Consider the following 71412-nt stretch of genomic DNA (forward strand, 5'->3'; position numbering starts at 1 on the left):
TAGCGATAGCGTTTGATTATTGCTCTAGGCATAAACCAATCCGCATGAATTTTAATCGTGTTTTGAGCAATTGATGGGTGCGACATCGGGAGTCGACCAATTCGAAAATGTAAAATCCACTCATCGTATTTATTTGAGAAAATTAAAATTAATTTGATTACGAAAAAAATTTGATATTGTATCTGTCTCGGTGAATTATTTGCAAATGAATAAAGTTATATCTCAGTCGTGGAATTAAAAATATGTAAATTAATTAAATAAATAAATCCAAACATTTATTTCTTTTGTATATATAACTAATCAATAAAATAATTATACCAGGTGTAGAGAAAAATCATTGTTAAAAATTAATAAAAAAATAGAGACAATTGGGTTTAAAGTCTAAAAAAACTAATATAATTTACTAACATAAACATTCATTATTATTATAATTATAATAAATAACAAGGAGAAAATTGCTGAGAAAAAAAAGAAAAAGGGGGCGGGTATCTTACCGGAAAAAATTATTGGAACAATTCAAACTTAACCCAAGACCAATCCCTCAGCGACATGTGGCAGGAAATATAGTAAAGAAATAAAAAAAATTAAAATCAGCATACCTTATTTCTATGCATCTTTTGCTGTCACAAAGAATTCGCGAATAGAAAATGCGAAAAAAAAATCCAAATAACCATGTTTAATAATTTATTTACACCAAAAATCATGTTTTCGGAAAAATTACCGGTATGACCAGGTTTCAGAGGTGGTCTCCACATAGGAGCCACCTCAGGTGGCGCCAACCACCAATTTCACACAACATATGCGCCACCCAGGGTGGCATCAATGTTGATTTTTGGGTTATTAGCCACCTAGGGTGGCGCCTACTCCCATCTTCTTTTTTTTTTTTGTTTTTTTTTCTTGTTTATATACTATTTTTTTTTAATTTTTTTTATTTATTAATAAAATGGATTTTAACATAAATAAATAAGTTCAGTGAATCAGTTAAGTCGAGCGTCCACGGAAAAGAGTAGTTCATTGATTAATTAAAAGGTACATAGAAAATAACCAACAGAAAAGATAAAGTAAAACATCTAAGAAATCACCACGGTTAAAACAATGTCATTAGGTCCATGCATCATTTGAATGGCATCAATGTCGTATTCCACCTTATGCCAGAAACTTATCGTTGCTCCAGTCACAGGATCGGCCCTTGTTTTAAGCCTCTTGATGCTTCTTATCTGTTCGCCGGCCTCGTACTCCCCCTCTAAAAATCTCAGGAGAGTCCTCTTGAGTTGCTCGACGGAAGAGATATTCCAAAATATAACCGGCATGGGAGGTTTGACGGCGGAGAATATGACATGTCCGTTCCTTCTGCGATACTCCGGCTCAGGTTCGGCACCCTAGGTGGCTAATAAGCAAAAAATCAACATTGATGCCACCCTGGGTGGCGCATATGTTGTGTGGAATTGGTGGTTGGCGCCACCTGAGGTGGCTCCTATGTGGAGACCACCTCTGAAACCTGATCATACCGGTAATTTTTCCGAAAACATGGTTTTTGGTGTAAATAAATTATTAAACATGGTTATTTGGATTTTTTTTTAGAAAATGCTTTGCGGATTGCCTTTTAGATCTATCACCACTTCGCTTCATTGCAATAGTCTGTGCCAATAAAAAATATCAATGCAGAGTAATAATAATAAAATAAAAAGAAAATGGATCATACCGTATATAAATACGATGTAGATATTATAATTGGTGTACATATAGCATTTCTGAACAAACTAAGTACTAATATTTTCTATAAAAAAATCACTAATAGCCAGGACGGAGCTAGGTTCACTTGCTTTTATATTTATTTATAGGAATATTATTTATAAATAGATATGAATACTGCAAAAACAATTTTGAAGATCATATATATACTTAAAAAAACGTAACGTAAGGTGTGCCATTCTAGTTATCTTCCTTAATATTGATTTTATATTTTTTTAACTATATAATTATAATATAATATTATAATAATATTTAAAAATTTATATGATCATCAATCTTTCTATAAAATTTGTAGCAATTAATAAATATTTTGCATATTTGTTATATGCTTAGTTGGTATTTAAATTTCTTTGATATTACCAAAAAAGTGTAATTGTTGAGAGTTTTTTTAACATATATAATAAAAAATTTAAGATGAATTTGTTACTCCTAAAAAATTTCATAATATTTTTTCTAACTCTCAAAAATAATTTTTTATTTTAAAATATTTATGTAATATTTATTTATCTTTTATTAACATATTTTTTTATTTATTAAATTTCATTCTATCACTATTAAAATCAACTCAATCAACTTTTATTATTCAAACATAATATTTTATTTTAAAAAACATATTATTCATATATATTGCTCCACTAACAAAAATTTCTGAATCCGTCCCTCGTAATAGCCTAATACTAAAATGGTTATTCTAAGAGTAAGTCAGACTAAAAACAAACTTTGAGATAGACTTTTGTGCTCGATAGATAAACTAAATTTTACCATTAAAGTTAACCTTATGCTAGCATGTGAGTTTTATTCCTTATAAAAATGTAGCTACTATATCACAATAATCACAATAATGTTGCAAGAATCACAAAATATTCTGATCCCAACAGATAATGTATACCACACTTTGAAACCCTGCTAGGAGAAGAAAAGAAAGTTGGAAAAGACAGCAGATAGATTTGGCTCTGCCTTTAACCAATAAGATAATTAAAAATAAATTTGGAACTATATGGTAAAAAAATTAAAAAAACTTATAAATAAAATATAATTGTAGCCCCCAACTGTCTTTTGGCTTGGTCACATGTAATCACTTTTGATATGTGGCAACAAAAGTATAGCAGCCCCACTTTTGTTCACTAAATAAAATTCTAACCAAAATTCACAAAAAGTAAAAACAATTAATAAAAGATGAGAGGATGAAAAAGAATGAATACATTAATGCTTGCCATTATCAAGAATATTTTATTGTTTTAGCATAAACACTTATTAATACTCTTCAAAAATAAATAAATTCTCTCCCTATATAAACACATAACCTTCACTTATTCTTTTAGCAACACAACACAAATAATTCTCTCAATTTTCCTCTTCTCTTCCTCTCTCTCTCACATTTCTATATAAACAAATATTAAAAATGTGTGGCTTGAGCTTTAAGAGTTTCACATACATTCTTCTTATTGCTTTTATTATTTTGTGTTCAAATTTTGAAGAGTGCAATGCAAGAAGAGGAAAACATTGGAGACAAAATAGAGAAGAGATGGTTTCTATGATGAAGAAGAACGGAAAGAGTCATGGCAATGGACATAGCCATAATGGTGGAGGAGGAGGAACAAAATCTAAGGCTTCTCCACCACAAAAAAGCATTCCCTCAATCTCACTGCCGCCACCGCCGCCACAAAAAAGCATTCCCTCGCGCTTACCGCCGCCGCCTCCAGCGCCACAAGAAGAAGTTACACACTTAACTCCACCACCACAAACTTACATTAGTGAATCCTCTACCACTTTCAATGTGCTAGATTTTGGAGCTAAAGGAGATGGAAAAAGTGATGATACAAAGGTAAATTAAAACTTGAATTTCATTATATTTAGTCGATTATATACAATATTTTTCATTGTTTTAAAAATTAAGTCACACATTAGTCGAACGAAGAGTGTTCAGATCACAATTAAATGTATTTTTATTAAATTTTTGTTTACTAATAAAAGAAAAGTGACACAATCATAATTGCATGGAAATTTCAATAATATTTACAATAAAACTATAACTACAAAATTATTATATTTTAACCACTATAATTATGGCTATGAATTTGTTAATTTTTTGTTTGTTTTGTTAGACCGTCCGTGTTTGAAATATTTTGTTTCCTTCTAACAAGTAATCATTTGGGTTCTGCTACCTAAGTTTATGGTAAATTAATAATATGCAATTAGGAGCATAATTAATTATTTTTCTTTCTGTTTTATGCTTTGAATACAACTCTCGTGTTTGTAATATAATATGTCGTTATATAAAGTTTACAATGACATTGATTGAAAGCTAAGCAGTGAGAAAAATACAATAACTAGAACAAACCAAAGAGGTGGGACCTACATGATGATAAATGATTCTCGTTAAGACAGTTAGATTCACAATTTCAACGGTAATTTAATCTCTTTATCAAAACCGGTAAACCGGTCTTGAGTTTTTGTGTAGGATAATGACAGATCAATCATGATAAAATAATTAGAGACTTTATTTAACTGTTATTTAACCATTACAAATTTTAGATTATGTGTAGTAATTTGTCTAACGCGCGCTAAAGACGACTCTGATCCTTACCATGCTCGTAATTTGATTTTGGTTGAAATAAAATGCAGGGATTTGAAGCCACATGGACTGAAGCATGTAAAGTAGAGTCATCAACCATGTTAATTCCAGCAGATTATGTCTTCTTAGTGGGGCCAATTGTATTCTCAGGCCAATACTGTAAACCCAAAATCATTTTCCAGGTAACATTTTTTATTTGAAAAAGTTATATGTTTATTAATTTTTTTACATTTACATGTCAAAACACATGCACTTGTTCTACATGTGATTCTGTTTCTTTAAGTAATGAATATTGTTGAAAAAGACAATTCAGTTGTAGGCTAATAAGGTTAATTTTTTGCAGGTTGAAGGAACCATTATTGCACCAACAAATCCTAATGTTTGGGGCAAAGGACTACTACAATGGTTGGATTTTATAAAACTAGTAGGATTTACCATTCAAGGAAATGGCATCATTGATGGAAGAGGCTCAGTTTGGTGGCAAGACACTCAGTATAATGATCCTTTAGATGATGAAGAAAAACTCTTAGTCCCTTTGAATAACACACTCGGAAGTCCACCAATGCAGGTAATTCACTAACTGACACGTAGATAACTGTAATAGCTTAAGAAAATAAAAGAGATTGATTGTAATCACATATATCAGTGTCGTGTCGTGTTGGCGTTAGTCATTGACACGTGTTTGATACTGAATGCGCCTACTTAACATGACAATTTTGTTCACATGAGGCTAATTGTTTATACCTTTTTGCAATTGAAATAGATTGAAAGTTCAATGGGAGGAAAAATGCCAGGAATCAAACCAACTGTGAGTAACATTTTAAACCTTTTCAACACCTAATTGATTTATGTTTAGAAGATTTTTGGAACATAATGAAAGTAATTTTTGTTTATGTTACAGGCAATAAGGTTCTATGGGAGTATTAATCCAACAGTCACAGGCATAACAATCCAAAATAGTCCACAATGCCATCTCAAGTTTGATAACTGTAATGGAGTTTTGGTTCATGATGTGACCGTAACGTCTCCTGGTGACAGCCCTAACACCGATGGAATTCACTTGCAGAACTCCAGAGATGTTTTGATATACAAAAGCAATTTAGCTTGCGGTAATATTTCAATTATAGATAAATTATTTCACATTTCCATCGACATAAACATCAGATGTTATAGAGTATCTGAACTATATATAGTCTAAATACATTGCTTATTCAATGAATCTAAAAAGTAAACTTTTTCTTATAAAAAGGACCCGAGGGAATACAAAACAGAACCTCTAAATGAAAACGCAAAGCATAATATGTAAACTTATAAGCATAAATAATCCGAGTTAACTAATTGTTGTTTTGAATTATAACTGTTATGCAGGAGATGACTGTATATCTATACAAACTGGATGTTCAAATGTATATGTACACAATGTCAACTGTGGACCAGGACATGGAATCAGCATTGGAGGTCTAGGAAAGGACAATACCAGAGCCTGTGTCTCAAACATTACTATCAGGGATGTCAACATGCATAACACAATGAATGGAGTCAGAATCAAAACATGGCAGGTAAGAAAAATTCCTAAGTTGAAGGTTATTTATAAGACAAAATAAATGATCCCTAACCTCAGACTCGTCTCAAGCTTTTGGAGACCATGTTTAGATTTGTCGCAGTTAAACTATGTAGATTTGTCACAGTTTAACTATGACAAACATTTTATAAGGCCCTATTTAGCAAAGGTTTAATCGTGACAGATTTTAGGCATGTGCGGTAATCCGTATTGCACACCCTCAAACACGGCCCAGTCTAAATTGATCAGAAAGTTTGACTTCAAAATCATTTATGCAGGGTGGATCAGGTTCAGTACAAGGAGTACTATTCTCAAACATACAAGTATCAGAAGTTCAGTTCCCAATCGTAATCGACCAATTCTACTGCGACAAAAGAAACTGCCAAAACCAAACAGCAGCAGTGGCACTCACAGGAATCAACTACGAAAGTATAAAGGGAACATACACAGTTAAGCCGGTTCACTTTGCGTGCAGCGATAGCTTGCCTTGTGTGGATGTTTCTTTAACAAGCGTCGAATTACAGCCTGTTCAAGACAAATACCATCTTTATAATCCATTCTGTTGGGAGACTTATGGTGAACTGAAAACTACAACGGTTCCGCCGATTGATTGTCTGCAAATCGGGAAGCCGCCGAACAACCGGATTCAAACAGCTCATGATTTATGTTGATCATGAAATATTTAGCTAGTTAGATAAATTATGATGTATATTATTTATATATAAGTGGTTTTTCATAGGAAATTTAGTGGCCCTGCAACTAGCAAGAGGTCAATAATAGTATAATTATAGGGAGGTTTGTTACTTAGTTATGGTATTGTTTGAGTGTGAGGTATTGTTATACGAGTGATATATAGCATATATAGATGGAAATATTGTACCTAAATTTAATAGAATTTCGGGTTTGAGGTATTTTAATCAAAAGTCTAGACAAAGGGCATATAATACTTTGTGGTCCTCTCCAGCTTAGTCTTTACAATTGCGCGCAGAGGATATCCGATTTCTATATAATACTGATGAATACTGATGAGTATATAGAGAAAAGGAGATTTTGCATATATTTTTGGTTATAAACAGACCTAAGAAATCAGTTTAACAACACTATCTATTCATCTGCTAGAAACTATATACAGACCTAATACAAATGCTTTTTAATGATCAAAAGAATTAAGCATGTATAAACAACTAAACGCGGAAGACAATAAAACATGAATGTTGCATGTTAAGGAAAATCTAGAATACTTGTATTCAAATGAAGATAGGATCAAAAGAAAGAACACCTAACTGAGAAAAGTGAATTGGGTCTTATCTTTGAGTTCTTCGTCACATATGGTGTACGCTTGTTCGAAAGAGGGGAGGTTGCCTTTGAATTGGGGCACGCTTGTTGAACATTCGGAAATTTTACCAGTATCCTAACAATTAACCGTCCTAGAACAATTTATTTGAATTCACCATTATGCGTACTATATTAACTTAATTTACTTTTTAATTAATTATTTTACTACATGGTGGCCAAGTAAGAATAGTTTGAAAATATATTTAAGTGTATGTGTGGTTTAGCCATGTACTTTTCTAATAAAATTTTTATATTTTATAATTGGTTCACTCATTAATAATTTAGAAGGGTTCTTAGTACTTCAAGATTTTGTCAATGTTTTCTCTTTTGTAAATATTTGTTTGAGTAGTTTGAATAACTTGAGATAAGATTTTTGTTACATTCCATTTGATTGTCCTCGTCAAATAGTCAAGTCCATCAAGCCCTAATACTTAGGTTAGTATATTTATTTGCTTGACCGTTTATGCTTGACTTGTCAGAAGACATTAGTTGTCATCATCAAAAATTGACGTCCTTGTTAAAAGCATATCACCTGCAAAACAAGGTTCTACACGGTTTTTCTTCTTTACTGTGATATGCTACCTTGAGGTGGACCGAGGATGTTACCACATCTAGTGTTAGTTCCATGATTTTATGATTGGCATAATTTTTCTAAAACATGGTTTTTAACGGATGTTGAGCAAGATGTTGAAACATGTTATGTGTTTTGACAAATGTTTTGCCAGATGTTGTGACATCCTACACCAGAATATCCTGACAGTTCAGACTGTTTTTTATCCTTGAAAGATTTGATTGAAAAATATGAGAATCTAGAAGATCCAGATACTAATTACAGGCGCAGACAATCAAGGAGTGTATAGGAAAAATGCAGATTTGTTTTGGTTTTTAGAAAAAGAATTTTTGAGATTTCTTTTAGAAAACTAAGATTTGATTTGGTTTGTTCCTATTTTTTGTGAAGATCTTGTAGTTGTTTTTAGAAAGGAGAAGATTGAATTTATTTCAGAGTCAAAGCCCATACTGCAAGAATCTATAAATAAGGACTTAGTAAACCTAGTTTCGCAAGCATTCACAAATAGAAACCGTGTGTGCAAAATAAGGGTTAGTGTTTTGAGAGTCCTTCAAGTTTTTCGTGTGTTCTGTTCTTTGTGTCACTCATGTATCTTCTGATACATTGAGGTGGACGTGTGTTCTCACTCTTGAAGCTTTTAAACTAAAGAGTTGAGTATTGTTCTTGATCAAAGCTTTTAAGCAAGATCAAGTATTGTTCTTAGTTGAAGTTATGAAGCAAGACTAAGTATTTTTATTTGAAAGTTTGATCTTTCTATTTGGTTCGTCTAGTCACAGGTTGTGTGAGTGTATTTATCATTGCGGTGATTGGATGTGGGATGTCGATTTCTTATATCTAGATGTTGATTTCTAGGTAGAAGGTGCACTGGGTAGGGATTAGACTAAAAGTTGTAAATTGAGACTGTTTAGACTTTGAACTAGTACTACTAATAGTGGATTTTCTTCTTGGCTTGGTAGCCCTCAGATTAGGTATTGTTGCACTGAACTGGGTTACCAATTTACTGTGTTATTTATCATTCTGCATTAAGTTTTCAATTCTGATAATTGTGCTATAAGTCAGCTGATGTTATAACATCTATCTTGACATTGTGTGTTGTTATGACATCTGTTGTGTAAATGCCAGAATTTCATCTAGATTTGCTAAGAGTGGTCTCCCCAAGATACTTTTGAAGGCACTTCTACACGAAATTACAAAGAAGTTTATGATCAAGTGATTGATTGTAATTTGTCTATCTAAGATCAATAACATGTAATTAAATATGAGTAATTTTCAGAGTACTAAAGCAAAGTAAACACACTTAAAATGATTGGCAAAATTATACTCAGGGTCCTTTAAGTTATTTTATTGTAACAAGTTGGTCCTTTATATTTTTTTTGCTATAAGTTAGTCCTTTATGTTAACTAATGTATGCATCGTTGACCTTTTTTCTGTTTTATTAATTTTATTTTATTTCGTTTTTAACTTTTAAAATTCATATTAAACTCATTGTTGGTCCAAAAATTATGAAAAAATTCCTAAAAATATTTCTTCTCATTTTACACTTTGTGTAATTTTCTGAGAATTTTATTTTCTGTTTTATTATTTTTATTTAATTTATTTCTTTTGTGTGCATTTTAATTAGTTTAAAAATATTTTTATGCTCTAAAAAATTCTGAAAAATTTTATTATAGGATTCAGTGATGGTCTCTAACGTATGTTAAGTGATACATCAACACCATTAGTGTCACTTCAGTTTTTTTGGAACGAAGTTTATGAAAAAGGTTAACTACGCAGACGTAAGTTAACATAAAGGACCAACTTGTAGTGAAAAAAACATCAAGGACCAACTTGTTACAATAAAATAACTTAAAGGACCCTGGGTATAATTTTGCCAAAATGATTTTATAAACTTCATCTATTTCAAAATCTTTCTTAAAATTATTTCTGGACACCATCTAATTGATTAGGAAAGTGAAATCTCGCTATTTAATCGATTATGATTCCTCTTAATTAATTAGGCTCCAAATCTACTTAAATATTTTCTTATTAGTTAATTCTAATTAATTATCGTCACATGCTAATCTGTTAGAGAGCGGCATCGGTTCATGAATTATTTTATTTTTGGTCAAATTTATTCTCCTATATAAATGAGTAAATTTATTCTCCTATATAAAAGAGTCTTTGTAGGCTATTTCAAGACACAAATATGATATCTTATCCTTATCTATTTCTCACTCTCTTCTTAAAAATTGTTTTTGCACACGGTTTATGTTTTAGATTTTAGATTGTGTTTTAATTGTAAAAAAATGGAGAGAAAAAATGATAAATCATATTTTCGCACACAAAATAAAATTAATCACAGATAATCAATAAACAAAATAATAAATTGCATCTAGAAATAATATCTAATCATAAGTTAAGATAAACATTTATTAAACAAAATATTATAATATTTGAAAATAATTTTTTTAAAATCACGATAGACTAATTCAAGAAGTCCAACACAAAGATTATTAGCACGAAGATTCAAACTCAATTTAAAAATATTCAAGAGGTATTTGTTTCAAATATAAAAAATTAATTCCAAAATATAAAATAATTTTAAGATTTCAATTCTTAATTCCGAGAAAGTTATTCCTTAAAAATAAATTCTTAATCCAGTAAGTCATCTAAATTTATAAGTATAGAATTGAAGAAAAAAAATCAAATATTAACCGTCAGTTTAACTATGATTGCTAACAAACACAGTTTCACCTTATCTTATCCACATCCTACAAGACAAATTTCATCAATCTCCAATCATCATCATCATCTTCAATATGCCATTTCTTAACAACAACTTCTATTTCCCATAGCTCACATCTCCAATGGCAGACATTGAAACCGTACTCAGAAGAGTCACCTCTGTAACCAACCACCTCCTTCCCACTCCAACACCACCACAACCTCATCTCATTTCCTTGAGCCACACTTCAAGTTCCACAAAAAATGATACCTACCAACGTGTTCATGGAAATGTTCCCTCGAACGAAGTTGTTTGGAAGGTTGTTGCTTCTGATGAGGAAGGAAGGGATTTCACTGACATTGTTTACGAGAAATCCGTTGGTGAAGGAATAGCAAAGGTTACTTTGCAGTTTCTCAAATGTTGTTCTTTTTTATTCATTTTTGACAATATTTGGTTTAATGCATGGTTTTAAATTGTTGTTGCAACTGCAGTTATTGCGCGGCTGCGATGTGCATTGCGGTCGTTGCGGTATAAATTTTGATTGAGAAAAGTTTGAAATACACCGTTTAAAACACTTGATGTTAAGATTTTTTTAGAAGTAAATTGAGTTTTGGGTTCTAAATTTTGAGTTTTGAAGGATTCTAATGTGGTTCATAATGTAGAAAGATGCATGATTTCAAATCACACCGCAATTGCGGTCTGATGCGGTCTACAATTTAATCTCATGGTTGAACGTTGCAGATTAGTATTAATAGGCCAGAGAGAAGAAATGCCTTTCGACCTCACACTGTTAAGGAGCTTATTCGTGCTTTCAATGATGCTAGAGATGATCCTTCTGTTGGCGTCATCATTCTCACTGGAAAGGTATGTATATACATACATGTTTAGCTACATACATTCGGCCGATTGCAGTTTTGTTCTGGTTCGAACGGTTTAAATCGGTTAATATGACCGATAATATGTCTTTTTGGTTCGATGTCTGGTTCAATTTTCAAAATTTTGCTACTAACATATATTTGTGATTTTCCATTGTAGTTTGTCACTTAGAAACCACTGATATGTAATATAGGATTGATTGATTTTAATGACATATTGGTGATGTAGGGAACCGATGCATTTTGTAGCGGTGGTGATCAGGCCTTGAGAACTGAAGATGGTTATTCCGATCATGAAAATATCGGTCGCCTTAATGTGTTAGACTTGCAGGTACATATATCAATTCATTCCTGATGTTTCTTTTTAGGTGAAATGGAAGTGATCTTTACTCGAGTTATCTCTTTTCGGGCTTTTTGTGGCTTTCTTTTCAATGGAATAATGCTGTTCGAGTAAACCATCATTTTCGTCCTCCAAATTATAAGTATCGGTTAATTTAGTCTTTCAAATTTATGAAATGGAAGTTTATCCCGTAAACATTAGTCAATTTAGTTTCTCCACCGTAATATCACAATCCACTTTTCCATGATTTGTAATGAGAAAATTTTCAATTCAAGTTGTTGAAAAAAAACCAATAGTCCCTTTGTTATTTATCTTCTTTGATCTATTCTTTTCTCCTATTACAGGTTCAGATTCGCCGCCTTCCGAAACCAGTGATTGCAATGGTACTCTCCTTACATCTTTGATATTCTTGTTATATTCATATTTTTAGCTAACACTAAAACAGGTTGCAGGGTATGCTGTTGGAGGAGGGCATGTATTGCATATGGTTTGTGATCTAACCATCGCAGCAGATAACGCTGTCTTCGGCCAAACGGGTCCTAAGGTGCATCAATCATTTAAGATTTGCACTAATCAAACACATAACCTTTCCTTTGTAACATCTTGTCCTTGTATCTATAAAGGTTGGGAGTTTCGATGCTGGTTACGGAAGTTCTATCATGTCGCGTTTGGTGAGAACTAAATTAACAGTACTGTTTTGTTTGCGTTAACATTTCGATGTTGTCGATCCAGAAGATAGAAATTATGATTCTTAATACAGGTAGGTCCGAAAAAAGCGCGCGAAATGTGGTTTCTTGCAAGGTTTTATTCTGCTGTTGAAGCAGAGAAAATGGGCCTTATCAACACTGTTGTACCAGTAAGCTCTTGGAATTCTCAGCTGTAATTGCAAGTTTTAACATGAAGCTCATAGTTTTTGTTCATGCAATGTTTTGGTTTGGTATAGCTAGAGAATTTAGAGAGAGAAACAATCAAATGGTGTCGGGAGATACTCAGAAACAGTCCAACTGCAATTCGGGTTCTTAAGGCAGCTATTAATGCAGTCGATGACGGGCATGCCGGGCTTCAGGTATACATCACTATTCATGATTTTTTGTTTTTGAAATCTTAATATCTGACCGATCTTTCGACCGACTAATCCAATCTTTGATTATAGGAAATGGGTGGAAATGCAACACTGATATTTTATGGCACCGAGGAAGCAAAAGAAGGAAAAACTGCGTATGTGGAGCGTAGACGCCCCGATTTTTCTAAGTTTAATCGAAGACCATAAATACGAATGTATTTATAAATTATACATGTCGATTATTGTTATCAATTTGAGGTATGGTCTTCTAGGAAAAATAAGCTGAATTGATTCCTGTTAGCTCTTATAATGTTATGTCCTTATTAATTTTCTCTTCATATAAAACCAGTATCATATGAATATATAAAGAGTGAACAAAAAGAACAAAAAATGATGATTATTTTACATGAGTTTTAGGAAAAATAACCACTCTTTTATAGGCCTTGTTTATATGGATATATGATCATGGTATCAGAGCCTGGTTAACCATGTGCTTGATCTGGGAGTTGAACTCAAGACCACTTGATGAAGCAGGTCCTGACACCATGAAGGAAACCAATAGGCCAAAGAGTTCAAGGTGTTACTCTGTTAGAATTTTAGTAAATTCACTCGTATAAAACGAGATGTGTTTTGTTCGTTATAACTAAAAAAAAACTATTTGATTGATTAGGATGTTATAGATTCGAATTTGCGCTTCTATATTTGATATTTTTGTTTTGTTATAAACAGAACTGGCTTGACTGGAACAAATTAGAGAGTACTCTATATATTCACATTTATATATTTCGTTTATAAATATTATATATAAATTTATATGAAATATGAAAAAAAGAAAAAAAAAAACCACATAATCCTAATATTTATGCTTGTTTTTAAACCCCTCTCTTATGCTTTAACAAAACTTTTAATGTGTCCCAAAATTAAAAGGAAAAATTGTGATTAAATTCTAAATCAAAAATATAAACAGATACCTAATAAAGTTATCGCCAATTATCATAAAACGAATAGTCCTTTTCAAAAGAAAATTTAATTTAATTCTAATGGTATTTTTGGCCGCTCCTAAATCATATTTTCAAATGTAAAAAAAATAAATCATATTTTTAACTATGATGGAAGTGCATATGAAAAAGAGCATAGAAATTAAATTCATTGATAGCATGTTATGTTTTGTTGAAAAAGAACCCAAAGTTTACTCTATTAAAGAAAATATGAAATCTAACAAAATAAGCAATAATAATTCCTGAATGAGCATACATTACATATAACTCAACGCTAAGTCTATGGGCATAAAAAAAATTAATCAATACTCTTGGCAATCTTCACTCTTTTAACATCTTCATTCTTCATCTCTTCTGTCTTCGAAACTATAGTTGAATTCTTCGGCTCTTTACTTTTTTCAATTTCTTGTGACTTGTTATCATTGAGTAAAAGGTATAACTTGTCATTAACCCTAAATGACCAAATGTCAAGTTTTTGATGCTCTTTAAAGTTATTTTTCAACAAAACAGGTGTCCAATCTTGATGAAGATTATAAATACTAGTAGTTTTCATATCCCACTTCTTTAAAGACAATGAAAACTCGTTAAAACAAGGATCTAACACAGTCACTTTTAAACCAAACGGTCTTCCTTCTTGATCTCTTGTTTTCAATGATGCCTTTTCTATTTCTGTGAGAAAATCAGACTTGATTTGTGAAATTGGCATTGAAAGACGATTGTTGTTATGGTTGAGATCTGTATTATACAATTCCTTACACATGATATATTTAATATCACTACCATTCAACACTTTGATCATGTTATTGACATGATTAGGCAATTCTGGTGGCGGTGATAGCACAGTTTCTTTCTTGCGAATTATTGGTTTCCTCGTAATTGCGGACTTTGATTTCACTCTTCTTTCTTCATCAGACATGATATCTTCATTACTTGGACGACACCTTTTTTTATCATTGACTTCTACTCTTTTCACATTACGTTGTGGAATAAGAGGGAGGTTTGCTCCTTGACACACAATGTGATTGATTTTCTCTATTTGTGCTAACTCATCTTTAGTATAAAATTGTGGAGACTCTTGAGATAACACTCTATGCAAAGAAAAATGAGATAGTGGATTAAATTTCTTTTTCATTGTTTTCATCTTTTGCATATATGCATTGATCTTCTCAGTAGCCATAGCTTTCTTTTGCATCATGACTTCTGAATTTTGTAACATTGCGGAATTCTTCTCCATAGACGTTGATTTCTTTTCTTTCTGCTGTAATGTGTTGATTAAGTGTTGTGCTTTTAAGTGTTTACTAAGTATTTATTTATAGTGTTCATGAAGATTTAAAATTAAAAACTAAATAATATAGATTTGATACAAAAATAAAATTTTTAAAAAGATTTGATACAAAAATCTCGATCAATCTGTTACAATGAATTTAGTTTGTTTCTAAACCTTCAAAAGCGAAAACACATTCTATTAAACTTAAACTAAGGATAGTTTGTTTACTTAAATCTTGGTTAGATAATTTCTGTATAAATTTTGTTTAAAAAAAATAAAAAATAGATTTAATCTTCAAATCTGGATCAATCAATGACATTAAATTTATTTTGTATATATAAAAAGATTTGATACTAATTACTCAATATCAATTCAACATCCTATCAAAAAGGAAACAAAATCGATCTCAAATTTAAATTTAATATATTTTTTTCAATCCACTATCCGTGCCATTATTTAATTACTTTTATTTTTTTTTAACCCTTTGTTCTTTTTCCCATTTTGTTTCTTTTACTTTTTTTTCCGTTAAATTTATCAAAACTAAAAATAATAGTAATAGTTAACTAGATCAATTCTGTATACAAAGGACCATTTTGTTTTGTTTTTTTTTTTAAAAAATAATTTGTATAGTTTAACATAATTTTATGAAAAAAAATTTATAAATAACTTTTTTTATAAAAGCTTCAAATGAAAATTTTGTTTGAATACTTATTTTTAAAATGTGATTTTAGGTATTTCATCTATTTATGGAGAAAAAAATTTGAATATCAAAATTTCAAAAAATCACTTAATTTTGAATCTATTTCAAATATATTTTCATAAAAACTATTTTTGAAATACAACTTTTTGAAAAAATTGCAATTTTGACTAAGTTTTTGTCTTCATTAATGTAGGTTTATGTTATAAGATGTCAAAATTAGTGTTTTATTTTAGAAAAAATAAATATAAAAAAACTTGTAATATTTTAAAAAAAAGGTTTTAGAAAATTTATTTAAAAAATACAAAGAAAAAAAACCATTTTTTCAAAGCTGAAACAAACAGGCCAAAATCTCTTAAATAAAATTTGTATTAAATTAATAATTTTGTATACAATAATAAAATAATAATTTATAATAATGTTTATATTAAAACTCACTTTACCGTCGTTACAACCTATTTTAATAAAAATCACAAATCGATTTGAAAAAATATAAAAAGAAAAACAAAATAGTTTTGGAACTATTTGAGTTATATACTATTCAGATTTTAGATTAATTTTTTAAAATTGATCCAAACCAAATCGAATCACATACAAATATTTTAATACTAATTTATTTTTATTAGTGTGATATATTGCATCATTTTATTATGAGTTACATCAGTTATGTCGACTAAGTCATACCACAACTTCCTAAGGAATAAGTAGTCAATAATTTTTAAGGCTTCTTAAGTCTATGAACCAATGGTTTCTATAAATACTCCTCCCCTAACGAAAGAAAATGGACAGATCACAACTTCACCATTATTCTGCATAATATAAAGCCTATCACATCATGTGAGTTAGCCCCCTAAAAACACCATATAGGACTTCTCGCAGTTGTGGGCAAGCCATAACCATCACAAACTATTATAACCCTACTAAGATTCTGAGTATCCCCTACCCTCGTAGAGATATCACACACATGTAATTTTTTTACCAGTACATTGACGCCTAATGTGGGGCCCTAATAAAACTAACATGTGTCACACCTAATCAACATAATCACTATTATCGCCATAATCACTATTATCGCCAACTCCTATACCTAACCATCCTCAGCCATGGTTAGCAGTAGAGCTCCATCGCCAACGCCGGAAGATACCAATGGTAGCGATTATGTCAACACCCTAGAGGAAATATGTTCCGCAGTGGATGAACTACGTTGTCATAATCAAATACTTATGGACAATATCCATAATACCAGACATAGCCAGCAAGAGTCCAATCCTTTAGAGGAGATGGAAGTGTTGGATCCCTAGTCACTCTCAGACGAAATACAGAAAGGGCATGTCTTTGAAGGATTCAAGCCTCCCTCTTTGGCCAAGTTTATTGGGTAAAATGATCTTTATGAACACGTCGCCTCCATCAACACTTTGATGACCATTAGGAGAGCACTTAACTCCCTGAAGTGCAAATAATTGTCTAACACCTTCAGGGATGTCGCCTTGTAGTGGTTTATGGGTCTACCCCGAGCTTTCATTGCCAACTATCAAGAGCTGGTGATGAAATTTGTACACCAATTGCCTCCAACTATTATAGGAAGATGTCCACCGCCAACCTATTCAACATACGACAAGGTCCTTCTGAGTCGTTGATGGACTATCTTTCCCGGTTTAACGATGCCACCATCAGGGTCGTTTCCCAGAACAAATAAATGTTTGTGGATGCGTTCCAAAATGGACTCAAGGTGGGACACTTCAATGAGTCTCACGCCCAAAATACTTCTCTTTCGTTAGTGGAAGTGATCACCAGGGCGAAATGTTACATAAAATGTGAGAAAAGCAACACTAAGAAGAAGGCGTGAGACGTCAAGGAGCATTTCTCTAACATCGAAGGTTCGTACCACCAGAGGAAGAGTAAATATACATCTCCCATCAAGGACAATAATCCATTCAAAAGAGTAGGAAAGATGACAGAGAGCTTCACAAATTTAAATATTCACCGTGAACATATCTGACGTGAGGTCTTTCACCTTCACAACACCCCTACACCACTAGCTCCAAAAGTGGACGTGATGGATCCTAAACCAGGTGGATGGTGCAAGTTCCTTAAATTTAAATGACACCACACCAGATATTTCTACCAACTCAAGAAAGAGGTTGAGAGGATGGTCTAAGAGGGACACCTCAAGAAGTATGTTAAGGGTGATTCTTCCCGTGGATCAGACAAGTCTAACTCGCGAGGGAGAGACGAGGCAGGAAGTCTGAGGACCAACAAAGAAAATGATACATCCATATGCGATAATGATAAAGTGGTGTGCCACGCACTCAATACTATTGAACCTTCCGATGATGTGTTGCTTGACACCTTTGGTGTATGGTCAAGCTTCTAGAAAACCAAAGTTATAGTTTTGATGTTTGATGATTGGCATCAAGACAGTAACTAAACTAGGTTTTTATACTCATAGTGTTCTGATAGTACGTCAGGTTCTGAGATGATGACCGGGAAGCTCTAGCCAGACTCTGATGAGACGTCAATGGAGAAATATTCCTTCTCTATATTTCATTATATACTTTAAAATTTATTTTGTGAGTCTTGGACTTAGGGGGGACTCTGAAAAAGCATAAATGAATTTTAAAGTATTAAAAATTTTAGGGGGAGCTGGTTAGCTTTTTTGAATTTGAGTTTTATGGTGATTACCCGGTATAAATTGTTCTATCAAATACATGGTTTTTTCATCATCAAAATGGGGGAGATTGTAAGAACAAGATTATTTATGCATCTGACCTTGAGTTTTGATGATAATGTTACATGTTATCTTAAGGAACAATTGTATACACTAACGATTTATTAGTGTGTGACATTTTCCTTGTAGGTTCTGTCCCTGGTGAGAATGTGTGTGACGTCATCAGGTTCTGAACTCAACACTCTGGAAGAATACTAGTGTTATGTTACAATGGAAGTCAAGATTCTAGAATGCTACTTCTCCAACAGTTCTAAGGAACGGTAGTACAAGAGCTTCTAATCGTGACTTATAAATGAAGCTTTAGAGACCTTCTAAAGCTTTTCTTTTGTGTCCCATGTTCTGAAGATGTAGAGGACAAGGTTCTGCTATACAAATTCTAAAGATCTGAAGACAAAATGCTAAAGACTCTAAAGACAAGGTTCTGTTGAACAAGTTTTGAAGACTCAAAGACTTAGGTTCTGAAGACTCAAGTTATGATCATATAAAACATGCTTCAATCAACATACAATCAGAGGCCTCTGAAGAATTATACGATAACGGCTTGCGTGTGATGGTAAGCATAAAAGTACTAACATAAACTATGACATTTACTCTTATAGGGTGGCATAAGGACAGTATAATATGTACTTGTTATCTACCATTTTCACCATGACCGATGGGGACTTTATAAATGTACTTTGCTTTCCTATTCTACCCTCCAACGGATCTATCCTTCTCTATAAAGGAAGTCTTTGGAAGAATTTGAAATCAACTAATCATTTCTACAAAATTACACCAAAGCGTTGTACAAACTCTGTTAGAGAAATTCTTTGTATAACTTTTTATTTTTAGCAAGGAGCTTTTGTTCGTATCTTGCTTATCAACACTTTTGTGTTATTGTACTTAAACACTGTGTAATCTGCTTATTAGAAGCATCTTGTAATAGACACTTGTAATCAACGTGGTTAGATTCCTCGGGGGACTACGTCTTAGTTAGAAGCCTCGAGAAGATTGTGATTGCGGTCATAGTGGTTTCACAATAAGGATCAACTAAACTTGTTAGGGTTTTCAGCAAGGTTGATCATAAGCGTATTATGGTTGTATCCTTGAGAGACCAGTGTTAGTCAGAGGTCTCAAGAAGACAGTGTTTACAATCATTGTGGTTGTATTTAATCAGTTTGGTTATAGTGGATTAAGTCCTTATTGAGAAGGCAAAATCACCTTGGCGGGTGGACTGGAGTAACTTAATTAACAGTGAACCGGGATAAAAATAATTGTGTTCATCTATTTTTATTCACTTGTTAATCATGTATATAGTGTTGCAAAAAGATTATATTTGGTGCAATCCAATTCAAACCTCATTTTCTTGTGTTTCTCGCACCTTCAATTGACATCAGAAATTTGGTTATGGTTTTATACACTTAACCGTGTCAGTTAAAGATCTAAACGAGTTTTAGAAACACTATGGTTGATCCTACACCACCACCACCTGCTCCAGTTTCAAATGAGAGCTACAATTCTAAACCTTCCATCTTTGATGGTGAAAATTTTGAATATTGGAAAGACAGACTAGAAAGTTTCTTTCTAGGTCTTGACTTTGATCTTTGGCATATGGTAGTAGATGGCTACATACATTCCACACATGGAAATGGAAAGCAACTTGAAGGGAAAGCTATGACTGATCAACAAAATAATGATCGTAAGAATCATCATAAAACAAAAACCATATTGCTGAATGCTATTTCTTACACTGAATATGAGAAGATCACAAATAAGGACTCGGCTAAGTCCATATTTGACACTCTCTGAATGACTCATGAAAGTAATTAGGGGTGTTCGCGGTGCGGTTTGGTTCGGTTTTGAGCATAAAAGTCATCCTAACCGCGAGATAAAAATGCATGCGGTTCGGTTTGGTTCGGTTAATTTTGAAGAAGTCATCCAAACCAAATCAATGCGGTTAGGATCGGTTCGGTGGTTTATACCATAAAATAAAAATATACTGAAATACAAAAAGGAAAATAATTCATTCTTCCATACATATATTACAATACCATTAAAAAGAAGTTTTTCATACTAATTACACCAAAATAATTCATTCTTCCATATAAGTATTTTACACCAAAATCACTACCTTATAAGTGTATCATGTATTTTATAGTACCATACTGTGTATTTTACATATACTACATACTAAATTACTAATATAACTTCAGTTATTCATACTACATACTATATACAGTTTTTCATACTAATAATCTACATACTAACTAAAAAACCACATACTACATATACAAGTATCAGATAACTTCAGTTCTAAATATTAATACAACATTACAACTTCAGGACTAAATATTATCAGTACTACATATACACCAAATGCTTTTCTAGAATGAGTGAGAGAGAAATCAGAGAATGAAGTTGAAATGTTGAATAGGAAGGAAGAATGAAGGAATAGTGAGTCACGTGACGTGAGTGTATAATATTGCAATTGGATTGAAAATATAATAAATTAATTATAGAAATTCAAAAGTTTAGTTAAATATGCGGTTCCGTTCGGTTTGGTTTGGTTTTGTGAAATGAAAACCGCAAACCGAACCGAACCGTGCGGTTTAGCCCAAAAACCATCCAAAACCATCCAAACCAAACGCGGTTTTTGCGGTTTGGATTGGTTCGGTTTACGGTGTTCCTTTTGGATTGGTTCGGATACGATCACCCCTAAAAGTAATGATTAAGTCAAGGAAACCAAGACACTGCTGGCCTTGATTCAGAAGTACGAAGCCTTCAAAATGGAGGAAGATGAAGCAATTGAGACGATGTTCACAAATTTTCAAACCTTGGTTGCAGGACTAAGAGTTTTGAACAAAGGTTACTCCGCATTATATCATGTGAAGAAAATTATCAGAATCATGCCATCCAAATGGAGGCCTATGGTAACTGCACGGTAACTGCACTCAAGCTAGCAAAGGATCTGAGCAACAGTTCTCTAAAAGAACTGGTGGATTCTTTGAGAAGCCATGAAATTGAGCTTGAACAGGATGAACCATAGAAGAGAGGAAAATCTATTGTACTTAATGTATCAGAAAGTCTGAGAAGTCCAAAGCTCTTCAAGCTAAAGAGATTGAGGATTCTGAAAAAGATTTTGATGAAGTCGAAGATGAATTGTCTCTACTGTCCAGAAGGGTTAACCGTCTCTGGAAGAGAAATCAAGGCAACAAATTTAGAAGTACTATAAGGACTGATGTTCGCTTCAAGTGGAAAAGAAGTCACTTGTTATGAATGCAACGAGTCAGGACACCTCAAGTACGGCCATCTTGAACTTCAAAAGGACAAGTCCAAAAAGAAAACTCTCAAAAGCAAGAAGAAAGGGGTGATGGAAACTTGGAAAGATTCTGATTCCTCAGAAGATGAGTAAAAGAAGAACAGGCTAACGTAGCGCTAATAGGGATCTCAGATGCAGAGATCTCTTCTGAAGGTAAAGCAGGCTCAAAATTAGGCGAAAAGGAGAAATTATGAGTACCCAAGAAACATATAGTCTTGGTTGCAGACATTCTTAGCAGGGTAGTTGAAACACCTATTAAGGTACCTGAACCCTGGATACTTCTAACACAAGGCGGGGAAAAATGCATATGTTCCAAAGCCTAGAACTTAAGCCTGAAGGCGTTGTGAGTTTTGGATTTGAACAAAGAGAAAATATCATAAGCTCCAAGACTATGATGAAATTAGATATGCGACCATTCCTTCTTAATATCCTAATAGGTTACAAGTTAGAAGAATAACTTAATACTATTCAAAGGCAAAAGGAAGAACAACTGTTAAGCTCTTTGTGAAGCATGTCAAAAGGGTTCGCTTTCAAAACTTAGTTAAAAACAAACCATGTTGCTTCTACCTCTAAAACGTTGGAGCTTCTGCACATTGATTTATTTACACAAGTGAAGATTGTATAAAATCAATGGGAAGAATTATATCTAAGTCATTGCTAATGATTACAACATATGGACTTGAGTAAAGGTTCTTTAACACAAGAATGAGTCACATTCTTTGTTCACGACCTTTTATAATTAAATACAAATTGAAACTAGTCTCAAATTTGTCAGGGTTAGAAGTTGTCATGTTGGAGAAACTGATAACAAACACCTTGAAAAGATGTTTGATGAGAATTGCATTTCCAATGAATTATCCTACCATAGAATTCCACGGCAAAAATGGAACAATAGAAAGGATGAACATAATTGTGCTTGAAATTGCTAAAATCATAATCAATGAAATCTACAAGGCTAAGCACTTCTAAGAAGAGGTTGCAAACACTGCGTGTTACATTGAGAACAAAATCATGATAAGATCTAGTTCGGGTGAGATCTTATAAGAATTGTGGAAGAATAAGAAGCACGACACTTTTTACTTTCATTCTTTTATATGCTCTTGTTCTATCTTAAAGTGATAAAAAAAATCTCAACAAGATGCATTTGGATAAACCCATGTGTGACGTGTTAGAATAATTCTGAGTGTTGATGAAAGCTACAGACAGAATATACAAGTTTGAAACACTTGGCCTATAATCAATCTTGTTTGGTATAATAATGGGTTTGACTTTGAAAAGTCAAAGCTAGCTGTATACTTGCAGATATGAAGATTATCTTTTCAGACATTGAAGATAACGATGCTCTACAAGAAGTCAAAGACTCAGAAGATGCTCAACCAAAAGCTCAAATTTTCTCAGAAGATGTTGGTATGAGAAAATAATGTTTCTCAACATACAAATTAACAGTATCGTAAAAGATCAGTTAAGGTACACATCTGCTTAAAAATGAATCCTAGGACGTGATGCGTTAGCCTAGTGAAGCTGTCACATACCAGAAAACATCCATGATCAGAATATGCTTTTGAAATTTCTTTATCTTAAGAATTCACCTCATCAAATAAAGTCTTAAACTAATATAAATTTATTCGTGTGCCTGAATCTTGTCGTTTATTGAATAAATTCTTATAATCAATTAAGATCTCTGGGAAGCAGTTTTCATTAGAAATAATTATATTTGGCACGTCTTTTCATTATCTCCCTGTCCACTCAGTATCATCATCATCATCATCATCATCTTCTAAACATATGTCTTGAATACAGTAACAATAATTATTTTTCATCTCCGCTCATTAATTATTTTGTGTGTCTCAAGAATGATTGTCCTCTGAACTAAATCGTTTCTCTTATCCATTACATTTTCTCTCTTCTATTTATACCTTGCTCGTTCTCATTCACTTTCCTCATCTCATCTGCATTTGCAACTCTCCCTTAACAACTACTTTCTCTCTCGTGTCCATTCACTTGTACTCTCCTTCTCCATATGGCCACCAAAACGTTTCTTTAGGGTGTGACAAACACCACTAATACTTAACACACAATTAAAACATACATACAATATTGTTCAAGAGTTGAGTCTGGAGATTAAAATCCGGCCTGATTTTTAACATTGATAGGGATGCCTTTCTGCCGAAGAGAAATGCTGCTGAAGAAAGATGCTGAATAATTGAATAATTGGTGGGACTAGATTTCAAAATTCGATAGATACAAAAGACATACTTGAGCTTCCATAAGGTTAGTGATGGATGTAGTGAACTGAACACTACCCTTATAAAGTATGCAGTTAATTGATCTTGGCATCATTTTGTGATCAGATTCTATATCTAATTGCTTGTATTATAATTTCTTTCTGCTTTCTGCATTTTCTCCTTGTATTTCAGAAACTCGGGATCTGTTATTTGATACACCCCTAACATTCTGTTATTTCCATTGATATATCATATAGTCAATTTTTCCGCCGCTGAATGAGTGAAAGTAAGAAGCAATAACATGTACTCATGAGTGTACATTCTGATTTTCTCTACCGATACTAACTATTTTGCATATCAAATTCAGTTACAACTACAAATCATGAAGAAACAACTGATTACTTCATGAAGAAGCAACCGGTTGCTTCATCTAAGCCGCATAGACACTACACTCTATACTTTCATCTCCATTTAACTCTCCATCGAGTGGACCTTGCAATTTATTAACAGCAAAGGATAACTTGGTGGGACTTTGTTGAGTATCTTGTTTGACCAATAACTCCTTGAGGCCATGTTTATCAGAACTCATGAACGCCCCTACTGCTCCGAGAAATCCTTCATGCCGTAAGAACATTGCTTTCGCTTCGCCTTTAGACCTAAAAAAGTACACAAAAGATTCATTAGTTATGAAGCACTAAATTGGCAGTTGGATGGAGGGTTTATTTATCTTGTCGCTTACCAGAAATTAACAGCAACAGATAGTGTATCCATTGTAAAAGGATGCCTCAGAATAAAAAATCCGCCAAAGAAAATCCTCTTGAGCCCGAATCGAAGGGCATTTAAGTAAGAGATCTGAAAGCAAACAACAAAAGGAAACAAATAAGAGCCGAAATCCATTTCCAGGCTGAAAGTGAGACACATAGCAAATGAGTTTCTTTGATGCAGAGTGGGGTCCATCTAACTCCAAATTCACAGTACAAAACTGACATGTCCAATATTATTTGAGATCATTCTTAGAAGAGAACGAGCAATATCTTCGGGTTTGTAATCTTCACGGTCCTTATTATCAGACATTGCCTTTCCAAAACTAGAGGCTATTGCTGTTGATGAAAGACCAATCTGTTATCAATCAAAGAAAGTATATATCAGCAAAACGAATGTCAAAGAATCCTACTTTCTAAAATGATAACAAAAGAGTAATTGTATCATCGTATAAAACAGGAAAAAGGGCATACATTTTCACTAGACATACCTTTGAATAGTCCATTCCACCATAAATATCTCCGACGAGCATATCTACTGCTCTGTTGTTGCCCTGATAACTTAATTCCAGTAACTCATCGAAACTGAACCACAAAAAACATTGATGTCAATCCTACGAGTCTATATAGAAGAACCGATAATGAATATGTCGTCAAAATAAATAAGTAAACAAATAACCTCTTGCAATTAGTTAAAAGCTTTCCTAAACCCCAGAAAGTGCCTCCGCCTATACTCGTTCCACTAACTCGCTCAAACTTTCCGTCTCCTTCTACCTATATGAATTGAAAACTAAATTTTTTTAAGTTTTTAAAAAAGAGAAAATTTCGAAATTGGAAGGATATAGAAATTAGAAAAAAAAATTAAAATAACCATGTTTAATAAAAAAAATACAGAAAAAAACCAAGTTTTTGGGGTATTTACCAAACTGTCTAGGCTTGAGACCGACTGGAAGTGAATGCGCCAAACCATTTGGCGTAAGAGTGTTAGAATTAGGTGAATGCGCCAAACCATTTGGCACACACTAAATTAGGGTGTGTTTGCGCCAAATGGAATGGCGCATTAGGCTACCATTTTTTCCCTAATAGCCAAACCATTTGGCGCATTAGGGTCTTTCCTTTTTTTTTTCTTTTTTTTTTCTTTTTTTTAGTTAAGTTATGTTAATATATATTTTTAAAATTCCAATTATTTTTTATTAGTTAAGTTATATATATATATATAAATTTTCAAAATATTTTTTTAGTCTTAAAAATGTAGTGCAGAAAACGTAAATTGACATTTGATAATCGAAAACGTAACATCGGTTACAATAGATTAAAGAATCGAAACATCGATTACAAATGATTAGAGAAACGATACATCGACACGATTGATTAAAGAAAACACAACAAATGATCAATGGCGTCCATCACCAAGATAGCCATCCGTTCTGCACCCTGGTCTTGTTATGACACGTTTACCGCGATCGTTGATCCCGCCGCGAAGATTGGCACCACCCCTTTCCCTAGCTCTACCCCTACCCCTGCCCCTTTGTGCTTCTTGTTGGGTATGTGTCACTGGGCCTGGAAGTGGGATGTCTCGTGGGTCGCTGTCTATGAATTCGTCCACGCCCCCATAATTTTCCGGAAAACGGCTGTTGTAAAGTCGGTTACCCATCCCCTCAAACGTGTTAAGTCGTGGTGGTGGAATGGGTTGGGAAAAGACTTCAGGTTCGTAGCATCCAGCAGCACTAGAACTACCTTGATTAAAGCCGAATTGGTTTGACGTTGTTGCATAGCCGGAGAGGGTGCCACGGTGAGAGGATTTACCATGAGGACCATCGTTGGTACTTAGATGAAGGCTTGACGAACCGGGCGTAAGTTTTTGGCTGAAAGACCTTTTGGACCCTGCAAACGCTGCAAATCCAAATGGTTGTGATTGGGTCTGATATTGGTCCGCGGAATGATGGTGGTCTTCATATTCTTGTAATGGTTGAGACTGTGATTGGAAAATATTTGGTTGTCGGTAGTTACGGGCGGAACGGGATGGAGTACTGAAAAGATTTTGTTGTTGTTGCTGGAGTTGTTATTGTTGTAGTTGTTGTTGTTGTAGTTGTTGTTGTTGTAGTTGTTGGCGTTGTTGTAGGCGTTGTTGTTGTCGTTGTTGTTGCCATAGTTGTTGTTGTTGTTGTTGTTGTTGTTCCTCTTCAGGTTGTTGTTGGGGTAAGATGTAGTTGTGTGCACGGGGATCAATTAAATAGAACGGAGCTGCAATAAACAAGTTAGGGGATGTAACTGTACGATACCAACTCATATACTCGGCGGATGGTTTCATCTCATGGTCACTGACGGGGAAGTTGAGGGCATATTGGCGACGGTCCTTCCACATGTGGCGGTGATCGGGTGCAAAATCCTTCCAGTTTTGGTGTGTCCATTGATGGTTAACTCGTCTGAGGTGCCACACTCCCAAGTCAACTGGAGGGTCGGGTATACGTTGACGCATTCAAAACTGTAGCATGACCCGGTCACTATGATGCATTTCGATGATGTTGTACCGGATCAGGCAACACTTTATGGTCCAAATTTCTGCATCCTGAGCTCTAGGCTCATACTCGCATTCGAGATACGGTCGCCATATGAACTGCATGCATAAGAGTTATACATTATTTCGGGAAATTTTTTGAAAAAAATACACTTATAAAAGAGAAAAAGATTAGAGATAATACTTGATGGGGTCCTAGGTGATCAATCAACTGGCGGTACATTGTGATATTTGACCGCGGATTTAGTGTGAAGTCCATTTTTTCACGCAAAATCTACAATGTAAATATAATGATTTAGTTAGAGTGGAGTAGATCATAATCCACTAATTGTGTATGAAAAATATGGTATACTAAAAACTTACCTCTGTGCATACGGAAAGGTCCAACTGCCATTGTTAACCGGGGCCAGTATGGGCATCCTCCACCACCCCCACACCTGCACCAACAGAGCGCATCCATAGAATGTGCAAGAATCAGCTTTTGAGTTCTTGCACAGGGATTGGTACACTGTAGCCAGCACTGCAGACCCCCAGCTATATAGACCAACTCTAGTAAAATCCATTAATAAACGAAGATACCTAAAATTAACAGTGTTATCAGTGCTATCTGGGAACAAAATGTTTCCAATTAGCAAGAGTAGGTAGCACCTAGTTTTCTGAAGTATGGTCTCTTGGGGAGACGCATCATCCAACCGAAACTGATCATAATAAAGCCTTAACCTCTTAAGGTTAATACATTGTCCCCTAGCACCAACTTCTCCCTCTATCAAGTCTATGCCAATTGCCTGAAAGCATAAGGAATTTGCCTACATTACACAACCATTAATTGCCTTACCGTCAACTGGAAGGCCTAGCAACATATGAACATCCTCCAGGGTGATGGTACACTCCCCTGTTGGAAGATGGAAGGTGTGTGTCTCCGGCCTCTAACGTTCTAGCAACGCAAGAACAAATTTGTGGTCAATAGAAGACTCGGCGATGGTGCTAATCGGTTCGAAACCAGCAACGTCCAAGTAGGGTTTTATGCGGTCGTGCGGAGAGATGGTCGAGTAACTACGAGTCCGGAAACGTTGAGGGTTCTGAAAAAAAATTATGTATGCAAAAAAAATTCAGTTATTTAATCACAGACAGTTACATGTTATTAACGTAATACTAAAATACTTACAAAGGTAGCGATGTTCTCGGGTGTTCCTTGGTGTGTATCACCCATTGTTAGGAGAGACATGGTTGAATGATGAAAATTTGGGATTTGATTGCAAAAGGATTGTTGTGAGAGTAGATGAGTGAAAGTGGTGCGAAATCTGCAGAGTCCTAAGTGGTTTATATACTCATGAGGCAAAAACGGTAACAAGCTGCATGCTGGACATGTCAACACATCCATAGTTGCTAGGTGTTGCTTCTGCAGAAATTGTTGGCATGCATGCAGCCTAACTTTCGGTGACAAGACATGGTGACATGCATGCAGATCAGAACTAGGTGCCAGCTCGGGTAGCATGCATGCAGTAGTAGGAGGAATCGTGCCAGGAATCTTATCAGGAATCTTATCAGGAATCGTTTCAGAAATTGTTTCAGACGCATGCAAGGTTATAGTAACTCGTTTCGGACGCATGCGAAATACTGAAATCATTAAGACGTTAACAGGTGGGGACCATGTGGGGCCAGGAGGGGTCCACATATAATACATATGCGCCAAATGAGTTGGCTTTTTTTTTGAAAATCCTTCTAATGCGCCAACCCATTTGGCGCCTTCCAGTTAAAGAATAACACATATGTGCCATTTCATTTGGCGCATTAGTAGGAGCACTTTTTTTTAAATTAGGGTTTACGTTTTTTTCTTGTAGATGAAACCCTAGATGAAACCCCAATTGTGATACAGACCTAAGGCAAGGCGTCCGTCCCTCTATAAATTAGGGTTTCTTGTGTGCATTAGTACATACAAAAAAATGAGATCTCGAATAAGGCCAGATAGCACGCACCAGACTTCTGAGCCTCCACCACCTGTGAGGAGTTTCGACTATCAACCGGACTATCGTCGAAGGAACGGATACGTTATTTTCTCTGCCGTCAAACCTCCCATACAAGCAATGTTTTGGAATATCCATTCCATGGACCAGCTTAAGAGAACCATCCTTAGGTTTTTGGACGGGGAGTACAGTCCAGGCGAACAAATCAGATTTATCAAGAGACTTAGAACAAGGGGTGGTGTTTTTCTTGAAAGACAACGTTGGTGGGAGACTATGGAAGACGACATCCAATGCACTCGAATGATGGAGGACAGAGAAGACATTGTTTTAACCGTTGTAATATCCTAGATGCCGCAGTTACTTTATCATTTCAGTAACTTCTGTACCGTTCAATTAAATGCTCTTAGCATATTTCATGAAATGATTTTTTATCGTTACAAAGTTTCCAATTCGTATTTAAGTTTTTAATAATTAACAAAATTCTTTCCCTCCGTATTTCACCCGCTATAAATAGAGGTGTGTGTGTGGAGTTGAAGTACTAACTCTTTTTTCATTCTTACTGCAAACACTAAAAAATGAACTCAGTTTGGGCTGTGGTCTTTTTTGAGGAAGGTAGTCACATGCGGGTTTGCCTTAACCCCCAATGGAATTTCCAGAGAATTGTTAGAGCCATCAACACTGGGTTTCGCAACTAGATGGTCCAACCAGGAAAGTTAAACAGATAGATTACCGTTGTCCATACATTACGTTGACGGATAATAACCCAGAAGGCACGTACATGTATTATTGGGATCGTGTAAAAGACGATGTGGACGTGGATCTAATGTTTTGGACACACAGTGGAGAAGTAAACCGAGGCGTTGAAAATCCACTCGTTCTTGCAGTGATACTTGAGTAGTTTAGATTAAGTGTTGTTTTATTTATTGCAATGAGTGAGCGTGTACTACCAGTTGTTCTGTGTTATTTTCTTTTTTGCAATGTAATATCGTGATCTACCGGTTGTTTTGTGTTGTAAACGCCGGATCATTGAATTAAAATAAATGTGGTTGTTGTGTTAGTTGTGGTTGTCTGAACATCAATTGCCCTAACAGATATATACATTAATTAAAATACATATACATGTTATAATTGAATATATATATTTATATACGTACATATTTATATATACATATATATATATATATATATATATATAATTATTAATAATATATATACATAATTATTAATTATATATATAATTGAATTTATATATACAGTAAAATATATTTATTAATTAAAATATATATATATATATATATAATTATTAATTAAAATATATATACATAATTATTAAAAAAAAAAATATATATATATATATATATATATATATATATATATATATATATATATATATATATATATATATACAGACCTAGATCAGTGTGCGTTTGTCTTTTATAATCAATTCGGAATCTTGTGACAGACCTAGATCAGCGTGCGTTTGTCTTTTATAATCAATTCGGAATCTTGTGACAGACCTAGATCAGCGTGCGTCTGTCTAGTCTCGTCATGGTGGCATCTTGTGACAGACCTATATTAGTGTGCGTCTGTCTTTTGTGTTGCCAACGCCGGATCATTTAATTAAAATAAATGTGGTTGTTGTGTTAGGTGTGGTTGTCTGAACATCAATTACGCTAACAGATATATACAATTGAATTTATATATATACATTATTATTAATTATATATATAATTGATAATATATATATTTAATTATTAATTATATGTATAATTGAATTTATATATACAGTAAAATATATTTATTAGTTAAAATATATAAACTATTAATTAAAATATATATACATAATTATTAAAATATGTTTATATATATATATTTATATATATATATACAGACCTAGATCAGCGTGCGTTTGTCTTTTATAATCAATTCGGAATCTTGTGACAGACCTAGATAAGCGTGTGTCTGTCTAGTCTCGTCATGGTGGCATCTTGTCACAGACCTAGATCAGCGTGCGTTTGTCTTTTGTGTTCAATTCAGAATCTTGGGACAGACATAGATCAGCGTGTCTGTGTGTTGAGACAATGCAAAACTGTAAGAACCACCATATATAAGACAACCAATATTTTCTAAACATTACAACTCACACCAGCAATTTTGCCTAATCTGACTTGATCTTACAACACCCACACACTTCCCCGTCGAAATGACTTCATCTACCCAGTACCTTGTGCATGCCCATCTAAACGGTGAGACTTACTCACATGAAATAGTCGGTTTTGTGATGAGAAACACTCAGGTTGTTCCATTGTTGTTAAGCAAAAGAGAAAACTTTTCGTACTTCATTCAGCGACTATACGCTAAGATTGCAATGGGTCCTATTGCAAACGTTTTTTTACCAATGTCCCTCTTTCAATGACGACAACACCGTCAAGTTTTATGAGATGGAGATTGCCACTGACGAAGACCTGCAAGATATGTTTACTACCCACGAATACTCTGGCTTGGATTCCATCGAGCTGCACGTTACTCTACAGGTTGGGACACAAGAAACTCATGTTGTCCAGTCACAAGTTAGAGACCCACCAGTCAACGAGCAAGAAGAAGTTGATGTCATAGACGAGGAAGAGGAAGATATGGAAACTGAATTTGACGACATGGTCAACGAGGAATCCGACGACGAGCAACAAACGTTGGTGCCTCCAGCTCATATGTACGCACCTCCAGCACATATGAGTAACTTGAACCTGCAAGGTGACGAACCATCATCCGACATCTTCTTCACACCGTACATCCAAACTGACGATGAATTAAAGGAAGGAGACAAGTTTCCTTCTAAGGAGGCTTGTCTTAGAACAATAAAAAAATGGCACATGGCGCACAACGTTGATTTTGAAGTAGATCGTTCAAACCTGGAACAGTATGTAATCACTTGTAAGAATCCAGAGTGTGGCTTCAGACTGTTGGCTTCTTATAGGAAGAGAAGTAATGCATGGAAAATAGGGTCGATTACGCAGCAACACACGTGTGTCAACCCTAACACTTTCCAGGATCATACGAAACTCAGTGTCGATCTCATCTGTCAGGAGATCTTGCCTCTAATAAGCTCTGATCCGTCTCTGAAGGTCAAAAATATTATCTCGCATATCGTTACAACCTTCAACTACACTCCATCTTACAGAAAGGCGTGGGTTGCAAAAACAAAGGCAATTGAGACAGTCTACGGCAACTGGGAGGAGTCATACAAAATTCTTCCCCTATACCTCAATGCGCTACATAGTTATGCACTGGCACTGTTACTATTCTAGAGACACTGCCCGCGCATGCCCCGGATGGAAACCCTGTCCAAGGAAACGGAATATTCCATCGGCTTTTTTGGGCATTCAAACCTTGCGTACGAGGATTTGCACATTGTAAACCCATACTTCAAATTGATGGGACATGGTTATACGGCAAATACAAAGGAACCATGCTCATGGAGGTTGCAGAAGACGGGAACAGCAACATATTTCCTGTGGCGTTTGCAATCGTCGAAGGTGAAACTGCGGCGGCTTGGAGTTTCTTTCTAAGGAACCTCCGAGAACATGTTGCTCCTCAGCCTGACATCTGTTTAATCTCTGATAGGCACGCTTCCATAGAGAGTGCTTATAATAATCCAGCAAACGGATGGCATGACCCCCCTTCAAAACACGTCTATTGTATTCGCCAAATCTCCCAGAACTTCATGCGAGAGATCAAGGACAGACATCTAAGAAAGGCCTTGGTTAATGTTGGTTATGCATTGACCCAACCCACATTCCAGCATTATCGGAGTGAGATTGTAATGACAAATCCAGAGGCAGGTAGTTGGGTAGATAACCTTTCTAGGGAGAAATGGACAAGGGCTTACGACAGAGGCGTGCGATGGGGCCACATGACAAAAAATCTCGTGGAATCCATGAATGGCATTTTCAAAGGCATTCGTAACCTTCCAATCACAGCACTAGTGGAGGCTACCTACTTTAGGATGGCTTCACTCTTCTCAATGAGAGGCAGGAAATGGGGTGATGTTAGGCAATCTGGTCAACTATTAAGTGATAGTTGCGTGAAATTTATGCAACACCAATCGGCAAAAGCAAACACTCATCAAGTAACTTCTTTCGACCGATTCAATCGCATGTTCCGTGTGCGCGAGACAATTAACCACAATGAGGGATTGCCAAGAAAACAATATAGGGTTCTTCTGGACGAAGATTGGTGCGACTGTGGAAGGTTTCAAGCTTTTTGTATGCCTTGCTCGCACGTCATAGCTGCTTGTGCGTATGCGCACCGCGACGCTAAATCACCACTGTCTCCGATTTACAAGACTCAGACATTGCTCAGAGTTTACAGTGTTGAGATTCCAGTGGTAGCCAAGGAGGATTACTGGCCTGAGTATGATGGAGAGGTAGTTTGGCATAACAACACAATGCGGCGAAAGAAAAAGGGTCGTCCCAATAGTACACGGATTAGAACCGAAATGGACGTCCACGACAAAAATGGAACGAAAATGCAGCATTTGTCGTCAGGTGAGGCACAATAGAAAAAGATGCCCTAGTCGTGGCTCAACCTCGTCGCAAGTTTAATCTACTCTGTATTTTTTTTCGACAATGTAACAGTTTCGCTTGCCACCTCTTGTAACCTTTCCTCCATCTTTGATCAATAAATCGTGCTTTAGTGAATAACCGAAATTGCCAAGGCAAACATTATTCATACATTTTCCTCTGTTTTTCCGAAATCGATTTATCGGACATTTTCCGGAATCAATTCATCAGACATTTTTCCGAAACGGTGCGCGAAAAGACCCGAAACGGGTTAAAATTTTTTTTAAAAATAGGCACAACACATAGGAGCCAAATGAAATGGCGTCTATGTGTTGTATGATGCATGCATGCGCCAAATGGATTGGCTAAGTCCATTTGCCCTAATTTTTTAAACGTTTGCGCCATTTGAAATGGCTATTTAGGTACATATGCGCCATTTTGAATGACGCATTCACTTCCAGTCGGTTCCAAACCTAGACAGTTTGGTAAATACTCCAAAAAATTTGGTTTTTTCTGTATTTTTTTATTAAACATGGTTATTTTAATTTTTTTTCTAGAAATTATGTATCTTGTATGATAAAAACCTTTATCATGCCAACACCAGAACCGATATTAACGAGCAGATAGGGATACATAAATTGTCTTTGATCACCCATATAGGTAAAGGCTTCTCGGTCAACTACCTATAGAAAGAAGAGTGAGAAAAAAATTAGATCTTGTGTTGTGAAATTCTCAGGGTGCATAACACAGAAGACTCAAATCGTTTTTGATCATCCAAATCGTTTTTGTTTATCTATTACTTAAATAAGTGATTTTCACACCTTTTCTTTTTGTCTTTTTTGTGATTTCGTGGGTAATCATTTGTTTTGATTTCCCATATTTCTGTGGTGTATTTTGATTTCTCGTCTTTGTGCGGGTATTTTGTTTTTCCGTTTTTGTGCGGTGTTCATTTGTTTCAGGTTGAAAGATTAGTTTCGATCTATTGCAGATTCAATCAATGACTTTGGTGTCGTCAACGCTACAGATTCGAAAGCATGAATATTTCGGACATCTCAATACAGTCAATACATTAATATTTGTAGGCATATGCAATTTGCCGTTTTATGCTATTAACATGGATGCTGTGGATTTGTTCGCAGATTCATCCTTTTCGTTTTTGGCGATTTTGAATTTGTATTGCAACGGTGTACTCTATTGATTTGAATGAATGAATATCATTTATTTTCTGTCCAAAAAAAAAACAACTACCAAATCTCATAACTCATAAGGACTATTTTGGCCATAAAACTAATTGATATGGGATCTCAACATATATGCTAAACTTTTGCGGCATCAAAGATCATTTATTGAATGAATAATTGAAAATATCAACATGAGTCATATAATAATTTCAATTCAATATTTAAAAAAGGGAAATTATTAACATGGGTCATATAGAATTTAGTTACTCTAAGTATTACTAAAGCGTGTTTGGTGTCTATGAGAATAATCACTTGTTAGATTGTTTGAATGAGTTTATAAAAACAACTTATGAAATGTCCATAATCAATTTAGAAATAATTAGACAATTGTATAATTTAGGGTTTAACCTCTTTTTTTTTCTATTCAATTTTGACAATATTGGGTTTAATGCATGGTTTTAAATTGCTGTTGCGACTGCATTGATTGAGCGGCTGCGATGTGCATTGCGGTCATTGCAGCGCGAATTTCGATTGAGAAAAGTTTGAAATATACCGTTTATAACACTTGATGTTAAGTTTTTCTTAGAAGTAAATTGAGTTTTGGGTTCTAAATTTTGAGTTTTGAGTTTTGATTTTTGAAGGATTCTAATGTGGGTCATAATGTAGAAAGATGCACGATTTCAAATCACACTGCAATTGCGGTGCAATGCGGTCTGCAATTTAATCTCATGGTTGTACGTTGCAGATTAGTATTAATAGGCCAGAGAGAAGAAATGCCTTTCGACCTCAGACAGTTAAGGAGCTTATTCGTGCTTTCAATGATGCTAGAGATGATCCTTCTGTTGGCGTCATCATTCTCACTGGAAAGGTATGTATATACATACATGTTTAGCTACATACATTCGGCCGATTGCAGTTTTGTCCTTGTTCAAACGGTTTAAATCGGATAATATGATCGATAATATGTCTTTTTGGTTCGATGTCTGGTTCAATTTTCAAAATATTGCTACTAACATATATTTGTGATTTTCCATTGTAGTTTGTCACTGAGAAACCACTGATATGTAATATAGAATTGATTGATTTTAATGACATATTGGTGATGTAGGGAACCGATGCATTTTGTAGCGGTGGTGACCAAGCCTTGAGGACTGAAGATGGTTATTCTGATCATGAAAATTTCGGTCGCCTTAATGTGTTGGACTTGCAGGTACATATATGAATTCATTCCTGATGTTTCTTTTTAGGTGAACGGAAGTGATCTTTACTCGAGTTATCTCTTTTCGGGCTTTTTGCGGCTTTTTTTTTTCAATGGAGTAATGCTGTTCGAGTAAACCATCATTTTCGTCCTCCAAATTACAAGTATTGGTTAATTTAGTCTTTCAAATTTATAAGATGGAAGTTTATCCCGTAAACATTAGTCAATATAGTTTCTCCACCGCAATATCACAATCCACTTTTCCATGATTTGTAATGAGAAAATTTTCAATTCAAGTTGTTGAAAAAAAAACCAATAGTCCCTTTGTTATTTATCTTCTTTGATCTTCATTCTTTTCTCCTATTACAGGTGCAAATTCGCCGCCTTCCGAAACCAGTGATTGCAATGGTACTCTCCTTACATCTTTGATATTCTAATTACATTCATATTTTTAGCTAACACTAAAACAGGTTGCAGGGTACGCTGTTGGAGGAGGGCATGTATTGCATATGGTTTGTGATCTAACCATCGCAGCAGATAACGCCATCTTCGGCCAAACGGGTCCTAAGGTGCATCAATCATTTACGATTCGTACTAATCAAACACATAACCTTTCCTTTGTAACATCTTGTCCTTGTATCTATAAAGGTTGGGAGTTTCGATGTTGGTTACGGAAGTTCTATCATGTCGCGTTTGGTGAGAAATAAATTAATAGTACTATTTTGTTTGCTTTAACATTTCGATGTTGTTGATCCATTAGATAGAAATTATGATTCTTAATACAGGTAGGTCCGAAAAAAGCGCGCGAAATGTGGTTTCTCGCAAGGTTTTATTCTGCTGTTGAAGCAGAGAAAATGGGCCTTATCAACACTGTTGTACCAGTAAGCTCTTGGAATTCTCAGCTGTAATTGCAAGTTTTAACATGAAGCTCATAGCTTTTGTTCATGCAATGTTTTGGTTTGGTATAGCTAGAGAATTTAGAGAGAGAAACAATCAAATGGTGTAGGGAGATACTCAGAAACAGCCCGACTGCAATTCGGGTTCTCAAGGCTGCTATTAATGCAGTCGATGACGGGCACGCGGGACTTCAGGTATACATCACTATTCATGATTATTTTTTTTTGAAATCTTAATATCTGATCTTGCGACCGACTAACCCAATCTTTGATTATAGGAAATGGGTGGAAATGCAACACTGATATTTTATGGCACCGAGGAAGCAAAAGAAGGAAAAACTGCGTATATGGAGCGTAGACGCCCCGATTTTTCTAAGTTTAATCGAAGACCATAAATACAAATGTATTTAAAAATTATACAAGTCGATTATTGTTATCAATTTGAGGTATGGTCTTCTAGTCTGGCCAATGTTTTTTAGGAAAAATAAACTGAATTGATTCCTGTTAGCTCTTATAATGTTATGTCCTTATTAATTTTCTCTTCATATAAAACCAGTATCATATGAATATATAAAGAGTGAACAAAAAGAACAAAAAATGATGATTATTTTACATGAGTTTTAGGAAAAATAACCACTCTTTTATAGGCCTTGTTTATATGGATATATGATCATGGTATCAGAGCCTGGTTAACCATGTGCTTGATCTGGGAGTTGAACTCAAGACCACTTGATGAAGCAGGTCCTGACACCATGAAGGAAACCAATAGGCCAAAGAGTTCAAGGTGTTACTCTGTTAGAATTTTAGTAAATTCACTCATATAAAACGAGATGTGTTTTGTTCGTTATAACTAAAAAAGAACTATTCGATTGATTAGGATGTTATAGATTCGAATTTGCGCTTCTATATTTGATATTTTTGTTTTGTTATAAACAGAACTGGCTTGACTGGAACAAATTAGAGAGTACTCTATATATTCACATTTATATATTTCGTTTATAAATATTATATATAAATTTATATGAAATATGAAAAAAATAAAAAAAAAACCACATAATCCTAATATTTATGCTTGTTTTTAAACCCCTCTCTTATGCTTTAACAAAACTTTTAATGTGTCCCAAAATTAAAAGGAAAAATTGTGATTAAATTCTAAATCAAAAATATAAACAGATACCTAATAAAGTTATCGTCAATTATCATAAAACGAATAGTCTTTTTCAAAAGAAAATTTAATTTAATTCTAATGGTATTTTTGGCCGCTCCTAAATCATATTTTCAAATGTAAAAAAAATAAATCATATTTTTAACTATGATGGAAGTGCATATGAAAAAGAGCATAGAAATTAAATTCATTGATAGCATGTTATGTTTTGTTGAAAAAGAACCCAAAGTTTACTCTATTAAAGAAAATATGAAATCTAACAAAATAAGCAATAATAGTTCCTGAATGAGCATACATTACATATAACTCAACGCTAAGTCTATGGGCATAAAAAAAATTAATCAATACTCTTGGCAATCTTCACTCTTTTAACATCTTCATTCTTCATCTCTTCTGTCTTCGAAACCATAGTTGAATTCTTCGGCTCTTTACTTTTTTCAATTTCTTGTGACTTGTTATCATTGAGTAAAAGGTATAACTTGTCATTAACCCTAAATGACCAAATGTCAAGTTTTTGATGCTCTTTAAAGTTATTTTTCAACAAAACAGGTGTCCAATCTTGATGAAGATTATAAATACTAGTAGTTTTCATGTCCCACTTCTTTAAAGATAATGAAAACTCGTTAAAACAAGGATCTAACACAGTCACTTTTAAACCAAACGGTCTTCCTTCTTGATCTCTTGTTTTCAATGATGCCTTTTCTATTTCTGTGAGAAAATCAGACTTGATTTGTGAAATTGGCATTGAAAGACGATTGTTGTTATGGTTGAGATCTGTATTATACAATTCCTTACACATGATATATTTAATATCACTACCATTCAACACTTTGACCATGTTATTGATATGATTAGGCAATTCTGGTGGCGGTGATAGCACAATTTCTTTCTTGCGAATTATTGGTTTTCTCGTAATTGCGGACTTTGATTTCACTCTTCTTTCTTCATCAGACATGATATCTTCATTACTTGGACGACACCTTTTTTTATCATTGACTTCTACTCTTTTCACATTACGTTGTGAAATAAGAGGGAGGTTTGCTTCTTGACACACAATGTGATTGATTTTCTCTATTTGTGCTAACTCATCTTTAGTATAAAACTCTGGAGACTCTTGAGATAACACTCTATGCAAAGAAAAATGAGATAATGGATCAAATTTCTTTTCCATTGTTTTCATCTTTTGTATATATGCATTGATCTTCTCAGTAGCCATAGCTTTCTTTTGCATTATCATGACTTCTGAATTTTGTAACATTGTAGTATTCTTCTCCATAGACGTTGATTTCTTTTCTTTCTTAATGCTGTAATGTGTTGATTAAGCGTTGTGCTTTTAAGTGTTCACTAAGTATTTATTTATAGTCTTCATGAAGATTTAAAATTAAAAACTAAATAATATAGATTTGATACAAAAATCACAATTTAAAAAAGATTTGATACAAAATCCTCTATCAATCTGTTACGATGAATTTAGTTTGTTTCTAACCATTCAAAAGCGAAAACACATTCTATTAAACTTAAACTAAGGATAGTTTGTTTATTTAAATCTTGGTTAGATAATCTCTATATAAATTTTGTTACAAAAAATAAAAAAAAGATTTAATCTTCAAATCTGGATCAATCAATGACATTAAATTTATTTTGTATATAATAAAAAGATTTGATACTAATTACTCAATTCAACATCCTATCAAAAAGGAAACAAAATCGATCTCAAATTTAAATTTAATTTTTTATCATATTTTAATTACTTTATTTTTTTAACCCTTTGTTCTTTTTCCCATTTCGTTTCTTTTACTTTTTTTTCGTTAAATTTTTATCAAAACTAAAAATAATAGTAATAGTTAAGATCAATTCTGTATACAAAGTCTCATAAATAAAATTTGTATTAAATTAATAATTTTTATACAATAATAAGATAATAATTTATATTATGTTTATATTAAAACTCAATTTACCGCCGTTACAACCTATTATAATAAATATCACAAATCGATTTGAAAACTACAAAAGAAAAACAAATAGTTTTGGATTTATTTGAATTTTCTATATAAACTAGTCAAATTTTTTATTAATTTTTTAAAATTGATCCAAACCAATTTGAATTACATTCAAATATTTTATATTAATTTATTTTTATGAGTATGTTATATTGCATCATTTTGTTATGAGTTACACCAGTTATGCCATTAAATCATATTATAAAAGAGAATTTTTTTCTTGACCTCCCAATGGGGTGGCTCCGGCGAAAATTCTTAAATATCCCTATTTCGGAAATGCATTTCCGAAATAATTTTTTTCCAGATTTTCTCAGAATTCGGAGATGCATCTCCAAAAAAATTAGGATTTTGATTATTTCGGAGATGCATCTCCAAAAAAATTAGGATTTTGATTATTTCGGAGATGCATCTCCAAAATACAAAAAAATTGAGATTTTAATTAATTCGGATATGGATATCCAAAAATATCCCAAAAATTAAATTTTTTTAGGATATTGATTAATTCATATATTATAAAATTGATATATTTTATAAGTTATAAATAATAATGATAATTGTACGGTAGATATTTCTATTCTAATTTAAATTAAAATTAATAAATAAATTTTATATTAATAATTATTAAAACTAAAAGTAATACACAATAATTATGATTATATAAAAAATAAATATATTAATAATTATTCAGCAAAATTTTAAAATAAAAGAGATCAAATAAGAATAAAATTATTTACTATTTTATTCATATTTTAATATAAATTTCAAATTACATAGTTTTTCAAAATAATAAACAAAAATAAAAAATATAAAAATGATTTTAATAATTAATTATGATAAAATTTCATTTTTCATTTAGTTTAAAAAAATTAAAAGAAAATTTTGTCTTAATTTTATTTAATGAATAAATAAATAATATATTTAATTTTATATAATTCAAAATTTACTTATGAAATTAGAATGTTTTTAATTTATATAAGTTAGTAAAAAAAAATTTAACTTTAAAATTGTTTAGAAAATTTTGTTTATAAAATGGTTTTTTATAACTATAAAATTGTTTTTGAAAATTAGTTTATAAAATAATTTCTTTTATGTATCACAAAAAAGATAGAAAATAAATATCTTTATTATTATTATTAATAATATTAATTTTTTATATGAAAATAAAATATTAATTTAAATATTTATTAGGTTAATATTATTATTATATCTTGATTATAATGATATATATTTTATAATACATTTTAATTAATACAATTAATTATACTATTAATTGTATTGATTCACCTTGATTTTTTTTAGTAACTATTGATTTTTTTTTCGGAAATGCATATTTGAAACATTCTAAGATAAAAAATTGGAATATTTCGGATATGCATCTCCGAAGGCACCCCTCTCTCAAAAAAAATTTTGATTTCGGAAATGCATCTCCGAAAACACTTTTCTTTTTAGTGTTTTCGGAAATACATCTCCGAAAACACCTTTTGTTTTTGTGTTTTCGGAAGTGCACTTCCGAAATCAACTTTTTTTCAAAAAAAAGTGATTTCAGAGATGCATCTCCGAAATATAGGGGCATTTTGGAAATTTCGCCGCGGGTGACCAAGAAGGTAAGGGGGTCAGGAAAGAAATTCTCTACTATAATTAGGAGTGGCAAAACGGGCCCGGCCCGTGGGAAAGTCTGTTTTTCCCGCATTTTTTTGTCGGGCGGGACAAAGTTTTAGGTTCGCTCTGTTTAATGTGTTCGCCCTACCCGCCCCGTTTTTTCGCGGGCTTTTGCGGGTATGAGTTTTTCCATACAATTTTACTACTTTTAGGCCTAAAAAATTCAATACTTGCGGGCCTTCCGCACCCCGCCCTCATTTTTTTCAGGGCGGGACAAGATTTTAGACCCGCACTTTTAAATATGTCCGCCCTCCCTGCCCCATTGTTTCGCGGTCTTTTGCGGGGCGGGCATGCCCGTTTTCCACCCCTCTTAACTTCCTAAAGAATAAGTAGTCAAAAATTTCTTAGTCAAGGGAGAGCAATTACCACTTCTTAAGGCATCCTAAGTCTCAGAATCAAGGGTCTCTATAAATACTTCTCCCCTAATGGGAGAAAGGGGACAAATCGCAACTTCACCATTATTCTGCATAATATAGAGCCTTTCATATCACGTGAGCTGACCCTAAAAAAATACCATATAGGGCTTCTCGCCATTGTAGGCAAGCCATAACCACCACAAACTATTATAACCCTACTAAGTCCTCTGAGTATCCCCTACCCTCGTAAAGATACCACACACACATGTAATTTTTGACTAGTTTATTGACGCCTAATGTGAGGCCCTAGTAAAACTAACCTGGGTCACACCTTCTTCATTACAATCACCATAATCATTACTATAACCCACTCTTATACCTAACCATCCTTAGTCATAGTTAACAGTCGAGCTCCATCGCCAACGCCGGAAGATACCAATGGTAGCAATTATGTGCCTCACACTCAATACTATTGAACCGTCAGATGATGTGTTGCTTGGCACCTTTTGGTGTGTGGACAAGTTTATGGAAAACCAAAGTTATAGTTCTGATGTTTGATGCTTGGCATCAGGACAATAACTAATCTAGGTTCTGATACTTATAGTGTTTTGATAGTACGCCAGGTTTTGAGATGAAGACCAGACAACTCTAGTCAGACTCTGATGAGACGTCAATGTGAGTCTTGGGCTTAGGGGGGACTTTGAACAAGCATAATTGAATTTTAAAGTATTAATAGATTTAGGGAGAGCTAGTTAGCTTTTTTGAATTTGAGTTTTATGGTGATTACCCTGTATAAATTATTCTATCAAAGTACATGGTTTTGTCATCATCAAAAGGGGGAGATTGTAAGAATATGATTGGTTATGCATTTGGCCTTGAGTTTTGATGATAGGGTTACATGTTATCTTAAGTAAAAATTGTATACACTAACAATTTCTTTCTAGGGTGTGGCTTTTTCCTTGCAGGTTTTGCCTTTGGTGACAATGTGTGTGACATCATTAGGTTCTGAACTCAACACTCTGGAATAATACTAGTGTTGTGTTACAATGGAAGTCAAGATTCTGGAATGCTACTTCAGCAACGGTTCTAAGAAACGGTAGTGCAAGAGCTTCTAATCGTGACTTATAAATGAAGCTTTAGAGGCCTTCTAAATCTTGGCTTCTATGTCTCATGTTCTGAAGATGTTGAAAATGAGGTTATGCTGAACGAGTTCTGAAGATTTGAAGACATTGCTTTTGAAGATCAAGTGTTGAAGACTCTAAAGACAAGATTCTGCTGAACAGGTTTTGAAGACTCAAAGACTTAGGTTATTAAGAATCAAGTTCTGATCATCTAAAGCATGCTTCAATCAACATACAATTAGAAGCCTCTTAATACTTGGAAAATCAAGAACGACTTGCGTGTGGTGGTGAGTATAAAAGTACTAACGTAAGTTGTGACCTCTACTCTCCAACGAATTTATCCTTCTCTATAAAGGAAGCCATGGGAAGAATTTGAAATCAACGAATCAGTTCTACAAAACTACACCAAAGCGTTGTACAAACTCTGTTAGAGAAATTCTTTGTATAGTTTTGTATTTTTAGCAAGGAGCTTTTATTTGTATCTTGACTATCAACACTTTGTGTTGTTGTACTTAAACATTTTGTAATATGTTTATTAGAAGCATCTTGTAATACACATTTGAAATCAACGTGGTTAATTAGATTCCTTGGGGGACTACATGTTAGTTAGAAGCCTCAAGAAGACTATGGTTGCGATCATAGTGGTTTCATGATAAGGATCAACTGAACTTGTTGGAGTTGTCAGCAAGGTTGATCATAAGCTTATTTTGGTTGTTTCCTTGAGAGAATAGTGTTAGTCATAAGTCTCAAGAAGACAGTGGTTGCAGTCATTGTGGTTGTCTGTAACCAGTTTGGTTATAGTGGATTAAGTCCTTTTTTAGAAGGCAAAATCACCTTGACGGGTGGACTGCAGTAACTTAGTTAACAATGAACCAGGATAAAAATAATCGTGTCCATCTATTTTATTCACTTGTTAACCCTGTATTGTGTGTTGCGAAAAGATTATATTTGGTGTAACCCAATTCAAACCCCCTTTCTTGTGTTTCTCGCACCTTCAACTGACATCAGAGCTCCGGTTCTGGTTTTATACACTTAACTGTGTCAGATAAAGATCCAAACGAGTTTCAAAAACACTATGGTTGATTCTACACCACCACCTCCTGCTCCAGTTTTAAATCAAAGCTACAATTTTAAATCTCTCATCTTTGATGGTGAAAAATTTGAATATTGGAAAGATAGACTAGAAAATTTCTTTCTTGGTCTTAACTTTGATCTTTGGGATATGGTAGTAGATGGCTATAAACATTTCACAGATGGAAATGGAAAGCAACTTGAAGGAAAAGCTATGACTGATCAACAAAAGAAGGATCGTAAGAATCATCAGAAAACAAAAACCATATTGCTAAATTCTATTTCTTACACTGAGTATGAGAAGATCACAAATAAGGACTCAGGTAAGTCCATATTTGACTCTCGCAGAATGACTCATGAAGGTAATGATCAAGTTAAGGAAACCAAGGAACTGTTGAGCTTGATTCATAAATACAAAGCTTTAAAAAAAGGAGGAAGATGAAATAGTTGAGACGGTGTTCTCAAGGCTTCAAACCTCTGTTGCAAGACTGAGAGTTTTGAACAAAGGTTATTATCTAATGTGAAAAAAATTATTATAAGCTTTTCATCTAAATTGAGGCCTATGGTAACTGCACTCAAGCTAGCAAAGGATCTGAACAAGACTTCTCTAGAAGAACTATTGAATTCTTTGAGAAGCTGTGAAATTGAGCTTGAACAAGATGAACCTTAGAAATGAGGAAAATCTATTGCGCTTAAATATGTCATATAGTCTGAGAATTCCAAAGCTCTTCAAGCTAAAGATATTGAGGATTCTAAAAAAGATTCTGATGAAGTCAAATATGAATTGTCTTTGCTGTCCAGAAGGGTTATTCGTCTCTAGAAGAGAAATCAAGGCAACACATTTAGAAGTACTAGAATGACTAATGTTCTCTTCGAGTGGAACGAAGTCATTTGTTATGAATGCAACGAGTCAGGACACCTCAAGTACAACTGTTCTGAACTTCAGAAGGACAAGTCCAAAAATAAAGCTCTCAAAAGCAAGAAGAAAGGGGTGACAATAACTTGGGAAGATTCTGATTCTTCAGAATATGAGTCATAAGAAGATCAGGCTAACATAGTGCTAATAGGGATCTCAGATGCATAGATCTCTTTTGGAGGAAAAGCAGTCTCAGAATCAGAAGAAAAGGAGAAATTATGAGTACCCAAGAAACAGATAATCTATGTTGCATACATTCTCAGTAGGGTAGTTAAAACACTTGTTATGATACATGGACTTTGGCTACTTCTAACACATGGAGGGAAGAAGGCATGTGTTCTAAAGCCTGGAACTTAAGCTTGAGGGCGTTGTGAGTTTTGGAGTTGGACAAAGAAAAAAATATCATAAGCTCCAAGACTATGATGAAATTAGATATGAGATCATTTCTTCTTAATATCCTAATAGGTTACAAGTTAGTAGAATGGCTCAATACTATTCAAAGGCAAAAGAAAGAACAACCGTTAAGCTCTTTGTGAAGCATGTCAAAAATGGCTCGCTTTCAAAACTTTGTTAAAAACAAAACATGTTGCTTCTACCTCCAGAACGTTGGAGCTTCTGCACATTGATTTATTTAGACAAGTGAAGATTGTATCAAATCAATGAGAAGAATTATAGCTAAGTCATTACTAATGATTACATCATATGAACTTGAGTAAAGGTTCTTTAACACAAGAAGGAGTCACATTATGTGTTCACCACCGTTGTAACTAAATACAAATTAAGACTAGTCTCATATTTGTCAGGGTTAGAAGTGGTCATGTTGGAGAAACTGATAACAAGCACCTTGAAAAGATGTTTGATGAGAATGACATTTCCAGTGAATTCTCTTACTCTAGAACTCCATGGAAAAAATGGAACAATAGAAAGTATGAACATAATTGTGCTTGAAATTGTCAAAATCATGATCAATGAAATCTACATGACTAAGCACTTCTGAGCAGAGATTGCAATACATTGAGAACAAAGTCTTGATAAGATCTAGTCCAAGTGAGATCTTATAATAATTGTGGAAGAATAAGAAGCACGACTCTTTTTACTTTCATTCTTTTATATGCTCTTGAATAATAATTGTGGATTCTTTTATAATTGTTCCATCTGCTTAAAAATGAATCCTGGGACGTGATGCGTTAGCCTAGTGAAGCTCTCAAATACCAGAAAACATCCATGATCAGAATATGCTCTTGAAATGTCTTTATCTTAAGAATCCACCTCATCAAATAAAGTTTTAAACTGATATAAATTTATTTGTGTGCCTGAATCTTGTCGTTTATTGGATAAATTCTTATAATCAATTAAGATATTTGGGAAACAGTTTTATTGGGAATAATGATATTTGGCACGCCTTTTCATTATCTCCCTGTCCACTCAGTATCATCATCTTCTTCTAAACATATGTCTTGAATACAATAGTAATAATTAATATTCATCTCCATTCCTTAATTATTTTGTGTGTCTTGAGAATGATTGTCCTCTGAACTAAATCGTTTCTCTTATCTGTTACGTCTTCTCTCTTCTATTTATACCTTGCTTGTTCGCATTCACTTTCCTCATCTGCATTTGCAACTCTCCCTTAACAACTTCTTTCTCTCTCGTGTCCATTCACTTGTACTCTCCTTCTCCATATGGCCACCAAAACGTTTCTTTAGGGTGTGACAAACACCACTAATACTTAACACACACAAATAAAACATACACACAATATTGTTCAAGAGTTGAGTCCGGAGATAAAAATCCGGCCTCATTTTTAACATGGATAGGGATGCCTTTCTGCCGAAGAGAAATGCTGCTGAAGAAAGATGCCGAATAATTGAATAATTGGTGCGACAATATTTCAAAATTCGATAGATACAAAAGACATACTTGAGCTTCCATAAGGTTAGTGATGATGGATGTAGTGAACTGAACACTACCCTTAAAAAGTATGCAGTTAATTGATCTTGGCATCATTTTGTGATCAGATTCTATATCTAATTGCTTGTATTATCATTTCTTTCTGCTTTCTGCATTTTCTCCTTGTATTTCAGAAACTCGGGATCTGTTATTTGATACACCCCTAACATTCTGTTATTTTCATTGATATATCATATAGTCAAGTTTTCCGTCGCTGAATGAGTGAAAGTAAGAAGCAATAACATGTACTCATGAGTGTACATTCTGATTTTCTCTACCGATACTAACTATTTTGCATATCAAATTCAGTTACAACTACAAATCATGAAGAAACAACTGATTACTTCATGAAGAAGCAACCGGTTGCTTCATCTAAGCCGCATAGACACTACACTCTATACTTTCATCTCCATTTAACTCTCCATCGAGTGGACCTTGCAATTTATTAACAGCAAAGGATAACTTGGTGGGACTTTGTTGAGTATCTTGTTTGACCAATAACTCCTTGAGGCCATGTTTATCAGAACTCATGAACGCCCCTACTGCTCCGAGAAATCCTTCATGCCGTAAGAACATTGCTTTCGCTTCGCCTTTAGACCTAAAAAAGTACACAACAGATTCATTAGTTATGAAGCGCTAAATTGGCAGTTGGATGGAGGGTTTATTTATCTTGTCGCTTACCAGAAATTAACAGCAACAGATAGTGTATCCATTGTAAAAGGATGCCTCCGAATAAAAAATCCGCCAAAGAAAATCCTCTTGAGCCCGAATCGAAGGGCATTTAAGTAAGAGATCTGAAAGCAATCAACAAAAGGAAACAAATAAGAGCCGAAATCCATTTCCAGGCTGAAAGTGAGACACATAGCAAATGAGTTTCTTTGATGCAGAGTGGGGTCCATCTAACTCCAAATTCACAGTACAAAACTGACCTGTCCAATATTATTTGAGATCATTCTTAGAAGAGAACGAGCAATATCTTCGGGTTTGTAATCTTCACGGTCCTTATTATCAGACATTGCCTTTCCAAAACTAGAGGCTATTGCTGTTGATGAAAGACCAATCTGTTATCAATCAAAGAAAGTATATATCAGCAAAACGAATGTCAAAGAATCCTACTTTCTAAATTGATAACAAAAGAGTAATTGTATCATCATATAGGAAAAAGGGCATACATTTTCACTAGACATACCTTCGAATAGTCCATTCCACCATAAATATCTCCGACGAGCATATCTACTGCTCTGTTGTTGCCCTGATAACTTAATTCCAGTAACTCATCGAAACTGAACCACAAAAAACATTGATGTCAATCCTACGAGTCTATATAGAAGAACCGATAATGAATATGTCGTCAAAATAAATAAGTAAATAAATAACCTCTTGCAATTAGTTAAAAGCTTTCCTAAACCCCAGAAAGTGCCTCCACCTATACTCGTTCCACTAACTCGCTCAAACTTTCCGTCTCCTTCTACCTATATGAATTGAAAACTAAGATTTTTTAAGTTTTTAAAAAAGAGAAAATTTCGAAATTGGAAGGATATAGAAATTATGTATCTTGTATGATAAAAACCTTTATCATGCCAACACCAGAACCGATATTAACGAGCAGATAGGGATACAGGTCATTTTGGTCAATCTGCATAAATTGTCTTTGATCACCCATATAGGTAAAGGCTTCTCGGTCAACTACCTATAAAAAGAAGAGTGAAAAAAAAATTAGATCTTGTGTCGTGAAATTCTCAGGGTGCATAAGACAGAAGACTCAAACAACTACCAAATCTCATAACTCATAAGGACTATTTTGGCCATAAAACTAATTGATATGGGATCTCAACATATATGCTAAACTTTTGCGGTATCGAAGATTATTTATTGAATGAATAATTGAAAATATCAATATGACTCATATAATAACTTCAATTCAATATTTAAAGATGGGAAATTATTAACTTTATGATGATAAAATAGCAGAATTTGGATCCTACCTCGAGAAGAAAATTTGCTCCTGCGACAAGGCAATCCATTTCATCTTCCTTGTCAAGAGTTATCCCTAGCCTTTCCTTGAATAAGTCTGCATATTTGTATGGTCCACCACCTGTGGCCTTCGCAATAATAGTTTTCATTATTTGTATGGTCCTAAATGCCTCGAGACTAAATATATATTATATTTTGTTGAATGAAACATGTTTATTTGAAATGTGTCTCCAAGCTTCTGTAAGTTTTTACCTTCTGACTATTAACTTAACACACTTTTGATTTTAACTAAGATTCATGTTGTCAGTAGTGTGCAATAGTGAAATAGCATAGTGGTGAGTGGTAGGATTAAGCGCGGCACTTTTGGCCTGCGAGCTGCCTTCAGCAATGGGGGTTGTTACAGCCACTTAGTGCCTCCCCAAACCTCTATCGCATCCTCTATTATGGTTTTAGGGATAAAGTCCTCAAATCCTTTTTTAAACCGTTGTCTTTTTAAAGGGTGTAAATTTAAATCCGAGAACCCTTTTAAGGGTAATGTTCTATTCTTCATTCTGTTATGTTGTTGCTCACAAACAATTACTTGGTTCTTCTAATTACTTGGTTCTTCTCTGCTCAAGTTTTATTGCAATAGGGACTATCCCGCTATCTACTATACCGCTATAGCATTTTAGGGAGTCGGTGCTACACAACACTTTCTGAGATTAACAACATAGATTCCAGGAATATATGTACTCCATCCAAGAGACAAACTCAATATGTAAGGTATAGGAATTGTTTTGAAGCATAGCAGAGAACTCAAGTTGGTCAATAATTTAGACAAAATCTGATATATTTTCTCAAATCACCTATCTGCTCAAGCATAGGGGAAATAGGAACAAACAGTTCATAATATAAAAAGTTCAAAGTTTTTCAATTTTATTTACCTTAATAGATATTTGCTGATTTCCAGGATTTTCTTGCTGCTGGAAACCTGATTTTATCACTAGTTACAATCAATTGAAGGAGATAGCAGAACAATAGAGTGCAATATCACGAGTTTCAATAATGTAGAAACCAAATTTTGTACACACCTCCAAGATGAAGTTTCATGGTCTTGATAAAATCTATACAATCATTTATCTTGCTTGTTTCAAACTTCTTGAAATTGAGCCTTCCTTTAAGAACAGGATGATTCCTATTGCCTTTGGATTTCTCTGAAGTTTTTCTAGAAGATATCTCCGCCTCACCGTCCACAAAACTATCATCGTCTTTTGTGAAGTATACTAGTTTGCAAAGGGATCCTGTGAACAGATAGACAGCATTACTCAACCATACAACATCGACTTGTAAGGTGAAGAATCCCCTGAATACATCCCCTCACGCACAAAGACTAAACATCGAGAGCACAACGCAAACAGCTTGATAACAGGTTGTCTGATATCTTAGATTGACTCTATTATCATATTAGAATTTAGATTGGACTTAACTCAAACCCGCTAAATCGGCTTATTAAGTGAGGATCTCTCTCATTTATAAACATTATTTCAAGTCATATAACGCATTGTTATCAAATATCCGCCATGGGAGCGCAATGGCGGAAATACACAGCCATTTTTGGGCTCGCAGTAATGGTAAATATCGGCCGATATTATGGATTTTTCTGCCATAATCTGCTATAACGGCGCTGCAAAACGGCTAATATGGCAGGATTTTGGCTCTCTGCCATGGATGACATCCGCCATCAACATTACTGACACGGACACAGTCATGACACAGACAGACACTTCTTTTTTTCAGAAGTGTCAGTGCTACGTAGATTAGTATTAGTAACGGTTTGACTTAATTATATCTTTTGTTATGATATAACCTATACATAAACACTTAACAATAATTAATTATGCTATTAGCAATTAATTAAGTAGTTAATCCAAATAAAGTCTTCATAAGTGTTTAAATAAGTGGTTGACCTAAACACAACCTAATTATTCAAACAGCAAGATGAACTAAAACTAAAAAATCACCAAAATTGATCAGAAGATTGCAAATATAACTCAATTCAATCAATGAAATCAAATCAAGCATTACCAGAAGTGAAAATCAAATCAACATTAAAATTGAACAAAGAAAAAGTGAAAAATACCTCCAATATCCAAAGCAAGATGATAAACGTCAGTTGATGAAGGGTTAGGATCGGAATTCGGTTGAATTCGAAACTGTGTAGAATTCATTTTGTTGTTGTGAATTGTGAGAGTTAAATTACCTATGTATATGATTCATGAAAGTGTTATTTATAATGAAATGATAGAGAGAAAAAAAGAACATGTGGGTTAGTTGGTAGTAGCTGTATGTATACGACTGAGTTCATGTATAATAATAATAATGTTATAATAATAATAACATGATTCACACATTTGTTATTATCATCTCTATCTATCTCTCTATCTATAATATAATCTATAACAAACTGAGAAAGGAACTTGACGATGCTTTTCGTTTGAAGATTCGTTTTTAGGAGACAAGACAAAGGGTAGGTTTTAAGATTATTGTTTTACTTTTTTTTTTTTTTTTTATGTTTGATAATTTATTTTAAATATTTGTTTTTTTATTTATTTTTTAAATATAAGAAAATAGATGATGCACTGATAGTATAAAATTATACCGTCAAACAATCACGGATATATATCTCATAAAATTATGCTGTTTTTTTAAATTACTGAGATGGCATACCAGAATAATATATTTTTATTGGATGATAGTGTAAATTTTTTGTACATGATTACTTGTCATCATATGGAAAATTGTTTGGACGGAAATGTAGTCCCTTGTATTGTTGTTGTGTACTATTGAAAACATTTTCATTAGTAAAATTTTAAGAAGACGTCTATTTTACGGCTTTAATCTATAATATAAGAAAAGTTGTTGCTCTGCAAATCACCAAAATACTCTTTTATTATAAGACGTCTATTTTGTTGATTTTTTCCAACTCACTTTTTACTTTTCAACCTATTTTTCACTTTTCACATTTTTATTTTTCACTTTCCAACTCACTTTTCACTTTTTCACTTTTTCACTTTTTATTACTTTATTATTATTATTTTAATTAAATAATTAATAAAAATATTCTAATAAATTACTTTTTAATAAAAATATTATTATGATATTTTAAATGATTGTTAATTTACATTTAAAATAATATTTACCATGATCATTACCATGATCATGCTAATGGGAGGATATGGATCATGTGGGATGATATGAAAGTTGATATTAGGATTGTAAAAACCACCTCACAAATGATACATTGTGGAGTCTATGATATCAATGGCATTTTCCAGAACTGGATGACTGCTATCTATGCATTCAATCAGCTTGATCAAAGGAGGATCTTATGGAAGGATTTAGAGCTTATGCATAATAGTCAATAGGGCCCTTGGTTCCTTATTGGGGACTTCAATAATGTGATCAATTCTATGGATAGAGTTGGGGGTAATCTTGTGACTGAGGCTGAATATACTGATCTTCAACTCTTAATGAATTCTGCAGGGCTTTATGAGAAAGATAGTGTTGGTGACTACTTTACTTGGACAAACAAGCACACTGTTGGTACTATATACTCAAGGATTGATCATGTCCTTGGTAACATTGATTGGCTTCAGAATAACATTGATGTTTCTCTTGAAATTCTGCACCCTAGTGTTTCAGATCATAGCCTTGTTTGCCTGAATGACCATGTTACTCATACCAGACAGAAGACTCACTTCATCTTCACTAATAGTGTGGTTAAGGTGGAAGGGTACCATGATGTTGTTACTGCAAGCTAGAACAAACCAATTCAGGGAAGACCTATGTCTAAACTTTGGTATAAATTGATGAGATTGCAGGCCCCTTTAAGAAGATTGAGTAAGCAATTCTCTCATATCACCAAGTCCATTGCTCAGGCCATAACTGATTTGTTGCAGGCACAGGAGAATCTCATTGTGGACAGAATGAACATTGATAAGATTGAGAAAGTCAAAAGGATCACTGAATCTCTTATTCATTGGCAGGATTTGAATATTCAGATTTTGAGGCAAAAAGCAAAAATTGAATGGTTGAGAGAGGGTGACTCAAATTCTGCATACTTCCATGCTGCTCTAAAAACTAAGAATCATAGTACCAATCTCAACATCCTGTATAAGGATGATGGTACCTCTGTCACTCATCAAGATGCTATTGCTCAAGAGGTTTGTGAGTACTATAGGACTTTGATGGGAACCAAGGAGAACAATATCAAGATGATTGATATCACTGCTATGAGGAAAGGACCCCAACTGTATATGATGTAGAGAGGCAGTCTCATTGCTCTAGTCACTGTTGAGGAAATCAGAAAAGCTTTAAATGGTATTTGAGACCTCAAAAGCCTTGGTGTAGATGGATATGGTGCCAATTTTTTTAAGACTAGTTGGGGCATTATTGAACATGATCTGGTAACTGCAGTAGAGGAATTTTGTGTTAACAATGTGATCTTTAGAGCTTTTAATGAGACTGTGGTAACTTTGATTCCTAAACACAGTGTTGCCAAAACTATAAAAAATTTCAGACCTATTGCTGGGTGTTCTACATTCTATAAGGTGATTTCTAAAATACTCACAGCAAGATTTGGAGTTGTTCTGGGAACTATTATCAGCAAGTCTCAAGCAGCCTTTGTTCCAGGCCAAAAAATTCACAATCATATTCTACTGGCAGCTGAATTGATCAAAGGGTACACTAGGAAGAATGGCACTCCCCGTTGTATGATTCAGATAGATCTCCAAAAGGCATACGATATGGTGGATTGGGGGTCTTTAGAAAGCATCTTGCTGGAGGTAGGCTTGCCCAGACAGTTTGTGGGGTGGATTATGACAACTGTGACCACTGTTTCCTATAGTTTCAAGATTAATGGGGTTTATACTGATAGAATGAAGGCTAGAAGGGGTGTTAGACAAGGGGATCCCTTGTCCCCTCTTCTATTTGTTATCACCATGGAATATCTTAACATGTTACTTTCTCAAATGCAGGAAAATGCCAATTTTCATCATCATTCTAAATGAAAGAGGATTAAGCGCACTAACCTCACATTTGCTGATGACTTATTACTATTTTCCAGAGGAGACCATGGATCTGTTGATTTGCTGCAACAAACTCTCCACATCTTCCTTGATTCCACAGGTTTGAAAGTTAATCCCTCCCAAAGCATAATCTTTTTTGGTGGAGTTCCTAGTCATGACAAAGAGACCATTCTTCGAATGACTTCCTATTAGGAAGGGTCCCTTCCTTTTAGGTATTTAGGGGTGCCACTCACTAGTAAGAATCTTAATGTGAACCATTATATGCCTCTTGTGGATAAGTTGCTGAGCAGGATCAACCATTGGAGTGCAAGACTACTGAGTTATGCTGGAAGGCTGCAGCTCATCAAGAGTGTGCTGAATGCTATCTCCTCCTACTGGATGCAATGTTTTATTTTCCCTAAAACTGTTTTAAAGAGAATAGATGCATTGTGCAGAACGTTTCTGTGGACAGGTAGCAGCACCACCAGCAGGAAAAGTCCAATTGCATGGGAGAGGATTTGTAAACCAAAGATAAAAGGAGACCTTGGTACTGTGGATATGGAGCTGTGGAATCGTATCTTTTTTCTTAAATTGCTGTGGAATATCTATGCTAAGACGGAAAGCCTTTGGGTGCAATGGATCCATGCATACTATCTCAAGCATGATCATGTGATGGATAGGGCAGTTAAAACTTCTGATTCAGGGGTGTTCAAAGCCATCCTAAAGCAAAGAATTCTGGTGCAACAGTGGCATAATGAGTGGTTGACTATGGTGCAAACACATAAGTTTAATGGGAGGAAATTCTACAATTTGTTGCAGATGGATTGCCCTAGTGTGGAGTGGTATAATCTGGTGTTCCACAACAAAGCTAGGCCTAGAGCGGTGTTCACGCTTTGGATGCTTTGTCATGGGAAATTGCCTACACGCATGAGACTGCATCGTTGGGGTATGGTACAAACGACTTCCTGTGGTTTTTGTGACAAAGATGAGACCATTGATCATTTATTCTTTGAGTATGTTATTCTGAAATGAATATGGCAAAGAGTCCTAAACTGGTTGCGGTTTCAGCATGAGCCTGGCAGTTGGACACATGAGATGAACTGGTTTTTGCTGCACTATCGGGGTAAAGGGTGGAAAGCTGATTTGATACGTTTGGCCTTAGCGGAAACAGTGTACGAGGTATGGCAGTACCGAAATGAGAGATGTTTTGGCCATAGTGTAAATAATAGCGATGTAGAGGGGAAAATTATCAATGGTATAGTTTATAGAGGGTGGACTAGTCCTAAGCTTAAGCCACATATAGCTAACCTTTTAATGCCTTAATTTACGTTTGTTTCTCTTGTCTTTTTGAGGGCTGGATCCTAGCGATCGCCTTGTATCATTCCTGTTTTTGAATTAATACATTTTTTTATTAAAAAAATTTTTAATTTTTAAAAATTAACTTTAATAATTGAATACTAATAAAGAAAATATATAATTTGAAATAATTTTTATTTTAAGATACAATAATTTTTAAGAAAACAATAATAATTTTAATTTAAAAAAAAATATTTCAATTAAAATGAATTTAAAAATATACTTGAAAATGTGTGTTATTGGATAAAATACAAAAATGTGTGTCACTTATCATTAAGTTTAGTTTATATGATTTAAAATATTATTATATTAATATATGTCATTATGAAGTGTATACAATAAAAATATTGTTTGCACAATTAAATATTACAAAAATTATTTGTTATTGATTATATTTCACAAGGAGTATATGTTATCAATGTGTGTATATATATATATATATATATATATATATATATATATATATATATATATATATATATATATATATATATATATATATATATATATATATATATATATATATATATATATATATATATATACACACACACATATACGGGAAAAAGTGTATTACTTATTCAATTGTAGCATATTACTATTATTTATAGTCAAATTCTATTGATTCAGATATTTTGTAAATGATAACTAAACAAAAATAATATTTTTATATGGAAAAAAATTTATTATTGATCTAAATATTTTTATATACGAAAAATTGAATTTATGATAAAAAAAATTATTCAAAAGGCTATACGGGAAAAAAAACTATTATTGATATAAATATTTTTATGTAAACAATTCTAAACATAAATAATATTTGTATATGGGAAAAATATATTAATTATTTAATATTTTTATATATGAAAAGTGGTATTTATGATCCAAAAAAAATTTATTCAAAAAAGAGATACGGGAAAAAAACTATTATTGATCTAAATATTTTTATATATGAAAATGATATTTATGATAAATTTTTATTCAAAAAACGTATACGGGAAAAAAAACTATTATTGATCTAAATATGTTTATATACGAAAATTTACAATTGATTTGGATATTTTTGTAAATGATACCTAAACATAAATAATATATGTATATGGGAAAAATCTATTAATGATCTAAATATTTTTAAATATGAAAATTGGTAATTGCGATCCAAAATATTTTGATTAAAAAATGGTATATGAGAAAAAAATATTTTTTTATATACGAAAATTTATTATTTATCCAGATTTTTTTTCTAAATGACACCTGAACATAAATAATATTTGTTTACGGGAAAAAATCTATTAATGATCTAAATATTTTTATATACGAAAAATGGTAGTTATGATCCAAAAATTTTGATTTTGATTTAAAATAAATATATTATGTAAACAAATGTGCATACCAAACCAGAACCCGTGTGTATGCACGGGTTTGTTACTAGTTGAACTATATGGTATTTTGCTATTACGCCCAATGAGCTATCAAGTGTAAGCTCTTCGCACTTATTATGATGGAAGCTGTAATAATGTGGTTTAAAATCCTTTTATGGGAGAGTATAAATTCGTGAAAGTACCTGGGTGACATTTTTATTGTCCAATTTATTGTCCGAAAGCGGCAACCCATAACTATGGTCGTGTTTTGTGGGGTCACTCAGAAAAAGAAAGAAATCGTGCATGAGTACATTAATCGTTTCACAAAAGTGGCACCAGTATTAGGGGGTATAACTTAAATGTTGAATGTTTAAGAAAGGGTTGAGGTCGAATTGCATGTTCCAGGAAAACCCGGGGCTTGAGGGAGCTTGTAATTTAAGTGATTTTTTTTTGAATAAGGAATAACTCTATCAATTACGAAGAGGAACTCCTAGCTAAAGAGGGAAATATAGGTTGACGACCAAGGAACTTTAATATGGTCGGCACCTGAAAGAGGCATAGTCGCCGTATAGAATACATGGATCACGAACCCCAATCCAGGTTCTCAACCTACTCTCCTTTGAACACTTCGAAGGAAAAAATCAAGAAAGAGTGTGCTAACGCCGAGTTTAAGTAAAAGAATCTTCCAAGATGGATAAGTCTGAATATTGCCATTTCCACAAAAGTCACAACCATAAAATCTATTAGTGCATCCATATGAAGGATGCAATATAATAGCTAAGTAAAAAGGGGAGGTTTACATAATATACTTGAGAAGGTGATCGGAAAGGTTGTCAGGACAATAAGAGAGAGCGTAAGTGAGAGAAGATTCGCCAAAGCAGAAACGTTTTCCTCTCCGGAAGAAATCGTCCGCAAGAAAGCTATTGAGGTTGTGACTAGAGCCAAAAGAAAAAAGACAATAACAGGGAAGGAGAGGAAGACCAAAAAGGAAAGTTTCAATATATTATATTACTTACTAGTGGCCTCTCAAGAGCAAATAATCCTTCCAACGGAACCTCAAAGAGAAGAACCATTGAGCTAATGGCCGTGAGCAAAGAATAGGGAATGACTTTGGCTGAGGAGCCAAAAAAACTATCCTCGGATTCTTGGATAGAAAAAAAGTATGGATCCCAAATGAGATCTTTCCTTTAGTCATAACAGCTACCATAGCCAATTTTGATGTGTTCATGATCCTCATTGACGACAATAACTCTTGTGGCATCTTGTATGTGGAGCTTTTTAAAAAGTTAAGGCTGAAAAAGGATAAGTTATGGCCCTATAAGGGATCCGAATTGTAGACTTTCAATGGCATTGCTACCCTACTATAGGGATATAGGGAGGTAATGGTTACCTTGGGAGAAAGGAAAGACACTGGGACAATTAACCTATAACTTCTAGTGAGCATGCCTTTCGCAGGAACCCTAGGCGCCATAGCTTCCGCATTCCATCTAAAGATAAAGTATTACAATGTCCACAAAGAAATAGTGACAATATGCGACAACCTATCTAGGGCACGAAGAATACACAAGGCTCTACAACACGATCAAAAAGAGGATAGAGGAAAGGCAATAGAGACCAATGTGGCCATACTCATCATGCAGTTAAGAGATATGGTGGTTAAGCCCTCCGCATGTAAAATTAATAATTATAACCTGATAGGTTCAGGGGGGACTCCGAATAAAAGCTCAAGTTGATAACCACACACGCTACAAATTCCCAGTAGTCAATAAGCAACGACTACACTACTTGGTTAAATTTCCTCTTATTACATGTAAAATGCACATTTAACAAGATGTAATGATTTTTTCTAGTGAAACTAATCAATTTTGCTAAACTCTTTTCATTATGATCATAAAGGTCAGCCACAGGGACAAGTGCACGACTAAAGAATCAAATTCCCACCTCAAATGACTCAGGAATGTTATAAAAAATGTTGCTAGTGTATGACTAAAGTAATCAAAGAACAACATTGTCAATGCATATATACAAATATTGGGCCATAAGGTGGTGATTAAAGGCTCACCTCCTCTTGGTAGCTAGCATATCTAGAGGGAGAGGTGAATCCCCATCATGTCGATCTCGAACCAAAATTTCACCTAGGGGGAGGGAAGGGGAGTTCCCATCTTTTCCAATGAAACTTAGAGCTTGACCTCAAAGAACAAATATCTCTTGAAGAAACAAACTCAGAACATAAAGAAATTTTATAACAGGTAAAAACAACGGTAAACAATAGAAACTAAAATATACATAACCAAGCACAGACCATGAAGTTTACCTATTCATTGAAGTTACACCGGGTACGAAAACCCTAGATTGAAAAATAGAGACTACGCATTTGGATCATCCACAACAGATACCAGCTCCCCATTCACCATTTCCTGATCAAGATGAACTTTCTTTTACGAAATATACACTTAAGGATAAAAATATTTCACCTGTTGCAATGTGTTCTTGAAATATACATGCACGGCGGAGAAACTTCTTTCCAGTTCCTTCAAATTCTCCTTAGCTAAGGAAAGATTTTCAATAAGCATCTCCCACTTTTCGTCCCCAGTCTTCTTCCAACCTTCTCAAGTCTCTTTCAAATATGTCTCCATATCTTCCAACATCTTACGGGAGTAATACAACGCCTTGTTTTCCTTAACAAGGGTTGTATCGTCCTTGGTTATTGTTGTCAGTGCAAGGGATATAACTTTGCTCTTCTTCTCCTTCTTCTGTGCAAGTAACCACACCTTCTTGACCAATATACTGTGATACTTTAAAGTATTTACAATGGATCATATCCCTAAAAGCGAGATAGATACCCTTTGGAGCTATTCTATGTATTGGCTCTCTCAAGTATGAGAGCATTAACGCGTTTTTCAAGAACTTCTTTTTATTTTCAAAAACAATCAAGCAAGAAGATTTCTTCCCTCCCAGCAACACCAAAAGCTAGCTCTACTAATTCCTTGTGGCCAATTGCTTCAACCTTGCTTTATAAATGTGTTAATCATCTTCAAAAATAGAATCTAGAACTCCCCAACTATTTGCGGACTTGGACGAGTAAGGAACAAAAGGGGAAATGCGACCGATATTAATGTAAAGTCGGTCATAGATCGAATTCCCCAAGTTTTTCCCAGGCATCTAGGGTCGTCTTGCCGGTGGCTCCTCATTATGGAATGCCTCAAGCTCATGGATAACAACCGGATTCCCCCAACTATGTATGAAGGGTGGAATCCAAAATTTTCCACTTTGACTCGGTTAGGAGAAAGCCCCGAAATTAGAGTCCTACTTTCTAGGACGGTAGTAGCACATGTAGGTAGTGGACGACCCGAGGAGTCCTCTTAATTTGTTGCATTGTTTTATAACATGTCTTTGTATCTACACATCAAGAGAAGATATATTATACAGTAAACTACCAAATGAGCGTTCAAGGAAAAGAGGATTCTATGTGCTACTCACCAAAATATGATCACCCTAATCTTTTTCTAGCAGACGCCTACTGTAATACGGTGAACTGACTTTTATAATTGAAAATGTCGCGGTTTAGCAAGAATCGCCACCGACTTTTATTTTATCCAAATTAAATCAGAAAGGCTAAAAGAACAGGAAAAACCTTTTAAATAAAAAAACTGAGTTCGGGGGGTAATTATGCAAAGGGAAGGTGTAAGGCACCCTTTGCATCCATGGTTTTCCATGGGCTCTTAATTGATTTGCTCTTTGTTTGAAAAGAAATGTAGAAGAAAATAGAATAGGGACTTTAGCTCGTAAATGAGCGTAGCCCTTTTGAAGGATTATGAGAAAGAATATAAAAAGATTCGAGCAAGGCAAAGCAATTAGGAGCAATTACCTTAAACTTAGATGATAGGTTTCTTTTAGCCTTTCAGGATGAAAGGGTCTATCCTTGCCATAAGAGGGCAGGAAGCCTTTCGTTTGGAGGTTGAAGGGTCATCGCATTATCGTTCGCCATAAGACTGACCCATGCCATAGAGAGGCAGGTAGTCTAAGGGGAAGGATCATAATAGCCTTTTTTCGTAGGCAGCCAGAGGATACCTCAGCCTTTTTCGTAGGCAACTTCCGAGGGTCGAGGTCATGTTAGTGTATCGAAGGCAGCATCATTAGGGTCGTATGACCTTTATTTATCGAGGCGGCATGGCTGAGGTATCCTCGTATTCGAGGGACATGGCTATTCTGCAAAAAACACAAGGCAACAGGCAACAGGCAGCAAAGAGGTTACCCCAAAAGTGTGCGTGTGTGCAACAATCACGTGGTTGATTCAATATTTTATCTTGTAATTAATTATTCTAAATCGATTAAGACTTGCACTCCCTAGGATTACTAACCACAACAATTAATGTAAAGCAGTAATAATAACAATATGGGGAAGGGGAAAATGAAACCAGCGGATCCCTAATAGGGTTTGGCATAAGTAATAATTAAAAACAGAAAATATTAGGGTTAGAGTTTAGGGTTACCAATACTCGTAGCTTTGGCAGTCGACAAACCCTGAAAATTGGAAAAGAAAGAATAAACAGAAGGGGGTGAGTGCATTATCGGTTCGGAGGCGGACTTTGTTAACCCTAAAAATAAATGAAGAAATTAAAAGTAAATAAATAAAATAAAAACACTTAGCTTGGCATTTGATCTGATATGGTTGGTGATCGGAGGGAAGCCTCGGGGGTAACCCTAAAAATGGCAAAGGCAGAAGAAGAGGGTGAATGTATGTACAGTTCAAGAAAGGTTAAGGGCAAACCCTAAAATCAAAAGGAAACAAAATAGACTTTAAGATAAATTAAATACTTAGCTTCGTATTTGACGTGGCGCGCAGTCGGAAGGTATCTGGAAAGTTGACCCTGAAAAAAGGCATAGAAAAAATATTCAGTGTAGGGCATGATCTTCGTGAACCCTAATTAGGGTACGAGTTTAAATAAGAAAATACAAACGATTTAATTAATTATTGGTCTCGCGACCTAATTAATTAAATCGGGATAAGAAAAATTAAATTGAATATGAAAATAATTTTTATGAAATTTTTAGAATTAAAATAAAATAAATATGGATTTTTGAATATATGTAAATAATTAAATATAAGTTAAAATAAGAAAAAGAAATAAATATGTAATTAAATAAATATATTATTAAAATGAATATATATACATAATTAAGAAAAAAGAAAATAAAATTAATATAAATAAATACAGAATTAAATAAAATAAATATTATTAATTATAAACAAATAAATAAATAAGAAAAGAAAATAAATGATAATAACATATATTAATAATATAAAAAATAAATAAATTAAATATTATTATTATTATAGATAAAACAAAAAGTTGTTTAGAAAATATATGTATTTTTATGAATAAAATAAAAAACAAATAAATAAAAGAACAAATATATAAACATATAAATACAAAAGAAATTATATAATATTAAATAAAATTAAAAAAACTTAGCTTAGGATGTGGTGTGGCAAAGCAGTGATGGTCCATGATGCACCAGCGGCCCCTTGCGCGTTGGATCAAATCAAACAGCGATCGGACGGCTGGATCGTAGAGGTGTACCGCACGCGTATGCACCGAGAGGCAGGGGATCATTGTGTTTGAAAACTCAAAGCGCGCGCGGCCAGACCAAAAGCATAGCGCCACGTTGTCGTCTTCCTCACAGGAAACCTGCAACACGTTTTTTACAGCGCTCGTTGCAAACGCGTTGTAAAAAACCTTACCTTTTACACCTGCCAATCTCCACAACTTTGCATACGCATGAAAAATAAAATTCCAGACCACTATTCCACTTATTTTTTCCATACGAATTCAATGGAACTGGTTTAAGAGTCTAATTTCCCCTAAATCGTTAAACCCTAAACCAAAAATTTCGAACCCTAAAGTTGCGATCTAAGGCAAACGCATACGAAAAGCCAATTAACTGTCCAGAATCGATCTATGCATCATTACAAACAATAATACATAAACAATTTTCAACATGGATGCATGATATATCATAACCGAATCAATTTGTTTCATGACATACCGTGGCTTATCGGAGACAATTCAGGGGATGTTGTTCGCGTGTGAGTATCCAAATCGCTTCAAGAGACTTCAGAGACTATGTTTGAACCCTTGGATTGGTTGGAATCTGCTTCAAACTCCAAAATTGAATGCTATTTTTCTTGGATTTTCTTGACTCGGGTTTGAGGTTTTTTGCAGCAGAATTTGTGCCACCTTGTGTCTGGCCTTGCTCACATACTTATAGAGGATGAATTAGGGTTGATAAATTGAATCAAATCTTCTTTAATCTTTGATTTGCATATTGAGAAAATTTGATTGGAAATAAGTTATGAAACTTTCTAAAATAGGCCAATATTGATTCGATCTTGTCCAATTTTATTTATGCACGAAATTGGATTGATTTTGGAATATATTTGATGATTAAAATAGATCCAAATCACATCTTTTATAAAATATTTGATTTTATAGTAATTTATTTGATTTTAATCATTTTTAGATGAATTAAAAATTCATAATAAATCAAATAAATCATATAATTTCGTGGGAAAGAGATTTTGGGCCTTTGGATACTTGGGGATCAAGATTGAACCAAAATAACTTGGGCCTATTTGTAAAAAATCCAAGTTCTTTCACATTTTTCCTTCCAAAATAGTCCAACTTTAAGAAGGTCTAACTCTATCAATTTTTGAGGTATGGAAGTGTTCTAGGACTTTTTAGAAACCTTAGAGAGTCCTCTAACCAGTGTCCTTGGTCTCATATCAAAATTATTTTCCATACTCATTTTATGTCCTTTTGAAAAAAGTGTCTTTTTGTTGACTTTTGAAAAGGACCTGTAATGTTTTGGTCCATATCTCTCAAATGAAGCATTTTTAGACTTGGCATGTGAGAGACAAAGTTGTAGAGAATCAAATTTCCTTCAAGATGAGATTTGGATGGAAAATTTCTGATGTTCCATGTGAGAGTTATGGCTGGTCAAAGTTCAGTTGACTTTTCCTATACAAAACCCTAATTTAGAAACTTTTTGATTTGTTGATTTTTGTTCTTTCCTTGATGAACCATGATCAATTCTTGATCAAATGGTGAATGATACTTCAATATGAGGATCTTGACAAAAAATCAGGAGTTTTGACTTTACTTTGACCACAGTTGACTTTTAGGTTAACTTAGTCGACTGTTGACTTTCTGAACAAATGAGTGACCAATTCTTTGAATTGAGGCTTGGTACTTGTCATGAATATTATGTGAGATATATTGAGCCATATGAGATGCTTTGGAGCCATTGATTCACTGATTTTCCTTTGAACGAACCAAACCCTAGTTCAGAGCCCTTGCATAGGAGAATATGTCTAGGAGCTTCATGTATTGATTTGAATTTGTATAAGAGAAATAATATGGGAAAATTTTGGGGTATGACACCTACCAAGAAGTGATTCTTTATATACCATTTCTATGGTTTCTTCGACCCCACGTCAAAAAGGATATTGTCATCAAAGGAACCCAAACCCTTGATTAGTGCATTTTGATGCACGTTCTTCCATGTTTGTACTCAAGCATTTCTTCGATTTGTTTTATTTATTTTTATGTTTTGATATTTTATTTTATTTTTGCACTTATTTGTTTTTCGTATTAATTTTTCAGCATTAGCAGTCTGCACGGAAACGATCATAACTGGAGTTCTAGGAGTCCGATTGGGGCGTTCTAATAATCGCCGGAAAGCTAAGAGAGAGAGTTACAACTTTCATGTTGGAGTCGAAGTCAGAATCCGACTGTAGCAGGGCCAAAAAATTCGTTGAAGTTGCAACACTAGTTTTATTTAAGTTTCGAGTCATTAGTTGTGGGCCTGGGTCGTATGTTTGACCCAGTGGGTTTGTAAAACGGGTTGTATTATTTTCCCATAGGGTAGCAGCCAAAACACTGTTCATCATCATCATCACCACTATTCACGAGTTTTGGAAAAGCTTGTACGATCCCATGGCGAACTAACCCTTTCGAGTTGATATTTCGTATTCAGGTTCCAAAACTATGAGATTATTATAATTTTGCAATAAAATTCATTTTCCTTCAATTATATATTTTGTTTATCTTTTGCTTAATTTGATATTCATAATATATATTGTTTGGTTCGATTGATTTATGTTTTCCAATATATCTGCGTGTTTATCGTATGCTTAATCGTTAATCCGCTTATTACTTAACTGAATGCTTAATTCGGCAAACGGGAAATATAATTCGTATAATATTGTTGCGCTTGTTGATTATATTGTAATCGAACGGGATTGGAATCCGCTTAGGGTAGTGAGATTATAATAATTGAATCGGTAGATTGACGTATCCCATAATCACTTATTTCACAAAAACAACTTATTTCAATAATTGCTTTTGATAATCACTTTTTCGACCACCAAACCAACCCCCCCCCCAAATTTTAATGAGACGATATCTATCTTTGGTGATGCATGTGCAATTCTTTTATAAGCAGTACTGCCCAATTGCTGAAAATTTTATTAAGCTCAATCAAATTATTATGTAAGTGTTTAATTATCCATGTGGGGGCATTGGGATGATGTGGCAGTGATTTGGCTATTTTCTTTTCACCTAAACATTCAATTTCTCTTTCCCTTCTACATGAATGTAATGCATCAGAAAGGCTTAATGAAGGGAAAGAGAAATTGAATGTTTAGGTGAAAAGAAAATAGCCAAATCACTGCCACATCATCCCAATGCCCCCACATGGATAATTAAACACTTACATAATAATTTGATTGAGCTTAATAAAATTTTCAGCAATTGGGCAGTACTGCTTATAAAAGAATTGCACATGCATCACCAAAGATAGTAAATTCAAGAATCCTTGTGAGACGATATCCTGATGTAAATTATAATGGCTTGTGTATTGAATATGATGCTGTTGCTGTTCCTTTTGAATTAAAATCGGGTTTAATACACTTGTTGCCAAAGTTTAATGGTCTTGCAGGTGAGGATCCGCACAAACATTTGAAGGAATTCCAGGTGGTGTGTTCCACACCATTGAAGCCTGAAGGGATAACTGAAGATCATATCAAACTTCGTGCTTTTCCTTTTTCTTTGCAGGGTGCAGCGAAAGACTGGATATACGATCTCGAACCGAATTCAATCACAAGCTGGAATGCTCTGAAAAGAGTGTTCTTGGAGAGATATTTTCCTGCCTCTAGAGCTGCTTCAATCCGAAAAGAAATATGTGGTATTAGACAAGAAAATGAGTCATTTGCTGAGTACTGGGATAGGTTCAAGAAGTTGGTTTCAAGCTGTCCTCAACATCAGATTACCGAGCAACTTCTCATTCAATACTTTTATGAGGGGTTGTTACCTATGGATAGAAACATTTTTTATGCTTCTAGTGGTGGAACACTTGTTGACAAAACTCCAGCTGCTGCCAGGGCCCTTATTGAAAATATGTCCTTAAATTCACAGCAGTTCACCACTCGAACCAAATCTGTCCAGACCAAGGGTGTGCATCAAATTCAGGGTTCTTCAAACAAAGCTTTAGAAACCAGAATTGATGAGCTGACCGCATTAGTCAAACAACTTGCAGTAGCAAAACCTCAAACAACAACTGTATGTGGCATTTATACAACTCATGATCATCCGACCGATACTTGTCCTATTCTGAAAGATGATATTGTTACCGAGCTGCCTCAAGCTTATGCAGCCAACCTTTACAACCAGAACAGGTACAACAACACCCCTGACCTGTCCACCAACAAATTGTTAGAACAAGATTTGTTCTGATCAATTATCTTAGTTTTGATGATAACAATAATATGAATTTTGCTTAAGATAATATGGTACTCTAATCCAATGCAATTTCCCTTTCAGGAAATATATATATAGAGTACGCATAATTCAGCGCTCAGAAGCTTTGTCTCAAAGGGTTCAGCATGCAACATCAGAACATGGTCTGGCAAGACATCAGAAGATGGTCGAAGCAGAATCAGAACATGGGTCTATGGAAGCATCAGAAGAACATGAGATCAGAAGCACTGAAGCTCAGAAGATGGTATCACGCAACAGAAGCACTTCACGGTCAGAAGATCAGAAGATGCTATGCACCAAGCTGTTTGACTCTGATGATATTCAAACGTTGTATTCACAAACATCAGATCAGAAGAAAGTACAAGTGGCAAGCTACGCTGACTGACAAAAGGAACGTTAAAAGCTACTAAAGGCTACGTCAGTAGACACAGCGTGAACAAGGCTCGAGGTAGTTGACAAAAGCGTATAACATTAAATGCAATGCTGTACGGAACACGCAAAGCATTAAATGCACTCAACGGTCATCTTCTCCAACGCCTATAAATATGAAGTTCTGATGAGAAGCAAGGTTGACGATTTTAACGATTCTGCACCAAAACAACTTATATCAAACTTGCTGAAACGCTGTTCAAATCAAAACTCAGAATCTTCATCTTCATCAAAACTCACTACATTGCTTTTGTAATATATTAGTGAGATTAAGCTTAAACGTTAAGAGAAATATCACAGTTGTGATTATCGCTTTTAAGAAGCATTTGTAATACTCTTAGATTGATTACATTAAGTTGTAAGGAACTAGAGTGATCGTGTGGATCAGAATACTCTAGGAAGTCTTAGGAGTGAACTAAGCAGATTGTAACTAGAGTGATCGTGTTGATCAGTAGACTCTAGAAAAGTCTTAGAGGGTATCTAAGCAGTTGTTCCTGGAGTGATCAGTGTGTGATCAGAAGACTCTGGAAGACTTAGTTGCTGACTAAGTGGAAAACCATTGTAATCCGTGCGATTAGTGGATTAAATCCTCAGTTGAGGTAAATCATCTCTGCGGGGGTGGACTGGAGTAGTTTAGTTAACAACGAACCAGGATAAAAATAACTGTGCAATTTATTTTTATCTGTCAAGTTTTTTAAGCTACACTTATTCAAACCCCCCCTTTCTAAGTGTTTTTCTATCCTTCAATTGGCATCAGAGCGCCGGTTCTAAGGTGCAAGCACTTAACCGTGTTTAGAAAAGATTCAGGAAGAGAAAAACGCTTCAGTAAAAGATGGTTGATGAAAGTGAAAAGTCTACACCTACACCTGCATCTACATCTGGCTCTGCTGAGTAATACAACGGTAACAATGGTTATACTAGACCGCCGGTATTTGATGGTGAAAACTTTGAATACTGGAAAGATAAACTGGAAAGTTACTTTCTTGGTCTAGATGGTGATCTATGGGATCTTCTGATGGATGGTTACAAACATCCAGTAAATGCCAGTGGCGTAAAGCTGTCTAGGCAAGAAATGAATGATGATCAGAAGAAGCTTTTCAGGAATCATCATAAATGCAGAACTGTTTTGCTGAATGCTATCTCTCATGCTGAGTATGAGAAGATATCTAACAGGGAAACGGCCTATGACATATATGAGTCCTTGAAAATGACTCATGAAGGAAATGCTCAAGTCACGGAGACTAAAGCTCTAGCTTTAATCCAGAAGTATGAAGCCTTCAAGATGGAGGATGATGAAGACATTGAAAAGATGTTTTCAAGATTTCAAACTCTTACTGCTGGATTGAGAGTTCTTGACAAGGGATACACCAAGGCTTATCACGTAAAGAAGATCATCAGAAGCTTACCCAGAAGATGGGGTCCTATGGTGACTGCATTCAAGATTGCAAAGAATCTGAATGAAGTTTCTCTGGAAGTGCTTATCAGTGCCTTGAGAAGTCATGAAATAGAGCTGGACGCAAATGAGCCTCAAAAGAAAGGTAAGTCTATTGCATTAAAATCCAATATCAAGAAATGCACTAACGCTTTTCAGGCTAGAGAAGAAGATCCTGAAGAATCAGAATCTGAAGAAGAAGATGAACTGTCCTTAATCTCCAGAAGGCTAAATCAACTCTGGAAGACCAAGCAAAGGAAGTTCAGAGGCTTCAGAAGTTCAAAGAAATTTGAACGTGGAGAATCTTCTGATGACAGGAGATTTGACAAGAAGAAAGTCATGTGCTATGAATGCAATGAGCCTGGACACTACAAGAATGAATGTCCAAATCTTCAGAAGGAAAATCCCAAGAAGAAGTTTCATAAGAAGAAAAGTCTTATGGCAACCTGGGATGAGTCAGAAGATGATTCAGACTCTGAAGATGAGCAGGCTAACTGTGCGCTGATGGCGACAGAAGATGACGAATCAGAATCTACATCAGAATCAGATTCTGAAGAGGTATTTTCTGAACTTACTAGAGATGAGTTAGTTTCCGGTCTAACTGAACTTCTGGAACTCAAGTCTCAGATTAGTCTCAAATACAAAAAGCTGAAAAAGCTATTTGAATTTGAAACAAAGAAGCTTGAGTTGGAGAATTCTGAATTAAAAGAAAAACTTTTAAAATTATCCAATAATGTTGGATCTCCTTCTGATTCAGAACAATCCACTCCCAGTCTAAACCATATTCTGAAAGAATATGATTTAAGTTTCAGGAAGTTCTTATCTAGAAGTATTGGCAGAAGTCAGCTAGCCTCTATGATATATGCTGTGTCTGGAAACAAAAGAGTTGGCATTGGTTTTGAGGGTGAAACCCCATACAAACTTGAACCTGTTGATGAAATGAAACTCACATACAAGCCATTGTATGATCAGTTCAAGTATGGCCACTCCCATGATATTAGGCACACTTCACATGCTCAAAGTTTTCACATAACACACACCAAAAAGCATGTGACACAACCTAGGAAATATCATGAAACTCACATTAAGAATTATCATGCTGTTCCTCCTATTGCTTACAATGTTAAACCCAAGTTCAATCAGAACTTGAGAAAATCTAACAAGAAAGGACCCAAGAAAATGTGGGTACCTAAGGATAAGATTATTCCTATTGCAGATATCCTTGACTGCAAAAAGGACAAAGCACAACATGTCATGGTACCTGGACTCTGGATGCTCGCGACACATGACAGGAAGAAGGTCTATGTTCCAAGACCTGGTGCTTAAGTCTAGAGGAGAAGTCAAGTTTGGAGGAGATCAGAAGGGCAAGATAATTGGCTCTGGAACTATAAAGTCTGGTAACTCTCCTTCCATTTCTAATGTACTTCTTGTAGAAGGATTAACACATAACCTCTTATCTATCAGTCAATTGAGTGACAATGGTTATGATATAATCTTTAAATCAAGAGTCTTGCAAGGCTGTAAATCAGAAGGATGGCTCAATCCTATTTACAGGCAAGAGGAAGAACAACATTTATAAGACAGATCTGCAAGATCTTATGAGTCAGAAGGTGACTTGTCTTATGTCTGTTTCTGAAGAGCAGTGGGTCTGGCACAGAAGATTAGGTCATGCTAGTTTGAGAAAGATTTCTCAGATTAACAAACTGGATCTGGTCAGAGGACTCCCTAATCTGAAATTCAAATCAGATGCTCTTTGTGAAGCATGTCAAAAGGGCAAGTTCTCCAAACCTGCATTCAAGTCCAAGAATGTTGTTTCTACCTCAAGGCCATTAGAACTCTTGCACATTGATCTGTTTGGCCCAGTCAAAACAGCATCTGTCAGAGGGAAGAAATATGGATTAGTCATCGTAGATGATTATAGCCGCTGGACATGGGTAAAATTCTTAAAACACAAGGATGAGACTCATTCAGTGTTCTTTGATTTCTGCATTCAGATTCAATCTGAAAAAGAGTGTAAAATCATAAAGGTCAGAAGTGATCATGGTGGTGAATTTGAGAACAGATCCTTTGAAGAATTCTTCAAAGAAAATGGTATTGCCCATGATTTCTCTTGTCCTAGAACTCCACAGCAAAATGGGGTTGTAGAACGAAAGAATAGGACTCTGCAAGAAATGGCCAGAACCATGATCAATGAAACCAATATGGCTAAGCATTTCTGGGCAGAAGCAATAAACACTGCATGCTATATTCAGAATAGAATCTCTATCAGACCTATTCTAAATAAGACTCCTTATGAATTGTGGAAGAATAGAAAGCCCAACATTTCATATTTCCATCCTTTTGGATGTGTATGCTTTATTCTAAACACTAAAGATCATCTTGGTAAGTTTGATTCCAAAGCACAAAAATGTTTCCTTCTTGGATATTCTGAACGCTCAAAAGGCTACAGAGTATACAATACTGAAACATTGATTGTAGAAGAATCAATCAATATCAGGTTTGATGATAAGCTTGGTTCTGAAAAACCAAAGCAGTTTGATAATTTTGCAGATTGTGATATTGATATATCAGAAGTTGTTGAGCCAAGAAGCAACGCATCAGAAGCAGAGCTTCTCAGAAGCAAAGAATCTGAAGATCAAGTATCAGCTTCTCTGGAGGATCTAAGTATTTCTGAAGAACCATCTGTCAGAAGA

At 34.4% G+C, this 71412-nt stretch overlaps 8 protein-coding genes across 8 annotated transcripts; 4 read left to right on the forward strand and 4 right to left on the reverse strand.

Annotated features, from left to right (window-relative positions):
- Positions 1-3066: 3066 nt before the first annotated feature.
- LOC131641573 (polygalacturonase At1g48100-like) lies at positions 3067-6850 on the forward strand. Its single transcript, XM_058911875.1, has 7 exons — positions 3067-3577; positions 4378-4509; positions 4671-4895; positions 5091-5135; positions 5229-5436; positions 5696-5886; positions 6167-6850. Exons 1-7 carry the CDS (start codon positions 3155-3157, stop codon positions 6557-6559), a joined length of 1617 nt encoding a protein of 538 aa, XP_058767858.1. The 5' UTR covers positions 3067-3154; the 3' UTR covers positions 6560-6850.
- Positions 6851-10496: 3646 nt separating this feature from the next.
- Positions 10497-13100, forward strand: LOC131641572 (1,4-dihydroxy-2-naphthoyl-CoA synthase, peroxisomal-like). The gene is made up of 9 exons (XM_058911874.1): positions 10497-10892; positions 11237-11359; positions 11600-11701; positions 12055-12093; positions 12156-12254; positions 12334-12381; positions 12471-12566; positions 12654-12776; positions 12864-13100. The coding sequence occupies exons 1-9, from the start codon at positions 10638-10640 to the stop codon at positions 12978-12980; spliced, it is 1002 nt and encodes a 333-aa protein (XP_058767857.1). The 5' UTR covers positions 10497-10637; the 3' UTR covers positions 12981-13100.
- Positions 13101-14069: 969 nt separating this feature from the next.
- On the reverse strand, positions 14070-15005 carry LOC131641579 (putative B3 domain-containing protein At2g27410). Its single transcript, XM_058911881.1, has one exon. It carries the CDS (start codon positions 15003-15005, stop codon positions 14070-14072), a length of 936 nt encoding a protein of 311 aa, XP_058767864.1.
- Positions 15006-24208: 9203 nt separating this feature from the next.
- On the reverse strand, positions 24209-35221 carry LOC131641580 (pantothenate kinase 1-like). The gene is made up of 7 exons (XM_058911882.1): positions 35213-35221; positions 34373-34471; positions 25427-25521; positions 25239-25332; positions 24974-25105; positions 24726-24838; positions 24209-24642 (listed from the first exon to the last, which is right to left on the reverse strand). The coding sequence occupies exons 1-7, from the start codon at positions 35219-35221 to the stop codon at positions 24417-24419; spliced, it is 768 nt and encodes a 255-aa protein (XP_058767865.1). The 3' UTR covers positions 24209-24416.
- A 245-nt stretch (positions 35222-35466) lies between these two features.
- On the forward strand, positions 35467-37873 carry LOC131641581 (1,4-dihydroxy-2-naphthoyl-CoA synthase, peroxisomal-like). Its single transcript, XM_058911883.1, has 10 exons — positions 35467-35523; positions 35611-35670; positions 35715-35837; positions 36078-36179; positions 36537-36575; positions 36623-36736; positions 36816-36863; positions 36953-37048; positions 37136-37258; positions 37342-37873. Exons 1-10 carry the CDS (start codon positions 35467-35469, stop codon positions 37456-37458), a joined length of 879 nt encoding a protein of 292 aa, XP_058767866.1. The 3' UTR covers positions 37459-37873.
- A 692-nt stretch (positions 37874-38565) lies between these two features.
- LOC131641582 (B3 domain-containing protein At2g31720-like) lies at positions 38566-39504 on the reverse strand. Its single transcript, XM_058911884.1, has one exon. The coding sequence runs from the start codon at positions 39502-39504 to the stop codon at positions 38566-38568; it is 939 nt and encodes a 312-aa protein (XP_058767867.1).
- Positions 39505-47355: 7851 nt separating this feature from the next.
- Positions 47356-51733, reverse strand: LOC131641575 (pantothenate kinase 1-like). Its single transcript, XM_058911876.1, has 10 exons — positions 51395-51733; positions 50346-50555; positions 50199-50245; positions 49287-49403; positions 48872-48991; positions 48679-48773; positions 48491-48584; positions 48231-48362; positions 47983-48095; positions 47356-47899 (listed from the first exon to the last, which is right to left on the reverse strand). The coding sequence occupies exons 1-10, from the start codon at positions 51480-51482 to the stop codon at positions 47674-47676; spliced, it is 1242 nt and encodes a 413-aa protein (XP_058767859.1). The 5' UTR covers positions 51483-51733; the 3' UTR covers positions 47356-47673.
- A 2654-nt stretch (positions 51734-54387) lies between these two features.
- Positions 54388-55643, forward strand: LOC131641583 (uncharacterized). The gene is made up of 3 exons (XM_058911885.1): positions 54388-54441; positions 54534-55271; positions 55389-55643. The coding sequence occupies exons 1-3, from the start codon at positions 54388-54390 to the stop codon at positions 55641-55643; spliced, it is 1047 nt and encodes a 348-aa protein (XP_058767868.1).
- Positions 55644-71412: the final 15769 nt, after the last annotated feature.

This window comes from Vicia villosa, unplaced genomic scaffold, assembly GCF_029867415.1.
Source record: "Vicia villosa cultivar HV-30 ecotype Madison, WI unplaced genomic scaffold, Vvil1.0 ctg.003865F_1_1, whole genome shotgun sequence".
NCBI classification, from domain to species: Eukaryota; Viridiplantae; Streptophyta; class Magnoliopsida; order Fabales; family Fabaceae; genus Vicia; species Vicia villosa.

Coding starts and splice junctions, on each gene's coding strand:
- LOC131641579 (XM_058911881.1), bottom strand. CDS start 15,005: ATGGAGAAGAATTCCGCAATGTTACAAAATTCAGAAGTCATGATGCAA.
- LOC131641575 (XM_058911876.1), bottom strand. CDS start 51,482: ATGAATTCTACACAGTTTCGAATTCAACCGAATTCCGATCCTAACCCT. Junction 49,404..50,198: donor ATCAGCAAATATCTATTAAG/GTAAATAAAATT, acceptor ATTATTGCGAAG/GCCACAGGTGGTGGACCATA. Junction 48,774..48,871: donor CTGGTGTTGGCATGATAAAG/GTTTTTATCATA, acceptor CAATTCATATAG/GTAGAAGGAGACGGAAAGTT.
- LOC131641580 (XM_058911882.1), bottom strand. Junction 25,522..34,372: donor CTGGTGTTGGCATGATAAAG/GTTTTTATCATA, acceptor CAATTCATATAG/GTAGAAGGAGACGGAAAGTT. Junction 25,333..25,426: donor CTTTTAACTAATTGCAAGAG/GTTATTTGTTTA, acceptor TTTGTGGTTCAG/TTTCGATGAGTTACTGGAAT.
- LOC131641572 (XM_058911874.1), top strand. CDS start 10,638: ATGGCAGACATTGAAACCGTACTCAGAAGAGTCACCTCTGTAACCAAC. Junction 12,094..12,155: donor CGAAACCAGTGATTGCAATG/GTACTCTCCTTA, acceptor ACACTAAAACAG/GTTGCAGGGTATGCTGTTGG. Junction 12,777..12,863: donor ACGGGCATGCCGGGCTTCAG/GTATACATCACT, acceptor CTTTGATTATAG/GAAATGGGTGGAAATGCAAC.
- LOC131641583 (XM_058911885.1), top strand. CDS start 54,388: ATGGATCTGTTGATTTGCTGCAACAAACTCTCCACATCTTCCTTGATT. Junction 54,442..54,533: donor CATCTTCCTTGATTCCACAG/GTTTGAAAGTTA, acceptor ACTTCCTATTAG/GAAGGGTCCCTTCCTTTTAG. Junction 55,272..55,388: donor GACTGCATCGTTGGGGTATG/GTACAAACGACT, acceptor TTGCGGTTTCAG/CATGAGCCTGGCAGTTGGAC.
- LOC131641581 (XM_058911883.1), top strand. CDS start 35,467: ATGTGCATTGCGGTCATTGCAGCGCGAATTTCGATTGAGAAAAGTTTG. Junction 35,524..35,610: donor AGAAAAGTTTGAAATATACC/GTTTATAACACT, acceptor TGATTTTTGAAG/GATTCTAATGTGGGTCATAA. Junction 36,180..36,536: donor TTAATGTGTTGGACTTGCAG/GTACATATATGA, acceptor CTCCTATTACAG/GTGCAAATTCGCCGCCTTCC.
- LOC131641582 (XM_058911884.1), bottom strand. CDS start 39,504: ATGGAGAAGAATACTACAATGTTACAAAATTCAGAAGTCATGATAATG.
- LOC131641573 (XM_058911875.1), top strand. CDS start 3,155: ATGTGTGGCTTGAGCTTTAAGAGTTTCACATACATTCTTCTTATTGCT. Junction 5,136..5,228: donor TGCCAGGAATCAAACCAACT/GTGAGTAACATT, acceptor TTTATGTTACAG/GCAATAAGGTTCTATGGGAG. Junction 5,887..6,166: donor TCAGAATCAAAACATGGCAG/GTAAGAAAAATT, acceptor TCATTTATGCAG/GGTGGATCAGGTTCAGTACA.